This window comes from Sphaeramia orbicularis, chromosome 2 (assembly GCF_902148855.1).
Source record: "Sphaeramia orbicularis chromosome 2, fSphaOr1.1, whole genome shotgun sequence".
NCBI classification, from domain to species: Eukaryota; Metazoa; Chordata; class Actinopteri; order Kurtiformes; family Apogonidae; genus Sphaeramia; species Sphaeramia orbicularis.
In genome coordinates this window covers 12,819,142-12,891,230 of record NC_043958.1, presented here as the reverse complement: position 1 = coordinate 12,891,230, position 72,089 = coordinate 12,819,142, and the positions used below count along the sequence as shown (strand labels likewise).

The following is a 72,089-nucleotide window of genomic DNA, read 5'->3' as shown; positions in this document are numbered from 1 at the left end:
GCAATCTCTCTTGGACTCCGTTTCACGCAAATTTGGAGGAAGTTAAATCGCACTAAGGATTATATCTGTATACCAGTGACCGTCCTCTGCCCCTCTTTCTTTCTTTGAATAAGGATTAGCTAGTTAATTAATTAGTTGTTACACATATCCGAGCTTTTGGGTTTTTTTGTCATCTAGTGTTTTACATAACTGAAAACTGCAAAATAATATATAACCCCCCCCCCCCCCCTCCCCCCAAAAAAAAACAAAACAAAACAAAACAAAACAATGTCAATCTGTCCAGTGCTGCATTTTGCACTTTATAACATTCAGATTACTGTAACTCGTGAACTGTTTGCACTATCCAAAAAATTGAAATAGCATCAGAAAGCTGAGGTCTTGAGCTTTCCAACACTATATAACACTTTATGGCACTAATAGCGACTCTATGACAAGTAGAAACATTTTCAGAGACAAAATATGAAGCCCTAATGTTTGAGTTTTTAATTTTTTAGTTTAACTTCATTTTTGCAACCTTAAAACATTTTGTTATGGACATTTACAGTTGTTTCTGGTAATAAATATGCTAAAAAACTTCTTTTTTATTAAAACACACTGTTTTTAATGCCCAGATATTGAAAGTTAAGTTCTTCCTGAAAACAAAGTTGCAAAATAAATGGCAAAAAAGATGTTTTCTGACACTTTCATTGCAAAGAAAACATGAAGACACCTAAGCAGCCTGTTATAATGGCAGTCTTAAAAGGGTTAATTATCATTTATATTAGTGCGTGTAAGAGATTGCTGCCTCCTCATCTGGTATCTAATTGTATATCTTTGATGATTTCGATGCTCATGTGGCCTGTGTTTAGTTTTTATTTCTGTTAAGGAATAAGTCTCTCAATGACAGTCATTGCTGCCTTTAATGGTTTTATTATAATTATGTAGTTCACAGGAAATCATTTGTTTTCAATATTAACAAGATGCTGTTAAACAATAGAATGTGAATTTACATTTTAACCCTTTCATGCATACTGGTCACTACAGTGGACAGTTCTTCTCCAGCTGTTGTCTGGTATATTCATGGGTTTTGTTGTTTTAGTTCCATATCAGCTAACACAGTGGACACTTATGCATATGTAACTTAGTTGTTCTTGATAAACCTGATCCGCAGTAACATGTTTGAGTGTAAATCAATTGTTATTAGACCGTAATTATCATTTTTTCTTTAACAGAATGGGTTTTTTGTATATTATCTCCATGAAGTGAGTAAGAACTAGTATTAGAGTATGTTTAAATATGAGAAAACATCAGATTAGCAGCATTAAAAGTGTTTATATTTCATAGTTTTCACTGTATCAGTAAATACATGTTTCTTTGCTTCAAAAATTAAATGCATCGTATCCTTTTGAGTGGACATTTTTGCAGATCCATGAAAAATAGGTTCATAAAAAGCTGTCAATTGCATTTTTTTTTCATGTCTAAAGAGGAATAAAAACAGGGGAGAAAAAAATCATGATTAAGGTTCTCATAATTCATGCATGAAAGGGTTAATATCCATTATGACAACCTTCAGTCTCTAAGAGGAAAAAGCAGCAACTGATGTGAATTAACCAAAGTAAATTGTGAAGTAAATTTTTATTCATCAAATTATGTCTGATTTTTAACTCTTTTTTTTTTTGTGATTAATTGAACAATTACGGGCTGTTTTGTCTTCTGATAGCATGAATAGTCTTAAGTAATTGTAAAATATGTTTGCTACTGGAGTTCTGAGTCATATGCCCCACTTTTATGGAGATATCAAAGGGCTTGTGATGTCATTAAGACATGGGGGTTTAAAGAAAAGCTTTCACTTTCTAATAAATTAGAACCAAGGGCAGGAGGGGGAGAGTCACAATGTCAGATAATGAGTTTAACAGAAGCGCATTGAGAAACCAGTGAGGAAAGTGAACTCCTTCTCAGCTAAAGATGAACAGATGGCGCTGAGCTGCGAAAGAAGAAAGACAACTGGATAAGACAGGATGAGGCCAGAAGATGAGGATGAGGGGATTTTGAGGAAGAGTCGCAATATTCATGTCCTTTTCATGTAATCACTTCTGTTTGCGACAATTACTTTGACCAAATAATGTTAGAAAGGTGCTGTGTGGAGGACAAATTAAATTGTGTGTCAGTTATTAGTGGACGAAGCAGAAGACGACAGAAATATGTAGTGAGAGATGGACATTAATGAGAAACACTAAAAAACAGCTTGAATTACTCAAGTTTTTCTCAAGGACGTGGACATGAAAGCGAAGGGTCATGATCTGTTTTCATCTGTGCCTCATTTCAAAGATTTCACATGTAACTGGCTTTGGCTTTTGACGCTGACTTTGTATTGAAAAAAAGAGGAATATTTAACCAGTCAGTTCAACTAAATTACACAAATATTCATATTTAGCTCTAGTCAAATCTAGTAACTTTGAAAATTTTGTATTTCTTCTTGGATTTATTACTATTCAACCTCAGCTCTGATACTTTCTTATTAAATGCGCCCATCGTTTGTCATTTACTTTGAGGCAATAAATACAGAAAATATTTGTGTATTTACAGACGTTACACTCATGCTTACACACACAAATGCTTCTCAGTTCCTATACTGTTGGAAGGTGAAATCTTTTCATTACAGCAAACAAACACACATACAGAGCACCATAAACACCGATTCTAAGTCTCTCATAAATATACACAAGAATTTAATTAACAGCTATTGATAAGCTTTGTCTGTCTTAAGGACATGTTTGTTTGTGAATATGTATACGTGTGTGTGTGTGTGGGAGCGTTTTTGTGTATCTTAAGGACATGTTCATTATGCAGTCATTATACAGTGATCTTCTTGATTTGTCAAGCGTGAAGAGGAGAAACACACAAACGTAGAGTGGAAGATATAAACACAGTGTGTTGACGGATTAGATGGGAAATTTTAATCATCTTAATTAAGCCTAATTGTTATTTGTTGAATATGTGGCATTTATTAAGTTCAGAGGGATACAAAAGCAGATTGGGAAGTAATTAAATCTAAGAAGTATGTTTTATAACAAGAACCTGTTAAGAAGCTGTCAGAAAATAACTGAGCAATGAAAATATCAAACACATACTCATTACTAAACTTAAGTCATTTTTTACATTATACATTCTTCTTCCTTAAAAAGAATTGACTGATCTTAAAATCAGAACTTCTTTTACTTGTTGCTGATAAAACCTTATATCACAGAAGACTAAGCTATGAATAAAGAGCATCATAAACTGGAATTTATCTAACATTTATGCAATGAAATGCAGAAAAAACTACTTTTGTCACATTATTTCTTGATTTATTATGTTATTACAAATGCTACAGACAATATTGAAATTCTGAGAAATAGATTTCATATAGTCGCGTATTAATGGAATCGTATCCACTTTATATAGTCGCGTAAAAAAATTATTACACCATCAAAAGTCATCAAAAACAATGGTTATGCAATCAAGTACTAACTCCTGTGTGTATCATGTGATTAAAACAGACAGAAAAGAAAACATGTAATGACTAAAAGCACTGTTTTTCTCAGTACAATGCCATAGATATTGATGTAAGAACTTAAGTGATTTTAGTTATTATCAAGAAAACCATGGAAAAGGGTTAGATATCAGCTCTGCAATTAAACTCTTATGAGCTATTTTTGTTGTTATCATTATATTTGTCCAAACAAATGTACCTTTAGTTGTACCAGGCATTAAAATGAACAAGAAATTGAAGAAAACAAGGGTGGTCTAATAATTTTTTCCCCGAACTGTACATCAGAGACTAATAGGTGACTGATAGTATTTTGCACAACAGTCAAGTACAGAGTTTATTTATTAGGGGCTTGGGGCCCTATTTATATATTTCTGTGCCAATTTAACTTACTATAATACTGTAACAAATGCAACCTCGTAAATGATAATATGTGATAGAGATGAACAGATTTGTTGGTTTGGCACTGATGGCACATTTTCCCAACTAAAATCGGGGCCAATAATGATTCTTAAATGAAAATAGTGACTTTAAAGGGGTCATATTTTCCTAAACCCACTTATATTAGTCTTAGGTGCACTTATTTGTATATTTGGACCCTAATAGTTCATAAAGTTTGAATTTGAACCCTCCAGGTGCTACAAAGCTATCTTTATATTCATATTGGCCAAAATCGAGTGAATTTCTACAACCTGTTTTAATTCCTACTTAATTTGTTAGGTCTATAACTAGTTGCATCACGACATTTGCACATATAAGTTCAAAACTTCCGACAAACATTTCTCCGAGTACGCCATAATTGTTTGGCAGCAGCAGTAAAAACTGAAAATATGTCCAAACTTCGAGCCAATTACCTAAAATGTTCAGTTGTTGGTTGAACAGGACAGAGCAGCACAGCCAACAACTTGGGGGGGCGGGACATGAAGTGGCTCATGTGCATTTAAAGGGCCAGCGCTCAAAACGACCTTTCTGGTGTCATTACTCAGAAATAGGGTTGAAGATGGACCTGTGGAGTTGAATTAATGAAGAATTCAGACCTAAGCATAGCATTTACAGTTTATGGAGACCACAGGGAAATGTTTTAAAATGCATAATTCCATTTAAAAAAGCAAAATATCACTCCTTTAAGAGAAAATAATGTACATTCAAAGGTAAAAATTAAATTCCACTAGATTTATTTAGACTTCGATATGTGTTCATTCCTTTTTTTTATTCAAATCTTTAAGTTTGGTGTTCAGTTCAAGATTCAGTCTGTTTTTAATTAAGTGAGAGTAGACTATTTTGGACATACATAAAGTATGCTTTATTAATGAGCTTTTGTGGGAGGCAGGGATGATATTGGTTGATTAATTGGCCATTAGCTTTTGTGTGCCAAACTATTATTTATCATTATTTTTGTTTTTTTTTTAATCCATATTTGGTTGACTTCTATAATGTAATACTGAGATTTGTTAATTGTATGTTTGCATTCAACATTAACATTCTGTCATTTAACCTTCATAGTGGACTTGAACATACAAAACATCAACATATGTCATCTGTGGATATGATTTAACTGAGTCACATGAGATAGATTTTCAAAAGTGACAGTGAGGGTAACAATCCCCTATTATTCCCAGCTTAATACACTACTATTGTATATTATAACAGCAGAATAATTAACATCCTATGTATTTAAACAGCAAAATTGAAAATCAAATTGTTGTGAGCAACGGTAAAGACAGTGGCCCTGAGTTGAGGTAAAGTTATGTTTAATAGGCAGTGGACATCCTGTAATTGGACAGGAAAGTTTCTATCTCACAGCTCCACAATGTGTGTGTGTATGTTAGAAGATGAGTTTCTGATTTTTCTACGGCTGGCATGAGTCTTAGGAATTACTGTCAGTCTACAACAGCATTTACTGACTCATCTCCGTGGAAGATCCTGCAGCACATACACACACATATACAGGCAGGAAGGGAGAGCTGCTGCCAAAAGACAACAACCCAGCAATCCTCTCCTAGATGCACCTGAGAAAAGAGGAACTGTCACCACACCCACACACACCTCCCTGCACCTGAGTCCGATCCGGTGCCAAGAAAAGGCCACGGCACCGTCTGTTCCTGCCAAGCACACACACACACATATACACACAAATCTCCTGCACACCTCGTTGTTGTACTTTACTTTCCTTTTCTTTTTCTTCACTGTGTTCTGCTAGTGTGTTTGTTGTCTGAATAAGGACGTTTCCCTGTCATTAGGATAAAAAGGTTCTGTTCCCACTGCCAGGAACAACTAACAGAAGGAGACAGAAGATAAAACTGAAGGAACTAGTCACTTTAAAATAATTCAAAGTCATGAATGAGAGAATGTGGAATTCTTTGGCAATGGAAGAGAAGAGCTGTATAAATATTTTTCAGTTTAAGAGGTTATATAAGGAGAGAACAGAGAAGCTTTATCAAAACATGTAATGGAATAATTTTACTTACGGATTTGTTTTATTTTCATTGACTATCACATCAACTTATCTGATGGAAGCAGATGTTTTAAGAAAGGGGCTGGTATTATAAGTTTTCTTCATCCTGCCCCTTTCCAATCATTTAGATTGGAATGAATAAATACATGAAATTCTAAATCAGTGGGAAAAGGATAAATCTGGATGTAGATGTTTTTGTAATTGATTGAATCAGGTTCTGTTTTGAGGTGCTTTTAGGGAACATTATTGTTATAATTTTAGTATCTTAAATTATTAAAGGTGTTTTATATGTATGTTTTTAGTTTAGTGTTTTACACATAGTTTTAGAACTGACTTATTGTGTATTATGTATGTTTTTAGTTCTGCTTCTGCTGTCTTGGCCAGGACACTCTTGAAAAGGAGATGTTATTATATTATATTACTTAATATTATATTATATTATATGTTATTATTATATAAAGATAAGATAAGACTTTATTGATCCCACCATGGGGAAATGTAACAGTTTACAGCAGCAATATGCAACAAACCAGTGTAAAAGAAAGGCGGGGTAGAAATAAACGTTCTTAAAGTGTAAATATTTAACTATAAAATGTCAAGATATTTACATATGTACATAGTGATTGTACATATACATGATGTGATATGGGGGTGGTGGAGGGTCTCAGTTAGCTTTTTTCCTGTTTAAATGAAGGTTAAGTTAAAAAAATAAATAAATAAAAATAAAAGATCACAGATTAATTTAGTAAACTGCTGCAGATTTAGCAGAACATCATAATGGACTTTACAAGCTGACAGACTATTACAACTAGTACTTCAAGGACTAAGTATGCAACAATTGGTACCAACGACATTAAAACAATCCAGTCAGCTCATCAAATGCTCATGTAGACTTACAGTAGTACAGCAGACAGGTGTAAGCAGATACTTGTGACAGATGATGTTGGAGTGAGCTTGTGTGGGTGTGTGTTTTCATATTAAAGTTAATTCTGCCAAGAAGTTAGACAAGCCTTCATACATGATTAATACAAACACAGACACATGTTTAGCAAGTTGCCAAAGAGCCACCTTTCCCAGGTGGCACACACACATACACACTTAGCATGTTTAACACCTTGTAAACACAGCACCTTGTGTTACTGAAGAAATCCCAGACAGATTGAAGATGGGAGGGAAGGAGGAGGAACAGGACGAGGGAAGAAAACGCACCTGTTATTAGCTTTTCTCCAGACGGACGATCGGAAGGATGATGGGACGCAAGGATTGGAGGAGGGACGAGAAGAAGTGTGAGGCAGAGACAGAAGGAGATCCTTGGAGAGAAAGAAAGAGATTGTCAGGCATTAATAATGGATAGCAGATCCTCAGGGACCAAATTCAGACATTAATAATGAACATAACTCAGCTGGAGGGGGCAAAGAAATACCTCAACAAGAAGGATTCACATGATGGTGGTTTGGAACTCCTTACTCTTAGCAATGAAAACGAAAAAGTGAATGTCAATTCTTCCATGATAATTTTTTAAAGTTTGTGACCCTTCAAACTTAAAATATCGCCTACAAAAAAATCAATCCATTTGACCATGAAAATACAACCAAAATCTGAAAAGGTCTGAACATGAAAAATGTGCCTATAAACAAAATGTAATATTTCTTTATGTAGTTTGACTTTGACTGCACATCAGAGGCGATTTCTCAAAGACTGCAAGAGAAGCTCAGCTTCCCTGAAAATTACAAAAATTAAATGGTTAAATATGTACGGTTGTGTTGACATTTCATTCACTACAAATGTGTTCGAACACACTCGTCTCAAAGATGACTTCGTTCAGAATCAGCTTTATCACAAATCAACAGACTCGATGTTGTTCACTTCTCATACATTCCTGTTGCGCTGTTTTCTCATATGATCTCTGCTCAGTGCAATTGCCTGTAGAAGCTCAGCGTCCATGCACTTCAATGGGACTGAGTGGAACAGTTTTTTTCATTGCCTCAAAACTGTACAGTAATTGGATAAATGTCACGATGTTGTCCCACCCCCAGATGCTCAGTATCTCTGGGGGTGAATGAAGCTGTGGGCGGACCTCAGCTGGGCTGGACGCCAGGCTTCCACATGCTGATTGGAGGATCAGTCGAAAGGCTGAATCCCGTTTGATTAACAGCTATTTTGAGATCTACTCCTTCACTTGACAGAGTTCAGTTTAATACCATCGAGCATTCTGCTGTGAAATCGAGAGAGAAACCACCACAAAATTACTTGTTCATTTCTTGCACTGTAAATAAAACACACTCATTGTACTTCCTTGTTTCAATTTGACATAATTTCAACGTTTTCTTGTTTCAGTTACATAATTTCATAATTTCTTGTTTGACTTTAATATCGTTTTGTAGATAGTTAAATCAATCATACTGTTGGCTAGGTCGGAGTGAACTACCTGTCTAGCAAGGTGCACAGAATGGCAGACAATGCTAATGTTGTCGATCTGATTTTGGCAAAGCCATTTGATAGTCTTCCTTACGAGGAGAAACTTCGAATTAAACAGTGGGGCAGATCAACACCTGACATTTACTTGGTGCAAAAAGTAGAGAAAAGCAATAGGTCCTTTCAGCATTCCTATTATGGTAAAGTTAGCTGGCTAACTGGAAGTGCTGTAACAAAGAAAATGTACTACATGGCCATCCTTAATAGTCTCATAGAGCAGATTCCTTTGCGTTTTTCAAAGTTGGAAAGTTTGTGGTTGTTAGAGTTAGTCAATCCAGGGACGTTTGCTTACATGAAAGATGTGTTTCCAGAAGAGGCATTCCAGAGTCTTGTGAAAAGCTATGGTGTATATTTTGATTCAGGGAGACTGAGGTCTGAGCTTCAAGTCCTGTATTCGAATGAGGACTTACAGGGTCACAGGGGAAAACTGTGTGATTTCTTGATTTTTCTAAAAGATATGGAATTGGACAGTGCAATGCCTCAGCTATACAAACTGTTGTCACTAGTAGCAACAAGTGGAGCTACATCAGCAGGTGTAGAAAGGAGCTTCTCTTGTTTAAAAAGGCTCAAGTCCTACACCCGCAACACAATGGGCCAAGGCCGTCTAAGCAGCCTAGCTCTGTTGGCCATTGAGAGGACACTGGTCAAGTCCCTGGAAAACATGCCTACTTGGTGCGATAAAGTCACTGACCATTTTCTTAAAAAAGAATAGAGGGCTGAATTTATGTTTAAATAACTTAACAATTTTTTTTGATGTAAGCCGACAATGAGCTTCCCCTCTTTGAAAGACGAGCAGCCGCCGCTGCTGCACACAGTACAACTATTATTGAATCATTTCCAGTGGGAAATATAATTCTTCCATTGCAGGCTATTCAGAGGAGTAAAACAGTGGTGAACGGTGGTTTTTCACTGGTGTCACAGTGAAACCGACCTTTGACCTCTTGGACTAAATATATCAACCATTCATTTCCTCCATTTTATCATATTACACATTTGTATGAAACTCCTATTAGCTAATGATTGACTGAGATATGGACAAAAACCGTTTTGTTCAGTGACCTCGACTTTTGGTCAAAACCAGTGAATTCATCCTTCAGTCCAAGTTTATGCTAAATTTGATGAAACATGAAGTGTCCCACAGATATCACAGTAGCAGAATCACACAGATGAAAGAACACCTCAAAATAAGTGTGCCCTCGCTTGAACTAGTGCTGAGGAATTAAGACTCAGGAATTTAATGTGCGAGGATACAAATGATGAGGAACCAAACCTTAGCTTAAAACCTGTGATCTTAAACAACTCAGACAAATGATTGAATCAGTTCTTTGTTCTTCATCAAGCATTATACCTATTATAAAACAAAGACCTGCAAACTACATTGCACCTTTCTGTGTTGAATTTAGCTGTTCTCACCACAGCGTGTAGGTTTCTTCTGGTTTCCCCCGCCAGTAAAAATAGACAACATGACACACATGCTCTGGTCTTGTCCACATTTGAAAAACTAGTGGATAGATACATTTCATCACCTGTTTCTAGCCTTGGAAACTGCACTAATACCATCTGCTGGATTAGCCATTTTTGGAACATCTTCCAGCCGAAAATTAGGCAAAAAAACATGAAATGGACATTATTGCATTCTCAACAATATTAACTAGAAGACAAATACTCTTTGGATGGAAATCAGCAACCTCCCCAAAAACATCCTCATGGCTTAGCAACCTCATGCTTTTTTTTAAATTTAGAGAAGATTAAATACAATTTGAGAGGTCAGCCATCAAAATTTCAAGCAGTAAAAACACTCTAAACTACAAAAATGCTTTTAGTGCAGTTTTCCCATACACAGATTTTTTTTTTTCTGTTTGGCGTACTCTATATACTTGTGTACTCTAATAATATCTATAACACCACATGTCCATATCTTGCGAGTAGGATGTAATTGTGAATAAGCAAATTTGTCTACTATTAGGCTACTTTTTCTTTTTTTGCTGTTATTTTTTTTAATTTTATTTTTAATTTTTAATTTTACCTTTTTTGTTCTATGAGTACTTTGCTATTTTTTATTACCATCATCAAGTATGTCATGTAAGAGTGGGGGTGGGAGGCTGAGGGGGTGGGAGGCTGAGGGGGTGGGAAGAATGGGATATGTTTAATGCCTCTGAAACTGAATATTCAAATGTTCAATGTAACTTAAATCTGCATCAAAAAATCATAAATGAATACGTAAAAAAAAAAAAAAAAAAAAAAAAAAAGATAAATACAAGTTAATTCTCCTGATGGTGCTGATGAAGATTTGGAGTTGGTTCCTGAGCGTTGTCAATGGCAGCTAACTGCTACTAATGTGTATTATGTGCTGATGCTCATGCTAATGCTAGGTACTATGTGTGTTTTAGGACTGGTAAAATGCAGAACACAAATTTCCCTACAGGTATAATAAAGTCAAAATAAAAGTCTTATAAAATAACAGACACAACAAGCACCATCAGCGTCCCCAGAGTCAGAGGTATCAAACATTGTAGTGTAGAAATTCCGCCAAACTCCCTGAATCTTAATTTTTTTTTAATCACCACTCAGGGTGAAATGCTTAAATGCCTACCTGTTTTTCTTTGCACATTGTTGTGGACCATTGTTTTTTTTTTTTTTTTAAATATAAATGTTTCAGTGATTTTCTCACATATTTGAAGACAAAATGGCACTGCCTGACCCATCTTTGCAACTGAGGGTTTTTCATGGATTGTACTTTTTGGAATATGTGGCCTGAATAGAAGGAATGAATGTATCGTGAGAAATCAAATGAACTTCACAGGAATGAAAATGAACAAAAAAAGTCACAGTAAATCTAGAATTAACTTTTTTTCCTGATGTGGTGTTGTAAATGTAGAGGCTTAAAATCAATGGACTTTACAAAAGAATAAAATCAGTATTCTTCTTAAATCTAAAATACAGGTGTTTAAAATGATGCTTTTATGTTTATTTAATATACAGTATAATGGTTTTACATTCCCATGAATTGAAATGAGGTGTGAGAAATGTTGTTGTTGAAGATGAGTTGTTGCCCCTGCAGTCCTTCAGAGGAAAATGTTGTAAATGTTGAAATCAAGTCAAATTACAGAAAAGCACCAAAACATTTCCTCAATAAGCCCAGAGGTGGAGTTTAAATGAGCGCAGTTCTATGCCAGAATGAGAATCAGACGAACCAAAAACTCAAAAATTTCTGCATGAGAGGAGCGACAAGGAGAGGGCGCGAGCTAACTATCACTTGCAAAGGCCCTTGTGCAGACACACACACACACACATACACACACACACAGATGCTTCTACACAAAAACATTACAGATGCTTCTGCACATATTCACACACATATTTATGCATGTGTGCACACACAAACAAATGCTGAAACACACAGGATTTGGTGCACCGCCAACTCCTGAATGACACTGAGAAAGATTAAGATGCACACACACACACACATAAACACACACACACTTTTTATTACCCTTACTCCCTCTTTTTTCTCTCAACACACTAACACACACAGGCAAATGAGCAACACACTTAAACTAAATGGGTGGCCTGATGGTGAATCACTGTCATTTAGCAACAAAGACCTCAGCTTGTTGTCCCCTCATCTCTTTCTCTCTTTCTGGCCAATACGGGTGTGTAATTTTTGAAACACACACTCCCTATACACCGCTGAAACTACCACACATATTCTGCATTCACATCTTATTGCTGCACACACACATGCATAAAACACACACAGTGTATGGGTGTATAATTACAGTGAGTGAAGCAGCACTAAGGAATAATTACAGAGGCTGGTTGCTGTTGTTGTTGTTGTTGTTTCCAACAAATAAACCAGAACACAAACAAGATGGAGGGGTGAGCGGCAGGTCAAGCAATCTCTGTGATGACTCTGTAATACAGTGTCATCTCCAGAATCTGGATGTGCTTATTCTAATACAGTGACCAAAAGTATAGCACCAAATAAGAAATAGTTGGTACAGTATGAAAAAACACAACTCAATAAAGAAAACATTGATTTTAAAGTGATTTCACTGCAGACTTTAAACACAGCATGATCCATGTTTTGTTTGATCTACATATCATTTGTAAATGTACAGTGGCTATTTCTGCCATTCAAGAAAAAAGTAGAACTCTGCAAATTTAGGGCTAATAATGAGCTAAAATCCTCAAAGCTGCGTATGATGTTGATCGCCAATTTTTCATCAAATCTGTAAAACATGAGTGACAGCCTAAGTATCACGAATCAGTTAGTCTTTTCGTGATTACGCACCTGAATCACTTCCCTCACAGTGAACAACTTCGAAGTGTACTCCATCACAAACAGTCCATTTTATTACATATCAAATCGAAACCAAACCATCATGTGGGCTTTTTCGGAATTCCACGCAGCCGCAGTATGGCCGCAGCAGCAAGAAACATAGAAACGGCCTCATTGCTTCTTGCTACTGCAGCTGTGTGGAATTCCAAAAAAGCCTGAGTGACGGTTTGGTTTCAGTTTGGTGTGTAAAAAAATGGACTGTTTGTGATGGAGTACACTTCAAAGTTGTTCACTGTGAGGGAAGTGATTCAGGTGCATAATCACAGAAAGACTAACGGATTCTGGATTCTTAGGCTATCACTTGGGTTTACAGATTTGATAAAAAAATTGGTGACGAACGTCATATGCAGCTTTAAATGATGGTGAGATCTGAAACAGGTGATGTGAAGATGTAAATGAAATCATAATGATACAAAAGCATCATCCAGTTCAGTCCTTTAGGAGCAATGGTGGGTTTAAGAACATCACCAGTGTGTCAATAAATGCATAAAAAGCAAAGAACGCTAGAAGGAGATGTGGATATGTGACCCAGTGTAGTGCTCTTAAAGGACTAGAACTCTTTTAGATGGGGCTTTTAAACTAAATCATGATCACCTGCTAACATCATCATCAAATCCCACTATTTCATCATATTAAAGCTATACCTACCGATGTGGCATTTCTCACAGTACTTAGTAAAAGTTTGAACATGAACAACCCGCCTCTCTCCAAAGTCCAGCCACCTTCCCTCTGCCTGAGCACTGAGGCTCCTCCTTCTCTCATCTGATGCGCGATGGAAACGGAGGAAGAAGGAGAGGCGGAGGTCCGGTACGTTTTGGCGTGTCCGCGGACCCCTCCCTCAGTAATCAGATGTATCATCCACCTGCCGCGGGCCCGCGGCTCCTGTTCCATCAGTAGACCTGGTCTGTGCAGTACTGGGTCAGTGTCTTCACTGCAGTGCCCAGGGGATGGGCGCGCGCACTGTGAACGCGCGGCCTCCGCAAATTTTCCGTGGACATTTGAGGTTTCATAGTCCATACAATTATCATCCTACATCATCTTACATTGTGTGACACCATGTACATGTACCTGTATGAGTCCCACCGTCATAAAAGCTGAGCTTTATGCAGACCTGTTCAGTCCAGCACATCTGACTTCTGGACTTTTATCTCCATCCTTCATTCATCAGACTCCCGTTTGTGCCCCTCAGTTGTCGTTTCTGTTCATAAATCCGTTTTTTCCCTTCCACATGTGCATGTCAGTTCTATCCAAACACATCCTAGACAGTAGACTGTGGTCAGTGACAGGAGGGGCAGCGCGAGTGAAGCGTCAGATTCAGAGGGACACATATCGGATGTGAGACGGCGATAATGGATCGGATGCTGGACAGCCGTAATGGATGATTGACAGGAGGCTCAGTCAGGTTCGGCCAATTATTTTATTCGGACCGACTAAAATGATTGGTCAGACTTTCATCAGAAATATATGAGTATTAAACATTTTTGAGTTTCAATACCTGGTGGATTTCTTTTACATTTTAGTTTGACACACACTTATTAGGAGCATTTTAAGATGACAAAAGAAAAGTGTAAAAATGCCACATCATACGGTATAGCTTTAACTCATTATTGGACCTACACTGTGCAGGCTCTTTATATGGTATTGGGTTGTACCATTTCATTCACAGGGGCCTGGATCTGTTGCCGTGACAACCTCTTTTGTAAAAGTCTAAACATCTTTGAGGTCTGACTAAGTATTAACATGGAGGTCACTAACGTTGTGCACAAATCACAGTTTCGTCTCCATCCTAAAGATGCTGGACATGGTCTGGAGGCCAGTGAAGTTCATTCCATAAAAACTATTAAAAAGTGCGCTTAGCCACCATGACATCATCCACTGGGTTGGGAACTAGCGTTTTAAAGCCTCGAGTTTGCCGCTTTGTTGTATTGGACTCAGATATGACCACATATGGACAAAAGGGTGGAGTTTGTGAAGAAGAAAACATCACTTAAGGTCTGTACAAACTCTGCAAGGACAGAAATGCATTGCTCCCAGGGCGGTGAGAAAAGACTGACATCTTTTATCGCAGCCAAGGTTTGGGACTTCTCGCGAATTTGTTGAATTATGTTGCGTCTGACAACTATTGTGTGATTGGGTTGAAATTTAAAGTGGATATGGCTGAGGAAGAAAAGGGAAGTGCTTTTGTTCTTGTTTGTGCAAGCTCAAGAAAACAAACAAATTCCTCTCCATTCTTACAGAGTATGTACAGGCCTTTAACCCATAAAGACCCAAACACCCACTGGCAACTAATGATCTAAAATGTTTAACAACTTCTGAATCACTAAACCTATCAACATGTTAAAATAATTAGTGTAAAATAAAGTTTGTCATCTTTTCATGGTCATCAGATATGACCCATTTGGACGTTCAGAGGCTCTGTAGCTAACGTGGAAACACCGTCATCTTCGATAACATTGATTCATCAGTAAAACCCATGGAGTTGGATCAATGACAGTTGATGGAGACACTTATTCTTATCTTCAGTTTTTGATATCTCTGCAGAAAAAGTCACTTTTTCTTCAGTTTCTCTGTTTTTAATATAAGAACCCTCAACTTCAATCTGAGCTTTTGAACATCTACATGATCAGTAAATTAAATATAGAAAAATACATGATTTTCACCAAAAAAACCCACCAAATCCAGAGGACGATAGTATAATAAAAGGTGAATAATCACTTTAAAAAAGTTAAATATAGAGAAAAAAGTAATTTGGAACTGCCACATCAGTAGCACTGAGTCTTTATGGGTTAATGAAAAACCTCAACCACACTCCTAACTACAAAATGCTAGGTTAAAACTAGGAATTTCTGCAGTTTGTTAAGTAAGAACCCATCCAGTTGTGTCTGATAACTTCGTATATGTATGAACACACTATTAACAGACTAGTTAACCATATGATGCAATATTGAATTAAACCTAACAATATCTAATTTCACTGTAACATCATTTTAACACTCCTATGGTATTTTAATTTACACCGGTAACTCTACAGTAGAGTTGGGGCAGGGCGATATGCAAAAAAAATCATATCACAATAATTTATTTCATATCAGACAATATCGATATGTATCACGATATAAATCAAATCACTATTTTTGTCAAGCTTAAATTTTCCGTTACTCATAAGTTAGTTGTGAAGACATCAGAGGGTTATTTTTGATTTAAATCTGATTTATTTTCTGTCAGAGGTTGAACATGACAGATGTGCTAAAGAACGTTATACAACTCTTTCAGACAAATAAAACAGGTACATATATTTAAAACTAAACTAAAAGTCTAAGCAGCAGGCAAAAGCTTTCAAGTTTTAAAAGAGAACACAAACAAAACAGACCATCTTCACCAAATAATGCCAGGGGTATATACGTGGGGGTGCGTTCTGTAACCGAAAATGAAATTTAACATTGAACCTCCGACTCCCAGCTTCTATGCCGTACCCTACTTTTCATTAACCCGGTCGCCCAAGTTCTTGGGCAAATTTCCTCCTGAGGGAACACCCTTAGCCGTTCCCCGCTGCACTCCAAACATTAGCTGCTCTCACGCCTGTGCTGTGTGCTTCAGCTTTACTTAATGTGGCTCTAGCGTGATTGGTTCAGTGCGGCGCTACTTAATTATGATTGGCTGTTCTTATGTCTGTCAAAACATGGACAAATGAATTCTACTGAAATTGTATCAAACATGTCTCATATTTCTATTGCGGCAAAGTTATGTCACGATATAGATCATTATTGTTTTATCGCCCAGCCCTAAGTGGATCTGTTATCTGTCTGAAAAAAGTTTTTTCAGTAAACACACTCTAACAGCTAGTCAACCGGTGACACCCCCTGTAACCAACCAACCAACTAAATATAATTTAAACAAATTATATAAAAATGCACAACAGTTATCACTAAGAAATTCACGTATTTATTTTGTGACAAAGTTGGGAATTTAAACATGGGGAATCATTGGGAGTGACGTGTTCTTGAAAGCAGCTTCAAGAGCAACGGTTTTGGGATTTCTGTATTATTTTCATTTTACAGGCCCTGAGGTTCTTCCACAATGTGTGAACCATTTTATGAAAGAACTAGAAGCACTTGGAGAGCGCAGACCTCCGCCAAGGCAGATCAGTGGGCCCCCCCCGTGCCCCTCCTCGATCACCACCTAAATTCAATCATTTGTTCCTTGTGCCAGTATCAACATTTCCTGAAATTTTCATCCAAATCCATCCATGACTTTTTGAGTTTTCTTGCACACAGACAGAAAGACAGACAAACCAACGCCGGTAAAAACATAACCTCCTTGGCGGAGGTAAAAATAAATCAGGGTAAGGACCCTACAAAACCTCCAAAGCAGCCCATGGACGGGTGTCTGCACACTTTTCATAAAACTTTATCCTCTTTCACTTTCTTTCCCCCTACTTTAACTTTTTTCTGTTCCCTTCATGAGCATTTGTTCTCCTCTTTCACTTCCTCCTATCTCTACATTCCTTTCCCCACTTCCCAAAGTCCTATATTCCAAACTAAGTGTGGAAGCCTCTTCAAAAACACACTCAAACACAGAGTGCCCAGGCAGTCACCTGCGCTGAAGGTAAATGGAGTGTGAGGTTTTACTGGTGCAGTGATTGCGGGGTACGGCTCAGGAGGAAATAAGTGTTTGGTTTGTTTATGTGCTATCAGACAGCAGGTGGCGGAGTCAGCACACCGCCTCTTGACCCACACCGGGAAGAGGGGGTGGACGAAGGTGTAGCCAGGAGGGGATGGAGGGTATAACTCACAAAACTTAAGTATAACATTTCTCCAAAGTATTCTACACTGCAATTATGCACTGTGCTTCTGTTTATGGACCAGACCTCTCCGAAGGATCATGGCAGATATCGCATTTGTGTTTGCAAACATTCATGATGGCTCTGTTTAATTCTAAAATCTAGAATGCGACCAAATTTCTCAGTTACACCTGCATTTTTGCCCATATTACATATTGTGGGAATTGGCTGTAATTGGCTTGATTTTAAATTTGCCACAACAAATTCCTATTTGTGTTAAGACCATCACACAGTAATACACTTAAATGTGATATATTCTCATGTAGAGCTGTATAATATCACTAAAATCTTACAATCTCATCTGACATTTGATTATTCTCCTTTTTTTAGAACCTTTGTTCATTTTTTCGAAAAAAAAAAATCAAGTGCAGTGGTCAGTAAAACAAATATAGGATGAAAATGTAACATGTAGGTAGGTGTTAAATGTTATGTAGGTGTTAAAAGAGGTTAGTGGTGTTTCTATTGCAGGGTCATCTGTCAATTGTACAGTTTTCTCAAAATTACATCCATGCAACAGAAGTAGCCCCTCATTTTGTCAAATCTTCCTGTTCAGAATTACCCTTTTCTGTGTGACATTCGACTTCCTGAATGTTTGTTTCATACATATTCATTGCCTGCATCAGTACCTAGTAGAAAACCACAAAGAACTGAACAAGTAATGAAAAATATTACAATAAAGACTGACTTGTGACACACATAAATAGGATTCTCTCACATTTTCAAGTCTAATGTAAATTGAAAATGCTCTTTAAAGGAGTTTCATTAGACCATCAGTTAATACAATGTATGCTGGACTTTGATTTGCAGCAGAATTGTGTGTTTTTTCTTTCAGGTTTTTTTTTGTGACTACTTTATGAAGTGGTACAACTGAATACATACTTTCTATTCTCCATACCTTCAACTACTTTCGCACTGAATTTTATCCATCCATCTACAAGATTGCATGCAATGAAAGTGATACTGTTTCTGATTAAGTTGTTGTTACAGTCCATGGACCTTCTTACTCTTTGTGTTGTGTAGATGTGTGCACATTGATCAACTTGGAGTTTGGCAAAGACTGTGTGTGCGTGACATGGCAGGGGAGGTGCGAAGTTGTGAGGGTGAGGGTTATCCCACTGTGTCAGAGAGAAAGAGAGAGGAAGGGAGGAAGCTCTCTTCCATGTAGAAAAAGAAGAGAGATGAAAAATGGCAGATAAACGACTGCAGTATGAGGTGGCTTTGTTCTTCTGAAGGGCTCGGCGCACCGCCGGATGAAGAGCTAACTCTTACTGGGAAATCACAGCTTGGCACAGGTCTCTGTCTCTGCCGCTCTTTCATTTATTTGCCTTCTCTGTCTTTATTCCAGTTCCTATTCTCAGTCTTTTATTTTTTATCTCACTTTATAACCTTGTCTCATTCGCTGTCCTTTGACTATTACTATTTATTTGACTTATCTCAACCAACTTACTTCAACTTTTCTATGCATTTTCTGTCTGTATGTCCCTACATCCTTCATATCAGGCCCATCTACAGCACTCAAAACCCTTGAAACACATCCACAGAACGCAAAATCTTCTATTCAGCTCTACTCAGTCTTTGACTATGCAGCACTGATTTTTTCAGCCAGGTCACACATACATATGATCAGCTGTGACTCTTCAATGACCACTTAACTGATCCATCTTGAGTGGAACTGAAAAAGTTCCAGTCTCGCATTTTTCCAGATGTTGACTGAATTAAAAAATACTGACAAGGATGATGTCACTTATATTTAAAAAGTCATGATCAGATTACATCAGTGTGGACAATGTAAGATAAAGGCATGAAAAAGATCACACTGTTAGAAGAAATATAGAAACAATTCATGTTTTTGCACTAAAATAAAAGGTTTCAATACAAATATAGTACTGATGTAAGCAATTACGTGATTGTTAGAGTCACGTTCTTAAATACATTCCTTCTAGACATGTTTACTTCAGCTAGACTGAGCTTTACCATTTAATTACCCTGTTACTTTATGTGTGTGTGGTCACGTGCACACATGCCTCTTGGTGTGTTTGTGAGTCTGTCTCAGTCTGTGTTTAATACCCTAACAACCCTATTACTTGCCGTGTTTTCAACTTGAACTTCTTCGGTTACATGGGAACGGCGCGCGGCTCTACATCGGCCTCAGGCGTTTCCGTACGTGCTTAAGTTAAAGGGGCGGGACACGGAGGTAAAACTCTGTAATTCAATTTCAATTAAAGGAGAGGAGAGGAGGAAGCTTTAATTGATTGCCGTTAGAGCCTGAACAATGTGTGTGTGTGTGTGTGTGTGTGTGTGTGTGTGTCATGTCCTACTTTCTCCTTGCATGATTATACTCTTCTTGCTCCTAGTCTGTTATTGACTCACAATCACTGTATTGTTATTATAATATTACCACATAAGCCTGTTTTACATATTTGTTAAAACTCTCAATATGTAATTTTAAGCCGTTATTCAATAAATATATGATTAATACAATAAATATTTAGAAATTCTATAAATTAGTCACCAACAATGTACATCAGATAAAGATCCAATTTATTTTTTTCTAATCTTTTGTGATGTTTGGTCAACAAAAAAAGTCAACAACTTTCCCTGTCCAAAGCTTATTCTAATGTGCCAAAGGCTATCATTATAATACCCCATGCAAATATGGTAGCGTTATTACACTGAGTACAGTTTCATCCCCAAATTGTCCTGAAAGTCTGCGATGTCACACTGTGTACAAAACGACACGGGTCAATGAGTAGCTGTTGAAAAAAAGGGGAGGAAAATGGAGTTAAAAAAAAAAAACACCCCACAGATCTGCTTTTACCAAGTTTGTTTTTGCTCTTTTTTCAGTCTTTTTATCCTTTGTTTGTATGCATTATTTGAGTTGGGATTTTTATGCGGCATCTCCTCGTCCCTCGCCGTGCTTTTTTGGCTCGGCTACAAGGCATTAATGAAAGCATTTCATGCAAACATGTTGATTTTTGTTTCCATGGGGATCCAGAAGGCCTGACAATGTCACAGAAGCTTCGGCCAACAGACTGGTGGAAAAAAAAAAAACTCCAGCCTTTGTCTTTTTATGCATCCACCTTTAACGCAAAATGTATTCTGTCTTTGCCGCATCTTTTTTTTCCTCGTTCTTCAACATTTCTGACTCTACTCGCTCTTTTTCTTAGTTTATTTGTCTTTTTTTCCACCTTTTTCTACATCCCTTCAGCTCTGTTTCGGTCTTTTTCTCTCCCACTTTTCTGCTCTTTCCTCCTCTGTCTGTGACCCTCTCTGTTGTGTTCAGTCCCTTTCTTCCTTTGTTGTCATCTGTGTGTGAAGAGCTGTGATAAATAAAGACAAACACAGCCGTATGTGTTTGTGTGCGTTTGAGAGATGGACGCCAGCTCTCTGATAGCATTGTTAGCCTCTCCACCTCTCCTCACTCCACTGCACATCCAGCTACAGGCTTTCTTCCCGCTCTCCATCCCTCCATCCAGGCCCCGGGCCAGGAAGGCGGCTTCGGGGCCAAGTCGGGCCAGGACGGAGGCTTCATTGTGGGGCTGCAGGGGGCGTCAGTGCTGGAGGATGAGTACAGGGGATCCAGGCCAAGCCTCAGACCCAAGACCCTGATCTGGCTTGCCAGCCCTCCCACTGAAGGGCCTTCGTGGTTGGGCACAACATCAGGGCAAGAGGGGAGGTGGAGGCTGGAGGTCTCAACAGCGGTAATGGCAGTGGCTAGATTAAGACCTTCTCTTAGAATCAGCACAATGGAGGAGATCTACGGCAGAGCTACATGCACTCACACACACAAGTGTACACACATACACACTGCCTCTATTCAGCTCTGTCCATGTCGCCCATCAGCGGCAGAAAAGCATGAATAAATACATGAGCAGTGTAGAGCTCCATAGGACTGATAAAAAGAAAGAAAAACACACATGAATTACAGGAACTGAAAGAAAGAATAGTAAATTGAAAAAAGGGAACACATGAATAATTTTGATGGTTTTGTACTACAGTAATTGTAATGGGTGAAAAAAAAAGAGAAGGGAAAGGAGGACGGTGAATTATGAAAATCCTCCAAGTCCCTGAGCTCAGGAAATGGAATAATTAGGAAAAGTTAGAGAGCCAAGCTTTGAAATTAATGATAGAGATGAAGTTTCAGAGGCCACACAGTTAAAGTGCAAGTAGCACTGAACAGAATGGATTTGCTGCTGCTATTACCCCAACACGTGTTGCTCTTAAACATCGCAGAAGCTACTGTTAGTTCTATCAATATCATATACGTAATGCTAGGGGTGTCTGAATCAGCATCTCATGGAGCGGTGCTGGAACATGGAACTCAATCATGTTGAAAGAGGGGGCAATGCAATGAAGTTTTAAACCATAAGTCACAGATATTCACTCATGTCATTTCATTCTAATCAAACGGCTACCAGTAAAATTAATGTGAGTAAGGAGCACAATAAAATGGGCTGTTACTTTCAATAAAATGGTAGAATTCTCTGGATTTGATTATTGTACACAAAACAAAAACAATATATGTACTATGTACTTTTTTTCCAATATTTCAATGCAGAAATGTTACATATTGTATTCTAGCTTTAATGCAATTTATTGTAGTTACACAAAAGGGAATGGTTTGTAATTACACATGCAAGAGGGCTACAAGTCACCATGATTTATCAAATAAAACGATTAAATCTCACCAGCAAACCTGTAGTCAGAATGCAATTTCATTTTAGTTGTAAAAGACCAGGGAAAACCTGTCATTCTTACCTCTCTGGAAATCTAGCAAAGTTTGTGATTACTTCTAAAAGGAGTTACTTTCAAACAAGACATATAACTTTTACAGAATTAAAATAAATCCAGAATAATCTATGTGGATAGTTAATACTAAGACTAAAATATGCTTTCATTTTAGTAAACCAACCAGCTAAAAATAATCACACATATCTGAAGAGAGTGAAAATCACTAAACTTTGAAACTACAGTGCTTTGTTTGATGCCATTTCATTTGCTTGGGTGATTTTTTTTTACGTATATTTCCAGGGTAAACACCTAAATATTTCAAATTTGGCATAAATAGGCTTTGAGTGGACCTGTTAAATGGATAACAAAAGCTTTAACGATAGCTTTTGCAGCTACAAAACTGGTGCAAAAGACACAAAAATACAGTGTGTAGTTCATCTGCAGAGGGCAAAGTCACTGCAAACTGCACTTTCAAGCAAATAGTGCCATAGTGTGTCCTGTGTTATATGCATGGATGTAAATAAAGGAATACTCATTCAGAAAAGCCTTGTTGCAAAAACCATAAAATTCTAAAAACACAAGTGCAAATGACCACAGGAAGTGTGCATTCACTGTGCACAAATTCACCTCTCAGCCTCCACATGTTTGAGTTCATGATGCTGGAGTGGAGTTGTATTGAATTAATGTTAAATTACATAAAACATATAAATTTCAGTCAACCACTGGGCAGATCAGGTGGGTCTGGGGCTTGTCTCAGAGTTTCAGCTACTTAGTAAAAAGTGCTAATGATGATCATGCTGCTATACTACAAACACTTGTGGACGCCTGTGTGTGTGTGTGTGTGTGTGTGTGTGTGTGTGTGTGTGTGTGTGTGTGTGTGTTTGTGTATGTCTGCTGATTAAAGATATGATGCAACTGGAGGGATTTTACTCTCAGCTGTTTTCATTCTGGAATAATCAGTGTGCACCAATGCAGAGAAAACCCTGAAACACCAGAAACTGATGCAAAACAAGACTAAAACAGACTTGGTGCAAAACTGTACAGACGTGTTTAACAGCATATGATTACTCAAAAGCTTTTGTGGATTGGTATTTAAAACCTATTGAGACTGCAGGTGCCAATATAGAGCAATTCACAGAGGCCACAATCTATTCTTTTTGCATGCGGCCCGTAGTGTAAACTAACAAGTGAATTTTGTTAAAAGGGATGTGTCTCACAAAACTAAAAAAAAAAGAAAGAAAACACAATTAGATCATTTTGAGGAGAAAGTATTATTCAGGTTTCAAAAAACCTCTTGACAGCTGTTAGATTATCTGTGAAACCGTGCACGTCCTACCTTGTTCACACAATGAGCGGGATCTTTTCATTTTTCTTTGGGAGATTATTCAAGGTATTATTCATGAGAAAGTGCATGTTGGTGGGAGAAAGCTGAAAAAAGAAAGAAGATGATGTGTATCTAAGTTCACAAAGTCTGAATAAACTCATGGGGACATGATGTCTGCCCAGTGTAACACACCGTCTGTTGCTTTATCGAACACTGTTCATTTTGCTTTGTGCTGTCTAATGTCCATGTTTTTCGCCACACAGGAGAGCAGAAGAGCCTAGATACCTGGTAATGTCTGCAATAAGACCTTTTTACCTCTTCACCTACACTATATGGCACTTCTGTAGTCAAAGTGTATGTGTGTGCATGCATGTGTGTGCGTTAGCATCACAGCTCTCAGAAAGGACCCTGGGACCCTCCTCGACAGTGAGAGCTTTTAGCTCTTCTTCGCTAATGTCCTGAATAATGGTATCTTGATGGAGAGAGAGTAGAGGAGACAGAGGAAGAGGAAGAGGACAACAGGGGAGAAAAGGGACTGATAGAAAGAGTAGACAGGGAGAGATGGAAAGAAAAAGAAGGAGACCTCTGTATCCATCTGTCTTTACCTCCAGACCTCCATCAGTCACAGCCCAATCATTACTCCCTCTCTCTGCCTTTCTATTTTCATTATTCCCTTTTTGTCTCTTTTTTTTCAACATAATGATGATCCACAGGGATTTTATTTGCTCTTTGCAAAAACCCACATCTGAGTGTGTACACATGTCCACCTGCATGTAAGGACGCACCATGTCGACCTCTTAGTGAAGTGAACTTTTTGATGACTCTGAGGCCTTTTTAGAAAAAGGAGAAGACGATGTTTTAGTGACATTCACTAAAGCCACTGCAGAGGTCCATCAGGATGCACCACCGCTCATGGCCTCTCCATGGCCTCCACAAAATAATAATAACAATAATAAACATTTTTCCATTTACTGCCTATCAGAAAAGAACTACAAAAAAAAGAAATACATTTAAAACTTGCAATAACAGCTTTCACTTACCAGAAAAAATGCTGATATTATATCTGCAAACCACAGATATGTATAATTTCAGGATTTCCAAACCCAAAAAATACATTCCATATCTACATTTTTATAAATGTATATCAACCTTGTCATGTGTTAACACTGATGAAATATTTCTATCATGTCTCCAATTGTTAGTTACAATGGAATATAATTTCTATGGTTATGTTAGACACTGACAGCACTTTGTTAGGGTTAGAGAAAACTACTGGAGTTACCTTTTTTTTTTTTTTTTTTTTTTTTACAAAAAGCAGAGTTGAATGAAAAAAATGAAGAAATGAACATTTAACCCCACTACAATCTTTTCCTTTTCCTATCCAGAGTTTTTGCATAAACCTAACAGTTTACAGAAGGCTGGATGCATAAACCAGTCTGTGTTAAGAAATGCTGGTTTGAAAGATATTTTTGGTTCAGAAACATTGAAATTATTTGTACCAATGGAGGCAGAGTTGAAGCCCACAGGCCTGATCTGGGTGAGCTTGTTGCCTGTGATTCTCCTCCTCTACACAGAGGTTTTTAAGCTAAATCGTTTTGCATCAAATAAACGCCAAAAGAAACCTTCAACAACTGAATCAACCTAAAAGTGCTCAGTTATCTGTCAGTTTGTCCTGGATTCTCAGCCGGTGTTCATGACGCTTTGTTGGATGTTGCTTCAGTACAGTCAATGATATATAAAAGGATTACATATGATTTCAGTGCTTCCTTTCTTGTCATGTAAAGTCTGTCAGTCATTTTTCGGTTTGACCACAGCTCTTAATATCAGTGTCGGTGTTTACCCAAAAGCCAGAGTTGACGTTGGGGGTGCAAGGTCAGTCTGGGACAGCAGTGAGTGGCTGCACTGTGGAAACTATAGGCACAGTTTAGTATGACAGACCATGACCAAAACACACATACACACACAATTATCCACATACATGCCTCTCTGACTTTCCTCCTTTCTTTAGTCCTGTTTCATTTAGACTGCCCACTGTGTCTGGGTGTGTGCACAGCTCTCTTACACTGTTTCTCACATACACATTGGAGAGGGTCATCGCCACATCAGGCAAGTAAACACAGCGAGCTCCACCAGTTAAACATTAATGCATTTATTTTCTACTCATTGCTGAAAACACCTGCTGCAAATAAGTCCACTGCCTCATTGGAGCGAGTGAAAGCACCAAATTATGAGAAAATCACCAGCTACATTTTCTACAATCTGAAGGTGTGTTTTAAAACCAAGAAGTGATTTTTAGGAATTCACTGGTCACCAACTGAAACGCCTTTCTAGCACATGCACCTCTTTTTCCCTGTGCTCATCACTCTGTCTTTTTTGATGCCGTTTCATTAATTCACATTGTCCACTTCACACACATGCTTCTTAAACCGAAATGCAAAGTAGTCCCATGTCTTTACAGAGATAAGAGGATTCTTTTGGCATCAACACAGCGCGCATGTACGCAGGCACACACTCATGATGTCGCAGCCCCCCTCATACTCTGGCACGTCAACGGAATTTTTCCAAAACAAATATTTCGATGCAACTCAGAGAACATACTTTAATGTGAAACTCGTGATTTTAAGTTTTATCGACTCCTCTACATCGGCGTGCGTCCTCCTCCTCCAGCTGTGCGCCTGCTGCAGACGCTCCGCTGCACGCACAGAGGAAAAATCCGCGCTCATTTCAGACTTAACCAAACTACAAAATGGCATCACCCAGGGCCTCTCTGCTCAAATAGGTCACGGCTTTGCACTGGGTATTGTTCAATGAGAAAAAAAAGGCTTGTGCGCTTCATTGTGGCGAAGTTTAGTTGCCGTGCCACTGCCAAATAATTGGCAAGAGATCATTAGAAAAAAAAAAGGGCCTTTTGTCTCTGCATGCAAAGATAACCTGTGCAGCACGAACACACCTCTGTCTCCTCGGGGGAATTATTTATCGGACATTTCTAGATTTTAATGCTCTTTTTTTCTCCTACAAATTAAAAATGTCATTGCACGCTGCAGAGTTCGTTAAAATAATTGTTTAACTTCGTGCAAATGTCGAATATCGCCGTGCGTAAAAGGAGAGAGACAGTGCGGTGCAGCCCTTATTCTGCATGTCTGTATGGTAAGAGTCCGCTGATATTTATGACTGAATAACAAATGGGGTGATCCCGTATCTATACTCAATGACCTCGTTCATAACAGGATCAATGTGCCTCGAGAATCACATCAAAATGTTTCATCTCAATAACTTATGCGCTGCGATTATAATACAAAACCTATAGTTTTCAGAAAGTGGCCTACAGGAGAGCGCGCATGAAGGACGCAGCCATTCAGCACAAATTTAATACCCGCATTTACTTCAATGTAATGGCGAAAAAACAGGCATTAGACAGCAGACAAAACATGGTATAATTCAGTTTAATTTCTCTCCCACGTTATCCCTGAGTTTCTTTAAAGTGTCCTCCTGAGAAGTGATCTGCCTCTTACTTTTCTCTGAAGCGGCATCACTGCAGTCAAGTGGAATTAGTTCATCCCATAATGACATTTTCCCGAAGAATTAGACACACATCGTCATGTCTAGACAAGTTTTATTCAGATCCGTTCCTCATCATTGTGTCTTTGAGCATTTCATATCGTTGCTATTTTCACACGATGCCTGCTTCTAGAATATTACAGGGGGGAAAAATATATTTCCGACCTGCCCATTTAGAACAAAAAGTGGTGTTTAGGGCTTGATACATGAGTAACACGGCAAAAAAATTCACCTTCCAATACTAGAAATAAACCTTTGCTTTTATTTAATGGCATGTAATCAGAGGACATGTTGACATAATTACTGTGATAAAAGAAGCAGATATTTAAAGACACAATTTTGGAGACTAGAATTAATACTGAATTTATAGTCTATCAATTAAGACAAACTCCTGGGAGGCCCTAAAGGTTCTCTGTAATAGTGCTTTATTAATCATGTCACTGTGTTTTATTTACAGCTCTAGACATATGTTCAGAAGGACGGACAGTGAAGGCGGCTCAGACCTTCCTTCTGTTCCATGCAAACATCCTCCGCGTCGAAGCCTCTGTGAGCCAGGCTGACCCCGGCTCCGGGAGTCCACTGACCTCTGATCCCGGGAGAAAAGCACGTTTCACATCAGGGACATTACATGACATTATATTATATCATATTTCTGCGTTTTAGATCACTTCATTTGATCGTGGATGTCGGAGCGGAGGCGCGCGGTTGTTTCCAATTACGCACGCTCAATTACCACTGCATAAAAGGCACCAAAATATGTCTAATACTGTATATGAGAGAGGAGGAAAGCAATGTGTGTAAATGCACAAAAATTATATGGAAAACTACATGAAATTAGACTGATAGTAGCAGAGTATATGCACTGTAACATTACAAAGTTCTGTCCAGTGGATTTTATACGAACTCCAAACTGTTGAGAATGCAGCTTCACTGTCATTTATCAACAAAAGTACTTCAGTTAGAGTAAAAGTACTGCTTGATCTGCGCTGTTTGGAGGATGCGGTTCTATTCTGTTCCTACACTGAGCTTTCTTCAGTTTCTAATTAATTGAAAATAATAATAATAATAATAAAAAATACAATAACTATGTGAAAAAGTGGAATCGACTTCCATCTAAACTCTCTAAACGGTGCTCTTCAAGTGACACCTTAACTGCACAAGTACTTCTGTTTCTCCTCCGCATGTGAAAAAGGCTGCTGGACCTGACTTTAGTTTCTCCTGCATCCTCCTGTGCTCCTCTCTCCTCCCTCTCCGCTCTAACATCGCGCTGTTTTCATGGGGGGCTCCTTATAAATATAATCCAGCGTCCCCGGTTCCTCCTCCTTATTGGTCAGGTGGAGCCGTTACCTCACTCCGGGGCCGATGACGCAGCGTCTTCACGTATCCTTCATGTGCGTCTCTTCTTGTTTCTTATTGAGTCTTGCGGTCGGTGAGAGGGAGAAAAGCGGGATTCGCGACAAGCCGAGAGTGTCGGACGGACCGGGTGCGCTCGATACTAAACACTTCCCATCCCGGGAGGAGAGCGGCGCACAAGAGCAGCCTCTCTGTGCCCGTGAGTGTCTCTCTCCCTCTCTCTCCCCACACTTTCTCTATGAGCCTCTCTCTCTCGCTCTCTCTCACTCACTCTCTCCTTCTCTCTCTTTCCTCTTGCGCACACACGCACGCACGCGCACGCACGCTCTGTATACGTCTCCACTTTGCCGTAGTAAATTACGCATTGATCTGAACGGCGAGTGCGGATCTGTCTCTTGTGTTCGCCCTTTCTTCGACGGACAGACTTCGAGACGCGCTCGAGAAACAAGTGAGTACCAACACTTCTTTTCTTACCGTCCTCGCTGCTTCGTGGGCTCATCCATAGTCGACAATGTGTGTTTGCTTGTGTGTGATTTGTCAGTGCATCCTGGGTATGTTCGGCGCAACTCAACTTCCACTCTTAGTTGACGGAGACGGTCCATCTCCGGCACAAAGTGTGGATTCCAGATGGTTTTAGGTGAATTTAGGAGGATTTTGTGGAAAACACTTTGTGCTCGTGCGTCAGTGTCAGACTTTTACCGGCTGCATGGAGCTCAGGGTTGAGCTCATTGAACCCCTGAAGTTTGTTCCACATTAAAAACTGTTTTAGTTGTCTTCTCCAGTGGTCAGTTTATGCACTCCAGCCTGTATTTATTAAAGCACCATCCGCTTCTTTGTGGATTTGGTCGTATTTTGCTTTTGTTTGCTTTACAGCCTAATTCCAAACACAATCAGTGGAACAAATAAAATAGCATTTATTGGTTTGATTTTCAGTTTCTTCAGGAAAATGAAACTTAGTGGGTGGACGCCTTAGAGTTTACAAGAAATAAATTAACTGTCGTTATTCAACTTATCAATCACCGGTGATTTTATTATGGTCCTCAGCTGAAAATGTAATATCCGCACGTGGTTTGGAAACAAGTGGATGCATTTCTTTCCACCGGCCCAGTTTATCTACTTTATAAAGTTTGCAGAAGAAATGTGCACAGTATGGTAGTGTCCTTCAGTTCGAGCCGAGCTGTCCTGTTGTCTCATTATTGTGGACTAATCGTTGTGTAAACTAAGACAAACAAGCCGCGGTATTTGCCGTCCTTAAAGCCGTGCGTAAAAGTGACAGCCTGTGTTTTCCATCCGCCTCTGTCCGCTCTGAGCGCACACTCAACTGCACTGATAAGCTCTGAGGAAAATCCACCTCACACTTCACTATTTTCTCACTTCTATTCACAAAGAATACCTGCATGATTTGGTTCCTCTCAGACCTACTATAGGAAGTAAAAATTCTGCACAATGTAACCTCCAGTCTTGGTTCATACGGACGTTACATTTCCAGGAATCAATAAGACCTTTTTTTCTACATGGGAAGTTCAGACTTTTTACTAGTGTGTGTGAAAATTTTACCATTAAAGAGTCTTTTTGCATTTATCCTGTACTTCGTCATTAATTTTTTTTCCAGTCATCAGTGAGCCACCACTTTTCCCTCCCTGGAAATATGCAAATAGTCAGAAGTTATTCACTGCTTGCTTCCCTTTTTAGTTCCCAATTACAGAGTTATTCTTTGTCTTTGAATTCATAAGAAAAGAAAACTTCTTGTTTTAATACGTAAACCACACACTCTCACCCTCTGACATCTCCTTTCACAATGTTCACTTCCACAGATGTTCCATTAATATGTGAGAATTTTCAACCTCTAGTCTGTTCACGTGCCTATTTGTTCCCACGCAAAACAAGGTATTCCAAGTGTCATTCTGGGACTGACTGACTTCAGGGTTTACTTGTGATACACTGGCAACAGCTTCTTTTCTGCAAATCCTGACTTTGACCTTAAACACAAATTTCAAAATAATCAAGTTTAAGCTCTGCCCCAAAAGCTCTTTGGACCCCTCTAATCTAAACTGTTTGTCTCCCACTCCCTCTGCCTCCTCTTTGTGTGTCCGCCAGACCTCTGTTCAGAGTAATGCTGAGCAACCAATAACGCAAACAGGGAGCAATATGTGTCTGCATGCATGTATGTGAGTGTGTATCTGGGTCACTGCCGGCCACTGCTCTCAGAGGCTTTGTGGACCACTGAGTGTTTTTTTTCTGATCGTTTCTTCTACAACATTTAAACTAAGACTCAAACAAACCCCTCTCCCTTGCTCGGAAAGGATTTTATTTAGTAACGGCCCTGCAGGAACAGAACAGTGTTTGCTTTGTATCCTGTTGAAAAAAGGCAGTTGTGTCCCTGATTTAGTTTTTTAAGTGTTTGAGCTTGTTCTCATTGTGTCTGTCTTAAATATCGGATGATTTAAGTGCAAGACCGATTGAAAAGGGTTCAACTTCATGTTCTACCAAACTGTTGTAGGAAGCAGATTTCATTTGTGAAACATTTGCCTAAACCCGACCCTGAAAACACTTGCAAAATAGATGCAAACATTCAATGAAAAACGCTGGCTGTGTACACGTGTGTGCAGGCACAAATATAAGCAGATATTAACTTGCCCCATTTACCGATCTAAAAATGGTGTTTATTTAGGGCCCTCTTTTGGATATTTTTAATACTTTTTGCCTGCAATCATCTGATGAGGACTTTAAATAATTACCCTGGTCTGATTCAATTTTCCTAATGAATTAATGTTTTAATATTTAATGTGAGAATGTTAGTATCACACATATAAGCTTCCTGTCACTGCACCATCTTTGGTTAGGAGCAGTGACAGGACTTTTCAAAGCATCAGTAGAGAAGATAAACCACTATTTGGTGCTTTCATTGCTGTTATAGGTATCTCTGCACTTGCCGTATTACTGCCCAAATATATTCACTCAAGACGGAAAAAGAAATCCTAGCTTTCATTACGCAATACGTGGAAGACGTGAAAATCTGAAAAGCGGTAAATCTAAAGTGGGAATATGCATTGGATTGTAGTTTTTCCTTTTTAAATATTTCAATAACATCAGTGCTCTTCAATACAGGTATGATAAGTATTATTTCACACTTTTTTTCAATTTATGTCAAGGTAAAAGGGAAAACACAAAAGGGAACAAAAGTTCAGCTTTTTTGCCTGAGAGTGAAGTGAAACCCCTTTGACAATAAGAGAGAACCTGTCGATTCTTCACAGCTCCTCACAAGATGCAAAATCAAGGTTAGCCCTCAGGGGGCCAAGAGGAAATGGGAAATTATTTTGGTTATTACAGGCAGGTGTTAGTTCTCTGTGGGAATATCTCCTTGAACTATTTTAAAGTGTGTGTTTTTTTTCTCACTGTGGTTCCCTTGCTTTTGGTTGAGAAACTCAGTGTGACTAATTTTTAGATTTTGCTCAGTATGCAATCAGTATAAACAGCTGCCCCTGTTGGTTTTGGTTGTAACATATTTTTGTCATGGTTCAAAAGTGCTAATTATGAAATCATCTTGCGGACACACACTGCTTTCTTTAATCGTCCAAAAGATTACACCCAAAATATTTTTCAATGCCTTTCTGAACAGATCATTTTTATTTTTTTATTAATACATGCCGGCAGTGATTTCAATTAATAACATTTGTTTTTCACCCACTTCATGGATAATTTTGGAAACTGATGTTTTTTCACACAAAAACAACTAAATTACTCTGTGTACAACATACAATATTTCAGTGTTTTTTTTTTTTTATTAAATAAAAGGAATCTGTGTTTGTTATTCACCAGGAGGCTCCTGCACTCGTTTATCCAGTGTGCGTATGAGAACCCCTGGTCATGTCTGTTTAGCTGCCCTGCGTGATGCCTGATCATGACAGTACCACCCTCCTAACCAGACAGACCAAGCGGCGACGTGTCGACATCGGGGTGAAAAGGACTGTGGGTAGCGCGATATTCACCCGCGCCAGAGAAACCCTTCTTGACAGCATGAACCAATCGCACGGCCCCGATCAGGAAGGAGACTGCTCATTGGTCAGTCACGGCCATGGGGGTACCAATGGTGACGGAGAGAAGTCCAATGTTCTTAGGAAATTGCTAAAGAGAGCCAACTCCTATGAAGATGCCATAATGCCTTTCCCCGGTGCTACCATCATCTCTCAATTACTGAAGAATAACATGGGAAAGAATGGAGGCAGTGACTCCGGTTTCCAGGTATAAGCAAACACATGTGACACATCAAGTTAAAACAGTTAGCTCATCAAAAATGTAACTGAAAGCCAGTTCATTTAGTCTAGACTGTCTTGGCTGAATCCATTTTCTACTTTTCATGTACTCAATCAACTAAACATACAAACTAATGATTATTAACGCATCACCATACATCAGTCTTTTTAATAATCTTAACATTTTTTAAAGCTTCTTGTCAATCCCGTAATACACAACATGTATGTTCATACATGTAAGACCCCCAAATTCTCTATAAATAATTAATATGGTTGAAGGCTTTGGTAATTAGTAATTGATAAAAAAAAATAAAAAATCTCTAAATGTGTTTTTTTGCAATGGTTTACTTGCTGAGAATTATCTACTTCACTTTTCAATCTTTGTGCCGTGACAGATTCAGGGTTCTACATCTGTACATTTGTAAAATGCACATCTTGATCATGATTCACTGAAATCCTGCAGGTAGTTTCACCTCTTAAATTCAGTTTACGCTCTCCCTTCAGCTGATGAGAGCCCTCAAAACCTCAGTCGTCATTTTGTACAATGACAGTGAAAGATGACAGTGACCTAACATGAACAAACACTTGTCTGAAGGAGGACGTGGGCATTACATTTCTGATTAGTTGCTTCCTCCTCTGTTCCAGGGAAGTGGAGCTCTGTCCAGTGGTGGCTCGGAGATCCAGGCTGAAGATGCATGCAGTAACTCCTCCCGTGACAGGGACAGTCCATCTGACTGCCTCTCCCCTGGACCTCCTCTACCCCCTCCACCCTCTTCCTCCTCCTTTGGACGACCACCGCCTCCTTCAAACCTCAACTCCCACGCTCCCTCTCAGCCGCTGTCCCTGTCCACCTTTGACCTGGACAGACTCTCAGACGAGCACCTCCGTGCGAAGCGAGCCCGCGTGGAGAACATTATTCGTGGCATGAGTCATTCGCCGTTGGTCCGGCCCGGCGCAGGTGACCACAACCAAGACAGCAACCGCGACAACGAAAACAGCAGCAACAACAGTAACAGCAGTAATGACCCCAGAGTGGACGGCAACAGCCACAACCACAGCCGGAGCGAATGCCCTTCTTCGCTCCTGAGCTCACCGGGTTCACGTGGTGGTGTGGTCGGTGTGGGTGAGGTTTACCGAGAGAATAAGAGAAAGCAACGCCTGCCACAGCAGCAGCACAGCTTCACACAGCTGGTGTGTTCAAGACAAGAGCAGAGGCAGGAAGAGAGACGGCAGCTCAAACTACAACTAGAAGACATGCAGGTTAGTCGCCAAATAGAATCAACGCCACACAGACATTTATGGCTGAAAAGCACCACAAGAATTTCCTATAAAAACACTGTCTCATGTTTAAGAAGTACATCAGATATGTAAAACACCAGAAAAAATATGAAGCACATTAGATTATGAGGCCAGTTTCTCATTCAGATACATGTACCTAGAATTCTATATCACGATAGAGCAGTTGTCTATTATCTGATATGATGCAAGATAGTCATAGATAATACATAAGAAGAGTAAAAAATACTCCTAAAAAGGTAAAAAGAGGGAATGCGTGTTGATCTGTTTTTTCTCCAGCCTATACCACTTATTATATATAAAAAAAACAAAAAAAAACAGACATTTAGAACTGAGACACTTTGGAAAATCTTAGTGCACCAAGAAAACATAGTTGAATGACAAGATGGTACGGGAAAAAAATAATATTATTCAGTGATATTTCAACAATATTATCTGTAAGTTTTCTCAATAAAATGGAGGGATGATAAGTAATAAGAAGTAGTAGATAGATATATGTCGAGTGATGGTGTGTTATGGTAACAATGAAAAAGAGGCAGCTGCATGAGACCCAAAAGTAGCTCATTTTTATATGATCAGTCTGTTAAAAAATAAGGATTCAGATCATCTGGGTTGAATATAGGACCTGATAATCAGACAGTCTGATTGTTGGATCCCTGTGCAGGAATTATTCACTGCCTTGTCACACCAGTTTCACACAATATCAGATGAAATGATGCACAAAAAGTCTTTGCTAAGTGCCTCTCAAACACACTCACTGCAACTGCCATGCCTGACATAATATTTGAAGTGTGTTACAGTGAAAGAAACTGTGACTGATAGTATTTGTCCCATTTCTGTTTAATAATACAGAGGCATAAATGTACATGCAAGGCAACAATGCATGAGACCAAACCCATTCTCTGTGCTCTGTTTAGAAACAACTACGCCAACTTCAGGAGAAGTTCTACCAAATCTATGACTCAGAGACTGAGGAAGACGAGGAGAATGGTGAGGGTGGAGACGCTGACCGTGGAGGAGACAGAGAGGAAGATGGCAACCTGTCGGAGGACAGTATCCGCTCAGACGGCCTAGAGGAAAGGCACAGGGACAGAGGGCGCCACAGCCATGACGACCTGTCAGAGCTGGACCCGGGTCTTTTCCTGGACCGGGCCCGGGCCCTCCTCCGAGAACAGGCCCTGATGGACGGAGAGATGGAGGATGACACCGACGGCAGGGAAGAGGAGGAAAGGAATGGAGAGAGGGTGATGAAGAGAAGAGGAGGGGCCGGAGGAGGTGGAAGGCAGTTAGCGGAGACACTGAAGCAGGAGCTGAACTGTGCCGTGTCGCAGGTGGTCGACACTGTGGTTAAAGGGTTCTCCTCTCCCAAACAGGCCGCCGGTCACCATCATGGCTGCCACAGCAGCACGCCAGCCGCCCCGTCTTCTTCCTCAAACTCCTCCTCCTCCTGTCCTCCACCGTTTGGTCCCCTTCCCTCTCTGACCCCAGACTCACGATTTGGCGGCGGCGCCTTAGCACTTAGCCTGAACGGCGACGGCAGCCCCACTCCAAACTATCACGCTTCCAACCAGAGGCTGCACTGCTTCGGTGACGTCATCGTCCCCAGCCCGCTGGATTCGTTCAGCGGTTTGAGTGGCAGACTGAGCGGTGTCCCAACACCCAATGACCAAACAGAAGCACTGCCGCTGGTTGTGCGCAAAACTGGAGGAGGAGGTGGACCAGAAAATACCAACTCCTCTCTTCCACCTCCTCCTCCTCCTCACCATCCCTCGCTTCATCCTTCTCCACTCACGGCCTCGCTTGGTTTTAGCCCTCCATCTTTCCGCCACCCTTTCCCACTCCCTCTCATGGGTTATCCTTTTCAGAGCCCACTGGGGTCACATGGGGCCGGGGCAGGCTATCCTCCAGGGCCCAAAGACCACCATCGGTCCTCGCCTGATTCCATGGACATGACCAGGGAAACCATCAGCCTCAGAACCAAAATGGCCTCACTAGGAGGAGGCCATCTCAGTCACCATCACCACAGGCAGAGCTCCCCGAGCCAACACGGGCCTGAAGGTCTGTCGTTGTCCCTCATCAAATCTGAGTGTGGGGACCTACAAGACATGGCTGACATATCGCCATACTCAGGCAACACTGTATCCTTTTCTCAGAGACAGTGTTTTCATGTGTGATCGAGTGTGTTTTCATGTGTTTGGAAGAGCAACATAAATTCAGAGTTGGAACAGAAATCAGGTTAAAGTCTATCTGTTCAAAGATTAAATTTTACTATTTTGGAAACTTAAGTACTTGCAGAGTTAGCATATTACACACAAGATTACTTAATTGCACCTATTATTAAGAATGGATGACATAAAATTAACAGTACAGGAAAATAAAATATCACATGACCAATGCTGGGAAGATCACCCATCATCTCCATTAAGAATGCAGTGTAGTTATGTAAAGTAGTGTATTACATTTAAGTACTTTTCATTGACTTTTCTAACATATATTTTGAACTGGGCTATAAAAATGCAAACCCTAAAAATACTATTTAAATCTGGCATTATATAAACCTAATTTTTGTTTCAATGGCTTTGTTTTAACCAAGGAATTGCCAAACGAAGGCATTCCTACAGTGACTGTGATATTTTACATGTAACGTATTACAATCGCATTTATCTGGTAATTTTGTGGCGTCATGTCAACACTGCACTGATTCTGTAACCTTTTTAAATAGATGAGTGTAATATTCCTGTTTGATTAAATGAGTATTTTCTAATTCGCTTGTAATAATTAACTACAGTCAAAGAATTCAAAGATTTTAGTATATGATTATGTATTTATTTAATTTTTTTTTAAAAGCAGATACAGTGAAATGCCTTAGAGACAGCAGTGGCAGCAGGCAGTAGTCGCCCTAAGTCTTAAATATCAGTTAATTTGCATTAATTGGATCCTGGTCTAAACCTCTTGTTTCCTCACTAAGTGGGGAAGATGAAACGGGGCGCGCCGGGTCTTGCAAGGGAGGGTAGATTAAACAGGTCGCATGCTGCTCTCTCAAGCTCTTTTAAGTCTGTGCAGCAGGTTGTGGTGTTTAAAGGTGCTGAGAAAGGCTAGCCCCCTCTTCTCCACACACACACACACACACACACACACACACACACACAGATGCACACACTCTCTGTTCCTACTGTCTGAGACACTCTTGTGCTGTTAGCTTCTCTTTCATCACAGAGACTTTGTACATAAACGCTCAAAGCAAATCATATTTCACCGTGTGTGTGTGTGTGTGTGTGTGTGTGTGTGTGTCTGTGTGTTTGTGGGTTAAGACCGAGCTCAAAGCTAATCATATTTCAAAGACCACAGTGACAAACAGGTGAACACTTCCTTTTTTACATGAACATATTTTGTGTCTGTGCACATAAGGAGAAGTGTTATATAGAAAACGTACACATCGGTTTCCTCCTTACAATTTTTAGCTAGTAGACCTTCTCTGTTACTCCCTTTCATTTACTGGCCTTCGCTCTCAGTTGCTCGGCAGGTGTGTGTGTGTGTGTGTTTTACTTCCTTTCAGTCGACACACACACACACACTCCCTTTCATGGCGTGTGCTTGTGGACAGGTGTTTGCAGGTAGCTGTTTATCTTGTCATTTCTAACCTTTCATACGGCGGGGGCTCTCCCTACCACTACGCAAGTACACATTTGGACTTACACATGCATACAAGCACCCGCACACGCACACACACACACACATCTGAGGAACAAAGTAAAAAGAAAAACAAGACTTTGAACCCGACAAATAGAAACTCCTTGCAGCTGCAACAAGGATTTGATCACAGTGTCATCTTCAAAGGCAATTTAGATGTTGCTTTAATTAAAAAAGGGAATATTTGTCACGCCTCTTGATCCCGCTGATTCGTTTCATTACAGAACGCTATCCCATTCATGGAAGGGAAAAAAATCTTTGAAACTGGACATTAGTATTTCAAAGATATTGACCACCCTTCAATCCACCCTTTTTAGCGCTTTGTGTCAAAAAAAAAAAAAAAAAAAAAATCTAAAATCTACCTTTTTGGGGGGATTTTATTAGATTTTACCAGCACAAAAGTATTCACATTTATTAACAAATTCAGTCAGATTAATTGACAGCTATTTAAACATCTGTATAATTCATTCATCAACTAGTTCCAGCTACTCAAATAAGACTATAATTTGCAAATCCTTTGGGCTGATTGTAAGGAAAAACAAAAAATAAATTGTCAACTTGGCAAAGAAAATACAAATTAGAGAAGTAATTGCTGTTATTATGTAGAGACTTAAATTATCTGTCGTATATACTTAAGACACATTCATACACAAACTAACAGACTGAAATATTTTCCTTTTTTACGGTATGTACAGTCAGAAAAAATTATTAGACCATCAAAAACAATAGTTATACAATCAAGTACTAACTCCTGTGTGTATCATGTGACTAAAACAGACAGAAATGAAAACATAGAATGTCTTAAAGCACTGTTTTTGGCAGTACAGTGCCATAGCTATTGATGTAAGAACTGAAGGGATTTTGGTTATTATCAAGAAAACCATGGAAAATGGATAGATATCAGCTCTGAAATTCAACTCTTATGAGCCATTTTTGTTGTTATCATTATATTTGTCCAAACAAATGTACCTTTAGTTGTACCAGGCATTAAAATGAACAAGAAATTGAAGAAAACAAGGGGTGGTCTAATAATTTTTTCCCTATATTTTAAGTTTAATGACTGGAATCACTATTTGTGCAGAGGTGTTTTAAGTCTCTGCTTATATCTCTAGTTAAAAAAGTGCTTCCTTGTTTTTTTTTTTTGTTTGTTTGTTTTGTCATTTTGCACATTTGCATGGCATGGATGACACGGTGATGGCATTGAAAGAGATGTAAAGGTTTGAAGAAAGCCTGGCAGTTAGGTTAAGGTGTTTTGCATTGATCATAGTTCACCTGAAAGGCGCGTCCACCCACACACTCAGGTCTGTGTATCTTTAATCTTTTGTATAGAGCTGAGCAGATGTCCCCCATTCATTTATGAATTTATCCCCCCTCCCTCTCTTCTCCTCCCAACCCCACCTCCCTAACCCATTCACTCGCTAAACACACACACACACACACACACACCTGGCAGCAAGGTCAAGTTACAGCTGATACCGTAAGCCCTGTACAACGCACATACTCACATTTACACTGATGGACCGAATCACAGATGTGCATCCAGATAAACACACACTGATCCAAAAGAAAGAAGAGGAGTGAAAGAAAAAGAACATCGCAGACTGCATTACTTATTCACTGACTCACTTTAGCTACCGTTACACACACACACACACACATATATATATATAAATATATATACACACACGTCAGCTGCTTTTTATTCATTATGATGTGGCTTCACACCGTTTACTCTGACTGGTGTTTGTGCGCAGGTGTGTATTTGTGGGCGAACACAACGTATGAAGTGACCTAAACAAACTCAGATAGTGACAGGTTGGCATGAATGTTAACTAGGCAGTGGTGTTGTTGTCCAGTGAACTGACGTTTCTGCTCCTAAAATACATGATGGATGACAACATGACTCACCTCTAGTTTCACTTACTGGGTAAACAGTGTGTACGATCATGCATTTAGACTGCCGTAGTGGAGTAATCGCTAATAATGGTCATGGCTTAAATTTCTTCTATAATTCAATTTCTTAACCTTTTAAACAACTTCTGAGTTTATGGGTTGTTTTTTTTTTTTTTTTTTTTTTACCCTTCTGCCAATTGCTGATGCTACTCTGTCCCTCTTCCCTTGTTCCTCTTTCCAGCTACATAGGGCCCCTGGGGTTTCAGTGTGTGTGTGTTTGTCTGTGTGCTAATTGACCTTGTAGGGGGTTCCATTGATTGCCTCATCTTCTCTGATAGATTATAGGGCTGTTAATGTAGTAGGGAAATGGCAGCGTGGCGGGGCACAGCTGTTGTCACACACACACACACACACACATCCACTGTCACACACAAACACTCGTCGTCCCTACATCCAGGGTCCCAACAATTATTATTTTCCATGTTGAGACAGTGTGTTAGACACTGAGGCTTCAGTTGGCGAGATGCTGGAGCGAATGTGGGATTTGATCCAAAGCCAGCAGGTGCTTGTGTTTGCTTTTTGCTTTGGGTGTAAAATGACACACCCATTAGAGAATGGAGTGTCTCTATTTGTAACTCATAATTTTCAGTGGTTGTGTTAAATGCTTGTACTGTTATTGTTCTGAGTTTTACTACAGCCATGTATTGGAACCTCGAGCCATCAACTACTTTTTTTTTTTTTCCCGAAACAAAATCCTTTACTACCAGCTAGTGAGAGCAGGGTTTACATCCAAACACCCATAGGTTTTCAATTGTATGTAAGAACTTTGATTTAGGTTTGGAAAAGACTGGTTTAAATTAAATACTAATAAACACCTTTTCCTGACTTGAACCACATGCTATCAGGTCTAATCCTGAAGATAAAGATGATTAAAAGTTACATATTAATGTAATTTCTGAGAGAGCAGCATCACAATTTGTTAGAAACATGCCAATATTGACATATATGCATCTGTAAATGTTCAGAAATATTAGGATTCTGTGTATTTGTGGATTTTATTCTATTGACTAGGTTGGGATCCCATAGTGCAGATGAAACTGCAGTACAATGAAATAAAAGGCATGTATGAAGTAATTGTTTAAGGAGGATTTTCTGCAACAACATACGCCTTTTGATTCTGATCGTTTTGAGTGTGTACAAACCAAACTGGCTGCTCCTTAACACGTTATCACCCAGATTCAGGAGGGCTTATCTCCAAACCACCTGAAGAAAGCCAAGCTGATGTTCTTCTACACCCGTTACCCTTCCTCCAACATGCTCAAAATGTACTTCGCCGACGTCAAGGTAAGACCTTGCCCTCTTTTTTAAAAAATTCTATCCACCTTTCCTCTCTCATTTATCATTTTGTTTAAACCTCTTAGTAGACTTCTTTTCCTCATTTATAGTTTTTTCTGCTTCATGCCCTCTCTCCTTGTTCCAGTTTCACCTCCCTTAACTGGTCTTTTCAATTCAGGTTTTTGTTTTACTGGAGACGTTTGGAGTTAAAATGACTGAGTGTGGGATAAAAACAATAAAAGACACATCTGACACATAAAAGCCACACGTACTCACACTAACCCTAACCCACACAATGACAAAAATTCAATAAATTAATGAATATATTATGCTTCATAATGAGTGCCAAGAGTGAGAGGACAAGGACAAATCTATATTTTAGTCTGTTTTGAGTTTTATCCACTGATTCTTTAGTTTGTAAGGTTATTTATCATAAAGATTAGGGTGCTTATGTCTACAAAGTTGCTCTCAAATCTAGTGCATATGTGTAAAGCTTCAATCGGGTCAATTATTTTTGACTGTCTAAATATAATACAAATTAGCAATAAATAGAACTGTGACAAGCTAAAAATAAAAGAGCGACTTGCTGTTTATCCTGACACTGCAGACACTTTCAGGCTCAACACGGACCTAAAATGATGCAAGTTCAATGTGATCTTTAGAATCAGATCTCAAAAAATCCCACCAGTGTGTTCTTGGGTGACAGATGGGACAGATGAGCTGTTGTAAACAGGTGTGGGCCGTTGTCTGAGACATCTCGCTTTGCTCTGTTCAGATTTACTCACACTTGGGTGTTATTCCGACAGCTTTCCTGACCTCTCATTATCTCTCCTTGCCAATTACTACCGTCATTTGTCCATTTTGTTGCCTAATATAATTTGGGTTTCTTGTTTTTGTGTGTTATTCCGTTACTCTGGATGTGTGTGTGGGACCCTATAGCGCAGATGGGTGCTCCAGTCTGTCACGTCTTTGTGGCATAATTAGAGTTTCTGGCCTTAATCGGCCTGGGGTTGGAGGGTGGTGTTAACGCCCACTTTCCCTCTCACACACATACTGTAACCCCCCCCCACACACACACACACCCACCCACACACACACACCCTCCTCATGTATACAAACTGGCATTAACATTCATCTCCCTTTCCTCAAAAGCACACAATACAGTGCTTTCACTCTTACTCTCACTGACATAACACAAGAAGTTGTACAGAATCGGCTCAACCAATCAGATAAATCAGGTAAAAGGATGCACAGGGAAAAAACAAAGTATGAAAATTAAACACAACAACAAATTACAAGACTACGAGAGTAAGAAAAAGGAGATTGAATGTGTATGTTTGAGGGGGGTTCTGAGAAAATGACAGAGGGAGCAAGGGGGGGGGGGACAAACAAATGAAAGAGATGACAACAGAACAACAGCTTTAAAACAAAGGCGCTGATTGTTTTGTGTTTACAGGCTGTATTTTGCAAAGGAGCATACGGCTCCTCGGCGGATTCAGGACGCTGTATTCAAATGAGCAGTCGCACACACACACACACATATACACAGACACACACCAGCTGCCCTTTGGCTCATATCTGTGGTGACCACTTCCTCATGGCAGTGCCACATCCTCATCAGCTGCCATAGCAACAAGGTTCGCTAGGACACGAGGTTGCTAGGCAAACACAAGGTTGCCAAGTCTACCTGCTAGCGCTACTTGTGAGTGAGTGTGTGATTCATCATAACTGAGAACAAGTGATAAAACTGTACTTTACATACTTTTTACAAATTATTATGACCTTCAAATTTAGGAATAACAAATAAAAGGTAAAAAAATAAATAAATCAAAAATGTTTCTAGTGCTTCATCTTGCATAATTATTAGACAAATAGAAAAATAAGAAAACAGCATAAAAGCCACTTCATACTCAATGAGCTCCAGGCTTAAATCTGGATTCAAGTCATTTTATTTTCTGTCAGAAATAAGAAGGAAACATATAAAACTGTTATGTGCTGACACTGATAATATTCTATAATCAGCTTACTTCCTTTGTCTAATTATCCGCGTAAATATGCTTACATTTATTTAGCCAGAAACACTGCTTTGGGAGTTTAATTTGGAGAGCGAATCATTTAGGACTAATGAGTTAATGCATAGGATCAGTTTATGAGTTTAGAGATTGATATCATTAATCTAAGTCTCCAATCTGGGGCTTCATCGCAAACCGATATTCAATTAATCTCTACATCTAAACAAATATAGATTCAAATTAAGAGGTGTTTGCAGTGTTTTGGCCTGCCACTTCACTCGGCAGATGGACAGTATTACAGCCACGATCTGTAACTGCACACAGACACAAACAGCGGGATTTACTGAAATGAAGACACTTTTCTATTGGAATTTATGGAGTAAATACCTAAACTGGCTGAACTGAAAAGACTGAAACCAACAAAACATTAGCCTTCTCTGTTTGTTTAAAATCTACTGAGGGTGTCAATAGTGTGAAACAAATGTACTGTTAATTTATTAAAAAGCTCACAGATGGTTTTTTTTTTATTATTTTTTTAAATTGTATTTTATCTTTATTTAACCAGGAAGTCCCGTTGAGATTAGGAATCTCTTTTGCAAGGAAGACCTGGCCAAGGTAGCAGCCATATAACGTCCAAACAACATAAAACACATACATGATACACGATGAACAATAAAACACAATAACGACTGCATTAAGAAAACCCATGACATTCCTCCTTCACTGCATTCTCCATGATACTTTTAAAATCATTAACAAAAGTGAATGTATGTAGTTTTACAGTTTTTGAAGATTATTCCACAACCATGATGCATGGTAGGAAAATGGTGATTATTTACTAAAAAAATCACTAAAAAGCTCCCAGATGTGCTTAAAAAGACATTCTACAGGAGTGGCAGGAAAAATGGAGATATGGGAAATATAACGCTGCAGAATGTTAATGATTCACTGGTACCAAATACCAATTTCAGGGGAAATCCATGACACACATGGACCTGGAAGTTGCTGGGAGTAGTCTGAAACAGGTGCCTTTTTGTGCATCATTTCATATCATTTGTCAAATTCTATTAAACTGGCGTCATAAAGCAGTGATTAAATACACAATTCTGTATTTTTGGCTGTTTAAGGGTATTTTTTTCTTCAATCACACATTGTGGTATGATTGACTGCCTCTGTACAGTGAAATTATCTGTACTATAGAAAACATGTGATTTCAGGAGTTCCTCTGTGTATCGAACTTCCACTTTACAGCATAAGCATGTTCTTACGTATGAAAGGATATCAGTGTGTGTATAACATATCAGGCTTTAGATAAACAGAAGTAATTTTTATGGAATTTGTTCAAACTCTGTGAATGATAAAGAGACTGATGATGTTTTTTTATTATTCATATTTTATGCAAATGATGATTTATTGTCAAATTTAGTTTTAATTGAGCTGTAATCCCAGTTAAGCCGGCATATTTTTCTGTGGGTGGAACTGTGATTTTGCTTATTAAAAAAATGAATCATGGTTAATCCTATTTGTGATGAGCGAGGCTCTTCTTCTCGGCGCGTTATTCAAGTGTGTGGAAGATTGAGGGTGAGACAGAGCGCCCTGTTGCTATCTGCCTCTGTATGTGTGTGTCCCGTTTCATTGTCCCATTGAATTCATTACACTCATCATTACCATATTTCCAAAATCCGGGTCAATGTCTCTTTCTCTTTTTCTGTATCTCACCCTCTCCCTTACTCCTTCCGCTCCCCCGCCTCCCCCTCCTTCCCAGGGAACAATAAGTACCATGTGTTAGGAGGATCAGGCAGATTCACTGTAAGGGAATTAGGGCCCTGAATGGCTTCCCCTAATTGGACTTGAATGGACTTTGTCTATGGGAAAGTAGTTCTTAAAGATGAGCCTCTTATGCACAATGGCCGCATCGCTCTGTGTGGGAAGTGGGTTGAGCTGACAACTGTCACAGATGAGCAAGCACGAACATACACATAAATACACATGAGTTCTTAATTGCACAGTGAAAGCTCTTGCCTTCTGACCAGACAATCATATTCTCAATGTTAGCACGAGACGCCGAGGTCGCCTCCGACTCGTCTTGAGAGAGTCAGTGAGAGTAATTAAGACCTCGTTAAGAATGGAGGAGTTAGGATTAATTAGATGCTCGCTGGCTCGGGGAGCGCCTTCTGACTCGCACACTCACCAGTTCCCTGCCAGCCGAGGGCTTTTACATGCACTCCGTCTCTTTAACACACACATGCACACGCTAAACGCAAGCAGCGACACATTTATCAGCCAGTGCCCTGAAGACTCTTTGCCTGGAGATGCCGAAATGACATCTTGATGCCGGCGTCTCAGCAGGAATCAATTAGCGTCTAACCCGCCTCTCACCCGTCTTGCCAATTAGAGTTACACAGCCAATTTGGCAACGTCAAGATATGAACCAGCAATAGTGTGTATAATGATAATGATTTAACCTCAATTCAATAATTACTGTTTTAACAGTTTAAGCATTTGTCTGAAGATGGTGTCATTTATTTAGAAACATCTTGAACACAGTCACCTAATTGAAAATAAATATACACTGTCAGCACACAGCAGCTCCACATAAACGATGAATTAATGTTATTTAAGAGTTACTGTCATGTATATACAACAGGTTACAGCCTACCCAGGTAAGGCTTAGGATCATCTGAGCAATGTCTGATGGCTGATGTACATTAGTTTAGAATCAAACTTAGTGGCTTAGGTTGTGTTTTAGATGTGTTCTCCTTTAAAACCCAAACATCCACTGGCAACCAAAACCATCTACTGATCTAAACTGTTAAATGCCTGTTGATCCACTAATCCTATCAATACATCTTCACAATACATCCATTCATCTTTTCATGGTCATCAGATATGACCCATTTGGGCGTTCAGAGGCTCCGTACTGAACATGGAAACACCGTCATCTTCTACAGTACAACAGTGATTCACCAGTAAAACCCATGGGATTTAATAAATGACAGTAGATGGAGACACTTGGTTTATATTCACTTAACCCTATAACACCAAATGTATCATATTTGATACATGAGTTTTGAGGTTTTCTAAATTATCAGTGTGATTTTTTTTTTTCTTGAAAAACCTGATGTGTACAATTAGATACATGCAATACATGGATAATCCACCAAAGGCCTTTCCAGTGACACTATAAGATTGTCATTAATGAGGAAGGAGGCAGAACTTTGCCAATTTTGAAAAGGAATTACCAGTTTGTTAGACATGTTTATGTTATATTATGTTTTTGTTGGTTCAAAATAATATTTGAGACCCGATGTATCAAATATGATACAAAACTGAAACTCATACATGTATATAAAGGCTCCAGTTTCAAAGAACTGGAATTTTCTATCAGTGATTTAATGGTTCAGGCTTTACAGGGTTAATGATATCTTTGCTGAAAGTTACTTTTTCTTCAGTTTTCTCTGTTTTTGATATAATAACCAGTAACTTTAATCTGAGCTTTTACTAAGATCTATATGATCAATAAATTAAATACATGAAAATCCATGATTTTCACTGAAAAAAAAAAAAAAAGCTAAAAAAGAGCATAACATTCTAATAAACAGTGATAAATGAAAATAAACATTCATTTGAGAACTGCCACAAAAGTAGCACTGGGTCTTTATGGGTTAAATTAGGTTTAATCCATACATTTTGTCCTCACACTTCTGTTCTAACCACAGCAGTAAGTGAAAGCTCCATGCACTTTGGCTCTGGGATGTTATAAATTAGGAATCTCTCAAAAACCACCACCACCACCAAGTAACCCTCCCTGCAGCATATTCTGTCGAATAAATCATAAAAAGTTATTACAACAGTCATTCTTCCAGGATCCACAGGAAGACTTGAGTGTTCCTATCGTGGGTTTATGTTGATTGTGCACATTCACTGTCCTCTGGAAAATGTGCCTAGCTCTGATGAATCCGGTTGAAGTGGGCTGATTCTTAAAGGATGTGTGCGTCTGCTCTTCCAGCCTGCCTCAGGGGCTGACAACAGCCACCATCAAGGGAAGGAGAACGGGGGAGTCGGGCACTCTGACACTTTCTCTGACACTCTCTCTTTCCCCCTTTTGGTTGTAAACAGAAATGGCATTCCTCAAGCTCAGCATTTTACCCGCCCCTATCTCTATTCTCTTTCTATCTTTTGTCTCGTGCCTCTTGTTTTTTGGTTTATGCTGATTGTGATGAGCCGGACGGAACGGGGGGGGGGGGGGGGGGGGGGTGAGGGCAGGTACCGGGTCGGCTCTTTTGTGTAAATGAAAAGCAGTTTTTGAAATATTCTCAACTTTTTAATTTTTTGATGCAGTCTGTAAAATGTTAAACCTGGTCCAGTTGCATTAGATGTTTACAGAGCCTGAATACTGACAACTGTTTCCTATTCTGGGGGTCCAAACGCACTTATTTAGACCTGTCTTTCCCAAACCCAAAATCAGTTGAAGAGCTTTTTTTATTTTTTGTTGGGTCGCTAATTGTCATAGTAAAATGTATAATAATAACAAATGTTCATTATTCTCTGTATTAAAATAGCAGAGTGGCGTCTTAATTAGCTTTATTAATATTGCAATTTAATGGAAAAAGAGATGTAACAAGACAAAAAGGACATAAAAGGTGCAACATTGTCAACACAACATCAATGATTCAACAGTTTGAAAATGGTAAAAAAAAGAAGCAACAAGTTGAAAAAATATAAAAGATCCAAAAGCAGCTAGAAAAAGTGTAAGAAAATGTGTAAAAGACGTAACAGCAAAAACAATAACAACAGAAGAAAAAAAAGACCTGGTTTGACTGTGGAAGAGCCAGTAAAATTGCTTTTGTTGTGGAAACCGTGATGTATTTTTGCTGATTATTTGCCTGTGACTGTCAGGAGGATGTTGTGAGTGGACTGAGAGGTGGATACAGGGTGACAAAGTCAGCCCCAGAGCCAAAATGTCCCAGTGATCGTATCTATAAACCTACTGACAAGCGACGGTCAATTATTACTGGATATACTCATAAACGTTCCTAGAGCACACAGTAAAAATGTAATGCATGTGATGTCAATGTAAAGTCTTCCAGACAATGACGAGGGGACAGAGAACGTCACTCATAATAATGCAAATTTGAAGAAATTTTTATATAAATGTAAAAAAAATGTTTTGAGCCAAAAAAAAAAAAGAAAAAGAGCTGTATAATATTATGTGTAATAGCTGTAATTAATGGAGCAGAAGACGAAAATCAGTTGTTTTCTTGGATCTCCTCATCAGTCCACACAGACCTGTTGCTACTCCATGTTTTAGAATTTTGAAGAAATATGCATGAAGACGCACAAATCTGCCACAGCTGATCAGAGATATTTTAATGTGGACTACAATATTTAAAAAGGTTTATACAGCTCCAAAAAATCCAAATAAGCATAAAAATTTAAAAAAGTTGACTTTGCAGATTAACCCATAAAGACCCAGTGGTAATTTTATGGCAGTTCTGAATAAATTTTTCTCTAGATTCAACCTTTCTTAAGTGATTTATCACCATTTATTATAATATTATCCTCTGTATTTTGCATTTTTTGAGGAAAAATTGGATATTTTTACATACTTAATTCACTGATCATGTAGATGTTCAATAAAGCACCAGATTTAAGTTGAGGGTTATTATATCAGAAACAGAAAACTGAAGAAAAAGTGACTTTTCTGCAAAGATATTCATAAATGAACATAAACCCAGTGTGTCCATCTACTGTCATTGATCCAACTCCATGGGTTTTACTGGTGAATCAATGTTGTAGAAGATGACAGTGTTTCCACGGTAACTACAGTGCTTCTGAATGCCCAAATGGGTCATATCTGATGACCATGGAACAATGAATAACTGTATTTTACACCAATTATTTACATGTATTGATAAGATTAGTGGATGAACTAGTATTGAACAGTTTAGATCAGTAGATGCTTTTGGTGGGTGGTGGCTGTTTGGGTCTTTATGGGTTATTTATACATATTTGAGTGTGCATGCAGCTACAAATGCACAACTAAACTAGAGAGATTTTTTTTTTTTTTTTTAATTCGACAGCTATCCAACTTTTTATGTTTATATTCTATCTACATTCTTAGGTTGAGATTTACCTTCTTAAAATGTAAAACTCAGTTGCCAGCTTCACTTTCTGGTACTCTGATACTTTACTACAACAAAGTAGGAATTACTTTGCATTTAAAAACTCATTAGACATACATGAAAATCATTTATTTAATATTAATTGTATGTTTTCAGTCACAACTATGGTCCCGTTTTGGAGTGGCAGCAGTTTGTTCTAACTTGTACAGATCAGTTTGTGGACTTGTGCTATGTGCCTGTGTTGTTTGCATGTCAGAGGACTCCTGTGACTCCATCATTTGTGTTTTTAGACGGACAGATGACATCGTCTTGTGTGTAACGGTGTGTTAATTGCTGAGTTATCACGTTCCTTTCGTGCACAGAGTCTTTTGTGGGTCAAAAACACCCCCGCCGCAAACACCCTTACTCCTCCTGTCGCTATGCATTGTAAAACCAACCCTCTTTCCTTCTGCTGTGCACGCACACACACACACACACACACACGCCCCAACCCCCCCCCCCCCCCCCCCCCCCCCCAATTATGCTCCATTATGTCACCCCCTCTGACCGCTCCTGAAAAAATATCTCTGTCCCTCTGTCATCCTCTCATTCTCTCTCTCACTGCATTCCTTTTTCCATTTTACCTCGCTACCATTCATCTCTCTCTCTCTCTCTCCTTCTTTCACCCTATCTCTCTCGCTCATCCCTTGTTCCTGTGAGACAATGCCTTGTAACAATACCAAGCTTAATCTCCGTGTCAAAGCCGTTTTTCCCCTTCATCGAACACACACACACAAACACACATATACACTTTCACTGGGCTGTCACTGTTTTTTTTTTTTTTTTTTTTATGCTATGTTTTGCTTCTTATGAGACGGAGATGTAAACGCAGAAGGCCGAGCAGATTTCACACCAACACAAGTTTGTTACACCAACTGTTATGAACAAGTGCAAGTACTTAACATCCTGAAAGACTTTAATTACACTGGATAAATATTTATTTCCTTCTTCAGTAATGTTAAAATGCGTGTCATTTCTAAGTATGTTTTTATTTGGCCATGATGAGCTATTTCTCTGGCACATAATGTTGAAGAAAAAAACAACTGTACGTTAAAAGCCTGCATAAATGTTGCTACATGGCAGACACTTTTTACAGTGTGCAGCAGAGGGCTGCAGGGCAAGGACAGTGTTTGATTAGAGTTGTTTAATGTTGGTTCTGCTCAGTCTGAAAGCCCATGAAGGCTTTACAATAAAATAATATTTGGGTCATTCTTGTTTGATTAGGAAGGTTTCTAGGGGGCGATTTCTTTTCTCAATGAGGACCCTCTAGGTGTCGACACTGTTTTAGTGGCTAATGAGGTGGATAAAGGAAAATATTCCAGATATTTTAACTGTGCATGTGTATGTGTGTGTCTGGTTTAATAATAGAAAGTTAACTGGACAAATGGCTTTTGTAGCTTGCTTTCTCCTTGCGTTTTTATGTACATGCTCTGAATATATGCCGACACACACAAGAAAATGTAGGCAAATTAGAACAATTTTCTCCTGTTTAGACTTCCTTTTCAGTTTTGTATGAAATTTTCATGAGGCAAAAACAACCGAAACCTACAGATTTACATAGGGCAGTAAAAGCACGAGGTTAAAAAGGCGCACCTTTAAAAATCTTCATTCTGTACATAGATGTCATGCCTGAAACTGAGGCAGGCACTCCTGCAGAGGCCAAATACGGGGTTAGAGGATACCATGCAAATAAGTCCTGAAGCAAGCATGCGTCCACACTAATATGAATCTACAAAACAACCAAACAGGCTGCATAATAGATTTACCATTTACTTTCAAAGGATCAGATAGACGCGAAAATCTATTTTAAAAATGACTCTTTATCACTTCTAGACATAAGTTGCTCTTGCTTTTATTGTGTGACTTTGTCTACAATTAAAAGGCACACTGGGAAATGTAGAAAATCCTTAATTTAACTAACAGTGCTGTTTAGAAAATGAAATCACTCTGTATACATTTAGTTAAATACCGACCGGCCTTAACATTTACATTTTCTGTCCCAGTTCAATCGCTGCATCACCTCCCAGCTGATCAAGTGGTTCAGCAACTTCAGGGAGTTCTACTACATCCAGATGGAGAAGTTTGCACGGCAGGCCATCAACGAAGGTGTGACTGGAGCTGAGGAGATGACCGTGGGCCGCGATGCCGAGCTCTTCAGGGCGCTCAACATGCACTACAACAAAGCCAATGACTTTGAGGTAAGTCAGACCAGTGTTTGAAATTTCAACATCATTTTAACCCGTAAAGACCCAGTGTTACTTTTGTTGCAGTTCCAAAATATTTCTTCTCTATATTTAACTTTTCTTAAGTGATTTTTCATAATTTATTATGAAACAATCCTCTACATTTTGTGGTCTTTTTCAGTGAACATCAGGTATTTTCCTATATTTAATTTACTGATTATGTAGATGTTCATAAAAGTTCAAATTAAAGTTGAGGATTATTATATCAAAAACAGAAAAGCTTAAAGAAAAAGTGACTTTTTCAGCAAAATCTATCATGAACTGAACATAAAACAAGTGTCTCCATCCACTGTCATTGATCCAACTCCATGGGTTTTACTGGTGAATCTATATTGTAGAAGATGACAGTGTTTCCACGTTCTATACGTACCCTCTGAACGTCCAGATGAGTCATATCTGATGACCATGAAAAGATGAAAAACTGCATTTTACACTAATTATTGATATGTATTGATAGGATGATTGGATCAGAAGTTATTAAACATTTTAGATGAGTAGATGGTTTTAGTCATAGTGGCTGTTTGGGTCTTTATGGGTTAACCATAACTAAATGTCATATTTCTCCAAGGCCTATACTATGTCTTAATCATGAATTTATGCTTTGCTCTGTTGTGTTTAGGATAAAAAGCTTCTATAAGATTGATTCAGACTGTAAATATTTAGACAAATAATTTTAGCAGTCAATTTTACTGTTATGTTCCAAGACTGAATTTTGCACAACTTACACATACTCGCACAAACGTCCTCTACCAAGTCAGCTGTTCAGAGCGCAACAGTCACCTCATGATTCTGCTGAGGTGTGGATGTCGCAGTATGTGTGTTTGTGTGTGTGTGTGTTCGATGAGGCGAAAGAGGACGCAGCTCGAGGCGCGGGTGTCCTTGTCAAAGCGATTTGCAGAAGTCACATTCTCTCCCTCACTTTTTTTCTCCCAATATTGGTCTAAGGGGACCTGAGGGCCCTTAAACCATTCAACGTAACATCAGCAGCATTTAGATGTCCATTAGCGCACACCCCACCGCTGACACACACACTTTTTTTTTTTTTTTTGCTTTGGGAAAGGAGTATTGAAGCTTAGTTGGAACTTAAATACAAAGAGATACCCATATACATAATGACTTCAAGGTAACAAAGTTGTTTTGGAAGGATGAAGCGCAAGTGCTTTGCATAACCAGAACCAGGTAGCTTTTCACAGGTGTGTCAGTAACAAGGCTGTGCAGGAAAACAGACACACACATGCAAATAAGTTGTGTGTGTTTATTTTAGCAGGTATGTAGAGGGTTTATTTTTAGGTTTTGGAGTTAAAGGATCACACACTGGGGTTAGGAGTTGAGATCCAGCACTGTTCTTTGGTATGTCAGAGTGTAATTTTAACAAAACTATCTATTCTAAGTACTGTACTGCAGGTTTGTACAGATTTGTGGAGAATAACCTAATCAAAAATGTTCCCAAAATTCAGGTCAGAAATAGCATCATTCTATAGGATATCTAGTGTGAGACCTCAAACAGAGACAGAACTGCAGCCCTGGTATTCATATGAGATTTGTGTGCACAATAGTTGATTCCATCCACATTGAAGGGATCATATTTTGCTAAACCCACTTTTATTAGTCTGTGGTACATTTATTTGTGTATTTGGGGACCACGACAGTTCAAAAAGTTTGAATTTGAACCCTCCAGGTGCTGCAAAACTATCTTTATATTCATTCCGGCAAAAATCGAGTAGATTTCTACAACCTGTTTCAATTCCTGCTTAATTTGTTCCATTTTATAACTAGCTACGTCATAACATTTGGACGTATAAGGTCAAGATTTCTGATGAACAGTTCTCAGAGTACGACATAATTGTTTATCAGCAGCAGCGGTTGTAGTAAAAACTGAAAATATGTCCAAACTTTGAGCCGATTGCCTAAAAAGTTCAGTTGTTGGTTGTATTAACGAACACAATTGGCTGAACAGGACAGAAAGCACGGTCAACAGCCTGGAGGGGGTGGGGTATGAATTGGCTCATTTGCATTTAAAGGGCCAGCAACCTGTCTCAAAACAACCTTTCTGGTGTCATTACTCAGAAATAGGGTTGAAGATGGACCTGTGAAGTTGAATTAATGAAGAATTCAGACCCAAGCATAGCATTTACAGTTTATGGAGATGAAAGAAATATGCTTTAAAATGCATAATTCCATTTAAAAAAAAAACAAAAACAAAATATCACTTCTTTAAGACAAACAGATCTGGACTCCCAGAGTAATTTCACATATATGGTTATTTTGCAACTGAGTTGAACACATTTATTTCTCTTGGTTCAGGTTCTTTCAACCCTGAGAAAAATCCAACTGAACTTAAGCTCCATGACTCCAAACTATGACAGAACATTCTTTCCACTCATTGGTCAAACATACTGTATCTGTGGAACAACCTCTGGTGTTCTGGACTAGAGTACATTTATGCCAGAGTAACGTGTATTGGGGACCTTGGCTATTTCTCTGGCTCACTCCTACAATTACAATCATCCAAGCTAGTGACGTTTAGTTAAAAGTTGCGTAGTTCAGTTGGAACGAGGCTGGATCATTATTCCTCCACAAACTTGGAACTGCACTGTGACCACCTCATCTAAAGGCTCTCAGTAGATCTGTTTTACTCTACACCCCAGTGCGAATTATGTACACAAATGAATCATACTCAGAGCAATAAAGACGACTGAACTCAACTCTTGAAAACACCCTTTGTTTTTAGCAAGTGCAAGAACCCTCGCTACAATTAACTCCATGTAATTTGATTTTCATAACATGTTCAGGTTAACAGCAAACGAACGCAACCTGAAAAAACCTAGTAAAACGGCCAAATGTGTAGCTGGAGGACAAACGTGTGGCCTTAAGATGCCTGTAAAGACATTAGTAACACCATGTGCTTGTCCTTTGCGATTAAGTGAAGGTGTATTTGTGAAGGTAGGTACACATTTCTTCCCTACTTTGCCCCCTTTTCTGCCTGCCTCCTTCTTTCTCGACACATCCCTCCTTACGTTCCTCTATCCTTTCGCCCGTCTGCCCTGAGGGAACATTAGCGGCTAGGGACCCTCTCGCTCTCTCTCTCTCTCTCTCTCTCTCCGTCAAACTCAGAGGCGTGAAACTGGAACCACGGCCGATTCAGCAAGTCTCCCGACATACACACACACAGAAGTCTTCTCCTTTTGCCAAATTTAGCATCATCAGAGTTCCACCTTGGTTTGTCCCCCATCACAACCCCTCCTCCTTCCTCCCCTTTTTGCTCTTTCCTTGCTCCCTTTCCTCACTTTCTTCCTTCCTTCCTGCTGAATCTGTCCTCTGTCGATATGTTCTCCTCGTCATCTCCTCTCCTTATCATCTTCCTCTCTTATCCCTCTCCTTTGTCCTCTCCTCTTGCTCTACTTCTTTCCTTTCCTCCCCCATTTCTATTTTTCCTCTTCAACTACCTACTTTTTTCTTCAGACTCTTTTCTAATCTACTTTGTGTCTAGTTTTTTTTTTAATAATCTTCTTGTCATCCTTTCATCTTTTGACCCAGCAGCTTTTATTTGTCTAATAAAATGCAGCTCAGTTGTCAAAGTAACTGGCTGTGCAAGTGTTAAAAAGAGAACTGTAAGTCCAAGTCAAACTTTGAGAAATACGGAAATCTTCTCTAATTTGAGAATTTGATGGGTAGATAGAAAAAAAGTCTATGTCATTAGTTACACAGCCAGGATTTTAAACAGTCACTGTAGATTATTGCTGCTGAAAGGTGAGTGTAATTTGCCGGCAGAGTGTGTACGTGTGTGTGTTTGTCTTCCAAAGTTGGCGTAAACAGGGCTCAGTAATTATAGCAGCTTCATTAATTACCTCCTCCTCCCCTCCTCTCCAGCCACATCCTTTCAACTCTTCTTTCGTGTTTACCTCTTTCTCTCTCTCTCCCTCTCGCTGTCCTTACTATCTTCCTCCTTCCACTCCCTCCCCCCCGTCTCCAAAACAATTTGGTCCTAATTGCTGCTCTGCCCACTAACTAATGAGGAAGGCAAAGAAAGGAAGGTAGAGAAAGGGAGGCTGGAGGAAGGGAAAGGAAACGGGGAATAGTCTCATCTTCAAAAAAGAGAGAAAACAAAACAAAAAAAGACAGACAGAGATTTTCTTTGCCAGGACACTCAGGGAAAGGTGTCAGCTTCTGCCTTCTGCCAAGAGGAAGAGAAACATTTCCTCTTTTTCTTTCTTTTTTTTTTAAGAACAGATTGACGAATTGGTGGTTAAGTCTGCCAGCAGCAATGGGCATGGCACTTACCTGAGCGTATGTGTTAAAAGTTTTTGGTGCAATATCTGAAGTTCACCTACATGCTGGTTACTTAGGTGTGCCAATGCAGACACACACACACACACAGCGTCCAAACAAAAACACACACACTGAAACTGTAGTGTATCTAAGTGGAAAGAAGAATAGAGGTCGAGAGACAGGAAAGGAAGATGTCATATTTTGGTGTGTGTTTAAGTGTGTGAGTGTGTATTTGAGTCGGCTACAGTGGGACAATGAGACATTTTTATGAAGCCTTCTAGAGGACGTTCTCATCTTTCCAGTTCAAGGATCCTCACTGGCTCTGTCAGCACCAAACAACAGCACAGCTGCGCCTCACACAGTCGCACACACACACCCGTACATACAGTATGTTCACACACATACTCACAGACATTCATTTGTGTTCATGTCAAAGTGCACAGATACCCATCCTCGAAGGGTGGGTGTGGTTGTTACCAAAAATCTGCCCTTTGACTTTGAACAACACTCACACACACCTGGAGGCCACAGCGTGGTCACACACTCACATTTCAGTGCTATCTAATTTCATAAGCTGTGCACTACATGAAAGGCTAAACTTCTCATGTCTTTCTCCGCCGTTTTAGATTCTTTGTCATCCTTTCTCCCTCTTTATTCATCTATTCACTCATCTTTTCCGCTTCCTCTTCTTACTGAAAAAGGGGCTGAGCTCAATTCGCAGGAATAGATTTTGAGAGTGGGCTTTTTATCAGACTGACCCTTCTCACTGAAAGGCTGTAAATAAATGTGTCAAAATAAATGAGTGAGCTTACGTTTGTATTTATCGTTGAGCTCCTTGCATTATTGTGTCTAGATTAGATAGACATTAACCCTAAAAGGAGGGCTTTATTTGTTTTTTGCATTTTCTTTTTTCTCTCCTGTCTTTTTCTTGTTCTCACCTCTCTCCTTCTTGTTTTAACCTACCCAGAAGGGGTGTATACACCACAGAGGAGGTGAATTTCAAAGACTTCACCTGTCCTGTTTCTTTTTCTCTCCACCTTCATTCTGGACGTAGAGCTTTGGGCAACTTATCATATTTAAGGCTTCGTGTGCTGTCGGTTGTTAAAGGCTTTTATCACTAGATGACACTTTGCATCAAGTTTTAATCTTAATTTCTTTTACATTTCCAAGCCCAAAAAAAAAAATCAGAAAATCACAATCATAATATAAACTGAAAAGTAAAATTTATCTTAATGACCTGAGTAGCTTAACTTTCCCATTTATGTCTCTAATCATGCTTTAACTGCCAGGATTCAGATGCAATAAGAAATGAAGTACAATAAGGTTTTTGCTGGCACGTTCATTGTCATGTTGAGCCATCATTACACTACAAAACATTTCCAAAAACAAATTAGTTGTATATAAAGATACTTCTTCAGCACAGTCACAAGTCTATAGCACATGTGAACACACATATAATGAGCACTAAGTAACTAAGTCTCCTCACTGCCTGCTTTTCTCTGTTGCTGGTTGACAGAGAGCGGTATGGTACAGACAATGCCACCTGCCAGTTTCTGTCACTATAATTATAGCTATCTGCTTGCAATGTGTGTGTGTGTGTCTTGGTATTCCAGTTGAGAAGAGGAGGCATCATCTTTGTCACTGAGCCTGATTGGAGTCACGAGGGGGGCGGTGTATGTGTGTGCGTGCACGCATGTGGGCCTGTGTATACTCTTCCTGTATGTGTGTGTGTGTGTGTGTGTGCGTGTGTGTGGTGAAAATAAGAGTGTGTGTGTGTTGCTCATGCCGTGATTCCCTTCCCCTGCCCCAGCTGTCTCCTTAGCTTTAACAATAGGCCTGGTAACAAAGACGTGGCCTTCAGCCTCCGTCATGTGATACTAGTGGTCTGCAGCCTCTCAGTCAGATGACCCAGGCTATTGTCCTCTATGGGTGACACACACACTTTACTAAAACACACAAAAAGAACCACAGAACACAAACACTAACCCTAGGAAGCATTGCACGTGTATAAATGCGCACACACACACAGACAGTAGTGTGCAGAGATACCGAGATGCACGTAATGGGTGCGCAGAAAAGGAGCACACACACTCATGAGATAGTGCGAAGAGACACACACAGACGCAATCTCAGGACGCAGACCCTTCCTCTCAGTCACATGCAGTCAGAACAAAGAGAAACTTTATTGCCATTGTCCTGGTGACAGTGAGATCAGTGACTGATTGACAAAAGAGCAGCAGAGAAAGGAAACATATTGCTGATGTCCTGGAGGAACCTTCAGTCTCCACTTAGTTCTTTAACACATAACCTTTAGGCCAAGACGGAGATAAGGATAGGAAAGATTTATGCGCCATAAAATGTCTGTATAATTATATGAACATCTTTCCTGCACTGCACTTCCTGCTTGAGTTTGGAATGGCAGTATGTGCCTGCTCTGAATTTGGGTGACTGTGTCAAAGAGCACCTTGCAGGTTGTTTTCTGTTCTATTTATGTACAGTGTATATAGTGCAGCCAGAACAAAACTGACTCCCTTCAGCGTATACAGCTTTACACAACACAACAGAACCACATGAACAGATGTGTGTTGAACAAGTTCTTTTTTCTGAGGGGCAAGATACATTAAATCTATGTATTAAAAAGTATTAACAGTGACTGACATCATCCCACAGGAGTGTATTCTGCTCATGGTCCAAACTGATGTTCAGGTTCAAACCAAAACAATGACATTTTGGGCACAATTTGCAGATTTGTTCATTTAATGTGCGCTATTATGAAGCTGAAAGTAACCAGGGCAAAGTGAGCATTCCTTATTTACTATTCCTGCATGGATAATGACTCCAATAAAAAGGAATATCACACACTGGCAGAACAGCTACAGTGTGCCCACACAGATTTAAAAGAGAGACCCGAGTCCATCATGACTTATTCAGAAAATATAACCAGTGGGTATTGGGCTGAATATTACCAATGAACCATGAATTTAAGTAATCAAAGAAAAAAACAGAGGAAAAAAATGTTAGCTGCATTTTAGAAATTTAATAAAAACAAGGAACTTGGATTTTATTTTTAAAATAAGCTCATGTAAATTAAACAAGGCCAGTCACATGTCATTTAAAACAGTGACACATGTAGTTGTAGGATAACATATTATTGTGTAAAGTGTAATATTCATAAAATATTCATCTTGGCGTAACTTTAAATGGAACTGTAATTTTGATATTTCCATTGGTTACAAGCTAAATGAGTAAATGGAGAACTGATTTTCATTACATTAGTAATTTTATGAGAGCCCAACTGTGGTGGCAGCGCATTGGAGGAGACAGAACCACAGCTTTTATCGAAGCCATGGATTCACAAAATGATTGTTAACACAAGGTAAAATGTCAGCGTATATGTTTTTCATTGACCACTTCTTGCTTAAGGAGAAGGCATGAAGGGAAAAGAGTGAGAGTGAAAGGACACTCTATTGTGCTTGTGTGTTTATGTGTGCTTGTGTTTTCCTGCCAGAGTGTGTGTGTGTGTGACTAAAGCCAGGCCTGATAGCAGAGAGAGAGTGAGAGAGAAGGAAAAAGGAAGCAGATGCTCGTGTGTTGGCACAAAAATGATATGTCCACTCAATCTCACAGACACACACACACACACACACACTCGGAGCATTTGCTCAGTGCACAGACAGAGCAGCACATGAAAGAGTTCCAGTATTGTCTCTATGATAGAAAAATACTCTACTGACCAGCAGCAAAGTGGACCTCAAGGCCACTGAGCGAACGAATGGCAACAAAATGGCAAAGTCAAAGTTTGTGCGAATCTGGAAATAGCAGAATGTAGCAGCGAGAGCAAGACTATAAAAGTGACAGATGAGCAGAAGAATACAATGATCAAATGGCATTAAAGTGTAAACATATGCAGGAGGAGACATGTCAGCATCTCCCTAAGCAAATGTGGAGGGAGGTAGAAAGACATCAAGTAAAACGGGAAGAAAAGGAACAACAAGCACAAGCATCCCGTTCTGTTTGTACACCTTGAGAATCAAACATATGGTGTTTGTATAGCGCCTTCTTAAGAGCCTACTGTGTGTGTTTTTCCTTTTGTGCAAGATAGCGAGTGAGGATGGAGAGGAAACAGATAGGAAGCAAATCAGATAGACGGACATATGCAGAGGTGAGCAGGAGTCACCTGAGGACACGCCGAGCCCAGATGTGACAGCGTTTAGAGACGACGCGTTAATCCTTTTACAGAACAGGAGATGGAGAGGGAGGAGTGGCTTACATTCAGGAGGGGGGGGAGGGGGAGTGGACAGGGGCAGGAGAGGAAAGACATGAAGAAGGTGAAGGTGTGAGATTGGAAAAACTAGATGGATAGAAAAAAAAAAATCTGCAAATATTCACCAAGTGACCAGTTATTAGTTACGGAGTCTTAAAGGGGTCGTGTTTTGCAAAACCCACTTTACATTTATTTGTTTATTTGGACCCTAATAGTTCATAAAGTTTGAATTTGAACCCTCCAGGTGCTACAAAGCTATCTTTATATTCATTCCGGCAAAAACTGAGTGGATTTCTACAACCCGTTTCAATTCCTTCTTAATTGGTTACATTTACAACTAGTTACGTCATGACATTTGCACATATAAGGTCAAGACTTCTGATGAACGTTACTCAGAATACGTCATAATTGTTTGCCAGCAGCAGCGATTGTTGTAAAAACTGAAAATATGTCCAAACTTAGAGCCGATTACCTGAAATGTTCAGTTGTTGGTTGTATTAACAAACTTAAGTAGCTGAACGGGACAGAGCAGCACAGTCAACAACCCGAAAGGGGGGTGGGGTCATGTGCATTTAAAGGGCCAGCGCTCAAAACAACCTTTTTCGTGTCACTACTCAGAAATAGGGTTGAAGATGGACCTGTGGAGTTTAATTAATGAAGAATTCAGATCCAAGCATAGCATTTACAGTTTATGTAGACCACTGAGAAATGTTTTAAAATACATAATTGCATTTAAAAAAGCAAAATATCACTCCTTTAAATGAAACAACAAAGGATTCTGCAAATGTTTATTAATCTCTAACAATATGTTCATTTTAACACACCTACTGTCAGTGGCTGTGTTAGAGCGTATAAAAGCCTACTGACTTTGCAGATGCTTCAATTAAAGAGACAAAATAAACCAGTTTTAAATGCTGCTGCGAAAAATGTTTTTACACCTGTTTGGACTGTTATTTACACTGAATATTTCATATGGCAAATGCAGCTAGAAAAAAAAAAAGATGAAAACAATGACATGGACTTTTAATATGGAGGCAGCATTAAATGAGTCCTGGTGATTGTGTAATTATTTGTGTATGTGGCGTGAATAAGGTGTAGAAAAGTCAATGTTGATGATCTGAGTGTGTAACTTAAGTCTATTTTAGATGTGTTAAAATGGGGCATAAAGAAGTAACCTACTTATAAAGGGCTCTCCTTCCTTCTAAAAATAATTTTTAGTGCAACACTGCCCTTTTGTGCTTGTGGCCTTCACTGTAAAAACTGACCAAATTAGCCGACACACGTCACTGTTGCTAAGTGCTTACAGCTGTGCTTTGTTTGTGCTACAAATTTTGTATTGACTTGTTTATAACAGTGAATTGCTCATAAGCACATAGGGTTAAGTGTACATTTCCATCAGAATATTGTTCTTTTTACAAAAACCATCGACATCAAGGGCAAACTTGGCTTGAAGATGATTAAGATTTTCTATTTATCCTCATAAAACACCTTCATTTACTTTAGTAAATAAGAAAAACTAACAAAATGATTCAAGTCAAGTATGTGACACTTCTTATGAGCAGCAAATGAATCTGTCAGGCAGAAGAACTTCTAAGATCAAGTCTCACAATATGCCTAATGAGTTTGCATGTTTGATGAACTATCAACACTTGTCAGCTCGTCATTTCTCATAAGACTACATTTCCAAGAGGACGTGTGAGATGAGGGAAGGAAACGTAAATGAGGAGAGAAAGTGAGAGGATGAGTGAAAGAGGGAGACATGGGGGAAAATGAGGAAGAGAGGGGATCCCAGCGGGCCTCTTTGTTGGGCAGCGATTTAGAGATTTACAGGCCCTTGTCCGTCTGTGTGTGTGTGTGTGTGTGTGTGTGTGTGTGTGTGTGTGAAGAGAGAGTAATTGAGCCTTCCTTCATCCAATATTTACCCACCAAACCAGAGCAATCATGCGAATTATGTTTACTGGGAACGAAATGTCTTTCTTCCTCTTCATCTTTCTTTCTCTTTCCCACTTTCCCCATTCCTCACTCGCTCTCTCTCTCCTGGCAACTAGACACCATATCAAGATCCAAGCCAGGAGTAAATCACACACACACACACACACACACACACACGGGGGAAACAGGCCCATCTGTATTGATGATGGCCTAATTTAGATCTCTTTATTGGACTGATTTACGATGGCCAGACAAATTTGGGCATCTGGACCCAAGTGTGTGTGTGTGTGTGTGTGTGTGTGTGTGTGTGTGTGTGTGTGAGTGTGTGTGTGTTTGTCCAGTTAAGCGATACCCAACTGGACACACAATATCCTCCCTGCTTCATTTCAGTCTTTCTGCTTGTGTTCCTACCTCTCTATGAATCGGTGGTGTCCTTTTCTCCCCCCGCTGTAGTCTTATTTCAGCACTTTGAGTCCTCTCGCCGCTGCAACAATGACGCACATCACCCTGAAACATTTAAAAAACACACCAATCATTGTGCTGAACAAGGCAGTGCCAGCGTTGCAACATAAAAACACGGGTTAGAGTCCTTCTAGGTCAAGGTCACCGAATCTGCTTCTATCCTTTGGAGTGCGGCTGTTTTGATTTCACAGCTCTATGCAATGTAAAGTATCGACTGCAAAGATAAATTTAAAGCAAATTCACAAGTGGGAGGAGCTGAGGCTCAGCAGTATTCAGTTATGACAAAGGGCTAGGTGTGATGCACAATATTAAAGCTCTTATTTGGACTCATACTGAGGTCAAAGATCTGACTGTTTTTCCTTGAGAACATTCTGTGAGAATTTATTTTAAAAAGGACTTCTGCGAAGACATAAATATTGGATATTTTTTTTCCAAGATGAGGGTAAATGTGAGCAACAAAAGGATAAAGCAGTTTAATCCAGGAGGGGGAGGACGCCTCAAAGGCACATTCATCTTCAAGATCAAGCTCAGGTTTCAACATTCATTTTTCCCAGTGGGCAGTTTCACAGCAACTATTAAAAACTGCAGCTTGACTTTGGGGCTTTCTGTATTTTCTTGCAGACTTGAAACATACGTATTAGAACTTTTTCAAATAAAAACTCTCTCATAGGCACCTGCTGATGTCTATGTGTAATTTTACATTTTTGGTGGTTTCATTTGTATTACCTTGGTCATTTTAGTTCAAATAATTTGGACAAACTGTTCACTCACTTGTATTATTATCTCGTTGTCATGTTTCTTCTCAAATCTGAATCTTTGCCGTTAACTTAAAGTTTGGTGTGTGTGCATAATAAGAGCATATGTGCCTTAGTGTGTGTGTTCAGTTGTGTCTATAGCAAGACAGTGACAGAGGGCCTCATTGAAATAACTGTGGTCTCACGGGGCCAGCTAAAAAGAGAGAGAGGCTAGGAGAGGGTAGACAGAGTGTATGAGAGTCCAGGGAATCATTTAGGGTGTATGTGTCTGTGAGTTAGTAGTGTGTGTACAACAGTGTGTGTGTGTTGTGTGATTCATCCGTTCTGGTGGCGGCTAACCTTGGCATGTCCTGCCACGCGTGACGGGGGTTACACCCAGACGGCACTCTGGTGTCCTCTGTGTGTGGATGTGAGTTTGTTGAGGTGTATAGGCCCATGTACCTTGTCTGGAAGAGTCAGCACTGCATATGTGTGTGTGTGTGTGTGTGTGTGTGTGTGTGTGTGTGTGTGTGTGCGCGCATCTGCATGCAAGGAAAAGAGACAAAGAAGAAGAAAAAAGAGCGAGGGAGGGCGAGAATCTAGTCAGGTTGTTTAGTGTCTTTGTATGATCTTGCCCCCAGGAGAAAGGGCAGAAAAAAATGAAAACTGTGTGTGCACATGTGTGTATCCCATTGTTCTGCTGTCAAACTGAACTGAACACACACACACAGAGCATTAAAACCCACATACAAATACATCCACAAAGCCTTCTGATGACGGTATATTTATGCCTGCATTTGGAAAGGACAATTGGATCTCAGCAATCCCTTCGCTCATGTTTAAACTCACACACACACACACAGACTGTGACAGATCACAGACAACTGTTCACCTGCCATTGTCAAGGACTGGCTGTGTCATCTGTCATTCTGTGTGTGTGTGAGAGCGTAGGCAAGAACGCTGACACCTAACACACACATACACAGCTGGTAGCTGTTAAGAAAGGGGAAGTGCATCGTGGAGGGGAAGTTCACTGCTGAGGAACAACTTCAAAATAGAAATGTATGGACACCTGATACACACACACGCAATCCTTGATCCTTCCCTTGTACACAATCATCTTCTACAAGAGACCGCTCTCTTTTTTTAGACCTTAATTGTGAGTTTGACAACGATCTATGAAAGTATGCAAAACTTGCTGGAAACCTCCATATTAAGTTATTTGTTAATTTAAATGTCAGTTATTTGTTCATTTAAATGTCAAATATATGAATGAAATGATCATAATGTGAAAATTCAAGGGAAGAACAAAAAATTCCAAAACATGTGTACATCCGAAACTAACTGATGACAATGTGAAAAGATTGTGAAATGTGTAGCTATGAATTAGGAAGTCAGATTGTTAAACGGTTATTCATAATTTTTGTGTTTCGGCTTGAACTCACTCAACATGACTCCTCTAATACTGTAATGTCTGATCTGTGACTATACACACTACATACGTTTCGACCCACATTATTTATTGACAATTTATTTGGATTTGGCAAAGTTCTGCATATCAGTAATACGGATATCCAACTTGGATAAAATGGGAGAAAAATGACTTGCAGACTGAAAGGAGCACTGATGACATCCGTTTTTCAGGTTTTGTTGTGGTATTTGACACTTTGAGAGAAAATGCACATTTCCTGTGACTGGACATGGTTTCATTCAGAGGAGATGCACATAGCAGAGAAAACAGATTTTTTTTTTATTGACTGTACTGTATTGTGTGTTCTTCACATTGGGCTGTATGGTTAGTAACACATTCTGTATGGCTGTTCACATTGTTACCTCTGCCAGGAGGTATTATGATCACTTTGCTTTGTGTGTTTGCGTGCGTGTTTGTTTGTTAGCAAGATAACTCAAAAAGTTATGACGGATTTTCATGAAATCTGTCTTGGTGGAGGTCTGCGCTCTCCCAGTGGTTTTGTTGTCATTACTGCGTTGCACTGATTTTAATGTCTGAATTATCAGCTATCACTGTGTTTTGATATTTTAAGTCTTACTTGTTTAATGAATAGTCATTAGTGGTAAACATGATATAAAAATTCCAGTAATTTATTTTTTTATTTTACCTTTATTTAACCAGGAAAACCTCATTGAGATTAAGAATCTCTTTTTCAAGAGTGTCCTGGCCAAGACGGGCAGCAGTACATTAAATAAAATCTAGTAATGATAATAATAATAATAATAATAATAATAATAATAATAAAAACACCCAGAAGCTTGACATTATCTCCATTTTACAGCCCCCCTTATCAACCAACATCAGTGCCTCATCTGTGTTCTTGTACCTGAATGAGAAAAAATTACTGCTGATTTAGAAATCAAGCCAATGTCCTGAAATTAGAAGGAACTGATATAACAGATTAATGTCCATTATTCAGTTAAGAGATGTTCTAGAATTCTGCTGTGGTGTCCACTTACTTGACCATAAATCAGGTGAAACTTTTTTTATAGAAGTAACTCAGTTCTGTTTTTTGATTTTGTTTATGGTCATAATCACTGTATTGTGACGTTAAATTTAGAACAAAAAACGGGAAGAAAACTGAAGAAGTTCCTTCTCTGTAGATACAACTGAAGCTGTTAGATCACTCATAATTTCCTTTTTCTTTCTACCTCTTCCCCCTCTGCTTCGCCCTCTTCCTCTGAACCACTTATACTTCAGGTTCCTGATCGATTTCTGGAGGTGGCCCAAGTGACTCTCCGCGAGTTCTTCAATGCCATCGTGGCTGGAAAGGATGCGGACCCATCCTGGAAAAAGGCCATCTACAAGGTGATCTGCAAACTGGACAGTGAGGTTCCTGACATCTTCAAATCTCCAAACTGTCTACAAGAACTCCTCCATGACTGACTAGGACGAGGGAGGAAACAAGGAAAGCAAGACAAACCTCCAAGGACCATTCGAAGACTATGAGAAAACGCCTCCAGACGTGTAATGTTAGACTTTGTAGAGGTCTTGACATGCATTTGAAGGTTTGACTTGATAACGCAATGCACAGACATGAAGTGGTTCTACTCGGAGGCTCCTGGAGGGGTTTGTTGAGGGTTGTTTTCTGCTCAGCTCATCTCTTTAAGACTAAAAAAAAAGCCCTCGATGCATTTAAAAAGATAGTCCTCTGGAACAAGGCTGGGACCTTAGAGTCAGATGATGCTCAAATTAACAATTGTTTTAAGACTTTTATGAATTAAAAGCAAAACAGCGAAATTTGAACCTCCTTGCACTTACAGAAAAGCTCCTCCTCCTTTGTCTTCACCTCGCTCTTCATCCCTCTGCGGTGGATGAAGATGATGATGGATCAATCTTCAGCCCACAGTCTGGAGTCAGGAGAGAACTAGAAATGAAGAAAATATATAAATATCTTTTTATTGTGGATGTTTTTAAGTTACTTGGACATTTTTGAAAAAAAAAAAAGTGATGTTTCTGTATTTTTTCTCCTTTGTATAAGCTTACAGCCTCTCTTCTACGAACCCTCAGTCACTCACATAGCTGCACACACAGAACCACGAGCACACACACTTACACTTATACGCACCTCGTGAATAGAAAAGCACAGTAGCATTCCCAAATCCTCACCTGAACCCAGACAAACTGGGCATAAAAACAAACTTAGTTGTTGTTTATCCCCTTCTTTTTTCACTCTTCTTACTGTACTGAGACTTACTGGGTGTTTGTTTTGACTGTGTGGCTCTCCCTGCCCCGACTCTTCCTTGGCTGCCCCTCTCGGCCCATGTTTTATTCAGGCACCCAGAGCATTAAAGACAACATTTTAGAACTTTACTTATGGTGTAGCAGCGAAACACAACTGGCAGCTGCAGTCCAAACTAGAAAAAACATTTTAGTAACACACTCATTGTCGAAGGTAGAGTTTCTGATACTGGGCATTGATATTTTTAGATTAAACATGTGATTTATTTGTTCCATACACACACATCTGTTTAATGAGCAACCCTTTACATTTCTTATCAAATATGTATGACTGAATTATGCACTGAGTAGATTTTAGAGGTAAAACATGAGTTTGTCAGTGCTCTCTAGTGGACAAACCATGTAATGGAGACACTTCTCATAACTTTAAACAGTTGATCCTCAGTGTTGTTACTTATTTTAACAGGGATATATATGTGTGATAGGCCAATATCAGGCTCAACTACAACAGCACTGATACAGGACTGGACACTTGGCACAATTAATTTTACTTTTTGAAAATATTCAAAATCCTAATCGGCAAGATTTACCTTTGTATGTTTTTTTGATGAAATGTGGGTCTAATGTGTGTAAATAACTGTTGTTGATAGTGTTTGCAGAGTCAAACTTGACTCTGCTGTCATTACCACACGTTACAAACACAAACAAATGATCCTGTGGTTCTGTGAGAGAAACAAATGCTAATATGATTCATTTTTTTTATGTAAGTACTGGAAGAAGCGTTCATACCTGCTTTCCCTTATGAACGCTGAAACTGTAAGTCGTCAGAGGTAATCGAACCACTTTTTGAGATTTTTCTATGTGCTCTGGGAGGCTGAGAGGGGCAGCTCCACCGGCCACATCATGTGTGAAGTGTTTAAGGATTTAACAGCAGAAAAAAAGACATACGACAAAATGCTGATATTTGTAGCTTGTATAGATGTAACAATTACTCTGATATTGTTATTATTTATAATTGAAATAATTATTCCTATTAATGTTATTCTGATGATGATTATTAATGCTTGCTACAGATTTGACCAGTGGTTTACTCATTGTTTATCCATCACACTGCAACATGAAATAAATTATTCTTTGAAAAAAAAAAAAAACCAGTTTGGGATTGATTTCACTTTTCTCTCTTCTTTTTTGCACTCAGTTGAGGTGCAGAGGGCGTTGACCGTTTACATGTGCCTGCCCACACACACCAAATCACCATCAACTAGAGCAGTAACTAGGCAACGTGATGACCACTTTAACTCTGTCCGCGCCCTCTCTCAACCTCTTCCTCTCTGTGCTCCCTCTCTCTCTCTCTCTGGTTCTGTATAAGGGACATGTGATCCCTTGTTGTTGTTGCTGATGAATTGAAAAGAGGAGCGCTGTGTGATTATTGTCAGCACAAAAGCCTCAAAAAGCTGCTGACGCCTAGATTAGCCAGTACAAAGACGGTAGGGACAGACACACAAAAAGACATAGGTACAGACACACACACGCACATACACACATACACAAAGGCGGAGGGACACAATCTGTCTGCCCTTGTTGCCCTACCATCCTTCTCGCCCATCTATCCCTCCTCTGCTCATCCTCTCTCACTCCTCCATTACTCATGTATCTGTCTCCTCTTTACCTCTCCTTCCTCTCATCGGTTTTTTCATCTCCTCTCACACCACTTACCTCTCTTCCACCCTCGCTTACACACACAAACACACACCATGCCCTCTGTGTGTTGGCGCCAAACACTAACTGGCATCACACAATGCCAACCACCATCACCAGCATGGGATAAAGTGCCAGCACTCAATGTGCCTCTTTTTTTTCCCCTTCTCACCCTCTCTCTTACACACAGATGAAAAATGAAAAAAAAAGCAACAAGGTTTGTATAAATGGCTTGTGACAAAGTCTTTTTCATTTTGGCCTTCATAATACAGTATTATCTGTTTAGTAAGTATTAATATTGCCAGAACTTCAAGAATGTAAATGCTGCATAAATGAACCATTACCAACTTACAGAAGTAAAACCTTCTTTTTTTTGTTTTTTGATTTTAGAGGTCAACCAATAATTTTGCTGCTGATACAAATTCAACTTACCAGTACTCAAGGAGACTGATAATCATCCAAGTAAAAATGAAAAGTCTCAAACCTTTGTTGAAATTCCTTTAAGTCGACTGATTCTCTGGTAATTTTCCCATAAACTAAAGCAGTGTTTTTCAACCTTGGGGTCGGGACCCAATGTGGGGTCGCCTGGAATTCAAAATGGGTTGCCTGAAATTTCTAGTAATTCTTAAAAAATTTTTAAAAAATTTGCTGATAAAAAAATATATGGAGAGTTGAGAGAGACAATCACAATCCATAAAAGACATGACAAACTCTGAAACTGAAGCACTGTGGTACTGTTTATCTTTCAAATGTTCATTGTGGTCGGTTTCAGATGCTGCAGCTCTTTCATAATTCATAGTTTGAGTTCTTGTTTGTTTGGTATTAATTGTCAGCCTTGTAAATCCAAGCTGGACTGACTGTACATATCCTGACCAAGAAAAATAAAATTCTCACTTTGTGCAGTAATCTACACCTGGCTTTACTGCCTCTGTCCATAATAATATACATTATATAGACTAAATGTTGCCTAAAATTAACGTTTATTTGCAACATAGTATAGCAAACTATTACATGATCAAAAACAAATTAATTTTAGCAAAAAAATGTCTCAGTTCTGGGGTCGCCAGGAATTTGTGATGTTAAAATGGGGTCACGAGCCAAAAAAGGTTGGGAACCACTGACCTAAAAGGATAATAAATACTACTAGTACCAGTAAATAAATGTGTTCTTTTGTCATGTCTGTGTTGATGGGCTATTAAGTAAGAGAGGGGTCACCAACCCTGATCCTCCAGATCTACTATCCTGCATGTCTTAGATGTTTCCCTCTTCCAACACACCTGAATCAACTGATAAGCCTATCATCAACCTCTGCAGAAGTCTGATCACAACTGTCAGGCGTGCTGGAAGAGGGAAACATCTAAAACACGCAGGATAGTAGATCTGGAGGACCAGGGTTGGTGATCCCTGATTTAGGACGTATAACCAATCATCTAGTCCTGTGAGTAGTACAACACAGAGAAGCAGGTTATTTTATTGAATAATGACAATGATTGAATGTGTCCGTAAAGAGCTTAAAACGAGTTAATTCCATATTTTTCAAGGTTTTTTTAAGGTTATGTGTCATTAATGCATAACAACCTCAGTGGAATCTCCTTCTACAGAGTTCACCGTGTTCTGCCACTACTTTTTCACAGTAGCTCAGGACTGACTTCCTCTTTGTGTGGATCGTTTCTAGTGTTGGTGTGCATTAGTGTCACCTATGTGCTATGTTTGAGTGTGTTAATATCACCTTGACTAAAAAGCCCAGAATGGCCAAAACCAACAGTGGCTCTAATGAGGGCCTTTTGGGTCTTTTCATCTACCATAGCGAAAAGACAAGGAGGTATTCAAATGGTATTACACAGTGAACCTTTAAGGAATAATACAGGTAGAGAAACAAACGACAAAAGATCCATATTCATTTAAATTAATTCATTAAATTCTAACTGATAGTAATTGATACAAATACATTATTACAAATATTACATTATTTAACCCATTGTTGTACTGTGACTGCCTTCGCCGCTACTGCCACCACAATAATACTAGCAAATTAGACTATTGGTATTATTATTGTTATTATTATTATTATTATTATTATTATTATTATTATTATTATTATTACGTATTTTTCTGTTGTTGTCATCATTATCATTATTACAACAATTATTATTTACCCTCTCACTCCCCCTCTCTCTCTCTCACTTTCAGTCACACTCCCCTCTTCCCTATCACCTTTAATCAATCCATATTGTTTAGTTGCTCTTCACATTTATTATCTTTTTCATTGTAATGATGTTGTCATTGTTGTTGTTTGTCATTACTCTGTTGTTGTTTTTGGTTTGTTTGTTTATTTGTTTGATTTTCCCTATGTTTATGTGCTGTTGTTGTCGTCTCTGTCCACAATATCTTGTTTAAAAAAAAAAATACAAAAGATCATTAGTGCAAAGAAGTAAACCGACCATTGAAACAGTATTGTGACACTATAACTTGAAAGAACCAAAGGTATGGTGAGGATAAAGACTAATAAAAATCATCATAATGTGTCTTTAATAATGGAAACAAATAACTAAATTTATCTTGAGTGGTCATATAAAAAAAATCAGTGTTTTAGCTTGAAAAGAAACGTCAATATCTGGAGAGTTTTTATCCTTTATCATTAGAATTTTGCAGAAAACAAACAAAAAATACTAGAAGCTCGCTGGTATTCCCATGCAGCACTTCACCACTTATATTAATAAACCGCCATTTTTGCAGATTTCAGCACAAAGAACAACAAAACACAAATACAGACGGATGGATATGAGCGCTGTCTTGTACATGAGCCTACACTGCCAAAGCTTTTTTATTAAAACAGGAGGGGTTGAACAGGAGGTGGGGTCACTCTTTGCTCTATATGATCACACACACTTTTTTTTTTTTTTTTTAATACACACACGCGCCGTCTGCCTGTGAAAGCACATCTGAGCAGTGCAACAATAAAACAGCTGTGTTTGTGTTGGCCTGCTGATTGTTTTGTTCTCAATCGCCCCGTCATACGCACAAACACACTTCCACGAACACAGATGCAAACACACTTATTGTCCGCAGAGATGGCAGGACAGTGATACATCTTGGGTAATGGCTGCTATTATTATGGAGTAGGGAGAGAGTTTATTATGGAGAAAATCTCTCCTCAACATTATTCTAATAGCTGTAACTGTCTTTTCTGTGTTAACTGCTGCTAAAGTGGATCATGGTGTGTGTGTGTGTGAGAGTGTGTTTCTAGGAAAGACTTCATTCATGTCCGTTGCCATATTGGTAAATGGATGCAATGGTCTGGGATGTGGCAGAAGTATCTTTTAAATACACTGTAAGAAACAGCACAAAATCCGCCAGACTTGGACTTTCTTATTTATCTAACACAGGCCTTGAAAGTTTGTGAACATTTTTTGTACCATAAATATAAGCTTGTGGATTTCACTACATCATAATTCGGCATTTAATCTAGTGTTCAGAGGATTGCAACTCTTTTCTACTTTGCTAACTTTTGCTTTGTTATCACTGCAATTATTCTTTTTTTCCAAGAACACTGCAGTAACTATGGGT

At 39.1% G+C, this 72,089-nt stretch overlaps 1 protein-coding gene across 1 annotated transcript; it reads left to right on the top strand.

The window, feature by feature from the left end:
• The first annotated feature begins 28,541 nt into the window (after window positions 1-28,541).
• Window positions 28,542-67,765, top strand: LOC115434058 (prospero homeobox protein 1-like). The gene is made up of 7 exons (XM_030155728.1): window positions 28,542-29,034; window positions 32,406-32,828; window positions 33,485-34,099; window positions 35,053-36,273; window positions 40,955-41,062; window positions 51,233-51,427; window positions 65,844-67,765. Exons 2-7 carry the CDS (start codon window positions 32,478-32,480, stop codon window positions 66,027-66,029), a joined length of 2,676 nt encoding a protein of 891 aa, XP_030011588.1. The 5' UTR covers window positions 28,542-29,034; window positions 32,406-32,477; the 3' UTR covers window positions 66,030-67,765.
• Window positions 67,766-72,089: the final 4,324 nt, after the last annotated feature.

Coding starts and splice junctions, on each gene's coding strand:
- LOC115434058 (XM_030155728.1), top strand. CDS start 32,478: ATGCCTGATCATGACAGTACCACCCTCCTAACCAGACAGACCAAGCGG. Junction 34,100..35,052: donor TACAACTAGAAGACATGCAG/GTTAGTCGCCAA, acceptor TGCTCTGTTTAG/AAACAACTACGCCAACTTCA. Junction 51,428..65,843: donor ACAAAGCCAATGACTTTGAG/GTAAGTCAGACC, acceptor CTTATACTTCAG/GTTCCTGATCGATTTCTGGA.